This window comes from Apteryx mantelli, chromosome 5 (assembly GCF_036417845.1).
Source record: "Apteryx mantelli isolate bAptMan1 chromosome 5, bAptMan1.hap1, whole genome shotgun sequence".
Lineage (NCBI taxonomy): Eukaryota > Metazoa > Chordata > Aves > Apterygiformes > Apterygidae > Apteryx > Apteryx mantelli.
In genome coordinates this window covers 25,551,600-25,623,688 of record NC_089982.1, presented here as the reverse complement: position 1 = coordinate 25,623,688, position 72,089 = coordinate 25,551,600, and the positions used below count along the sequence as shown (strand labels likewise).

The 72,089-nt window shown below is 39.2% G+C and overlaps 1 protein-coding gene across 2 annotated transcripts; it reads left to right on the top strand.

Moving 5' to 3' along the window:
• Positions 1-21,904: 21,904 nt before the first annotated feature.
• Positions 21,905-71,412, top strand: TRPC3 (transient receptor potential cation channel subfamily C member 3). 2 transcript variants are annotated; one of them, XM_067297674.1, is made up of 13 exons: positions 21,905-22,280; positions 32,642-33,413; positions 45,678-45,863; positions 52,904-53,068; positions 55,988-56,204; positions 58,349-58,582; positions 59,966-60,230; positions 62,528-62,723; positions 64,519-64,728; positions 66,966-67,049; positions 68,076-68,151; positions 70,371-70,406; positions 70,855-70,894. In XM_067297674.1, exons 1-12 carry the CDS (start codon positions 22,057-22,059, stop codon positions 70,379-70,381), a joined length of 2,640 nt encoding a protein of 879 aa, XP_067153775.1. In that variant the 5' UTR covers positions 21,905-22,056; the 3' UTR covers positions 70,382-70,406; positions 70,855-70,894. The 2 variants fall into 2 exon arrangements, with proteins under 2 accessions (XP_067153775.1, XP_013807204.1); XM_013951750.2 differs by lacking the exon at positions 70,371-70,406 and having other exon boundaries at positions 70,855-71,412.
• The last annotated feature ends 677 nt before the right edge of the window (positions 71,413-72,089 follow it).

Sequence of the window (72,089 nt, the reverse complement as noted above, 5' to 3'; positions counted from 1 at the left end):
TTTTTCAGATGTTTCCACCTTCTTCAAAGTTTTCCTTGTATTTTTCCATAGCCTCACAATGTGGAAAACTGAGTAAAACCTGGTGAAGGATATAAAAATATCAAGACAATTTTTATAACTTAGGAAAATCATCTGTTTTCCAGGACACTTCTCATATGAAAATAAAATCTTGCTAAACTTAAAAAAAGAATGTATCCTCTGGCTAAAAATTAGTGTGATATAGTTCAGCACAAAGAACATTCTTTTCCTCCTAGAAAATTATACATACCTTAGAGCAGTAACACTATAAAATGACATTCTTAACCTTTTTGCAGCTGTTTCTGCAAGAAATATTAGGGGTCAGACATTGAAATACAGGGAAATTGATGCCTTCAGGAGACTCCTGGTCTCACTGAACCAAAAAGAGCATTGGTATCAAAGTCCAGAGTGAGAATTTAATACATAGCACACAAATGCATACTGGTGTGGCAATGGAAAGAAACTATAAGAAATGCAATGAATATTTATGCTACAATTTTCATTCCAGCTTCCAAGCACCTGTGTAGAACCCGCACCATTCCACTACAGCGAACACCATCTAAGAGACTTCAAAAGCCTGCAGAAAGAAGCTATACAGCAAAGGCTTCATCGTTCCTCCCTTTTGAAGACTATAGGCTGTTTGGTGCAATTTGCCTGCTCCTTTGTTCCAAAAGCTCCTTGCAAAAGAGACAGCATTTGTTCTGTGTCTGCTTCTTTCTGAGGAATGAGTGATCCTTTCTCTAAGCTGATTAGTGCTTGCTCCTGTCCAAATTAAAAAAAAGAGGAAAAATAATTATTTTAATGTTCTACATTGTTGAATACCTCAGATAACATGTTGCATGTCTGTCTGTTTTTGGACAATTACTCGACTGTGGTACTTGGGGGCATATGGAGGACAGTAATAGCAGTTCTGAGCATGTGTATTCTTAGGATAAAACCCATTGCTTGTGAAGTTCCTTGGGATTATGATTGTAGGAGCCAAAGTACTTCAGGTCCCTGATCTCTGACACAAGACCGCTTTGGGAAAATGCAATACTCTGTTTGAGGTGTTTTGTTAACAGCATTCAAGCATGCACGTAGGATGTAGTCCTCCTCCTACAAAGCAAAAATACACACATGATTAATAAAAGGTCTAGAACTCAGGATTATTCTGCCTGTGACTTAAGCCTGAGGAGGATCATTATCACAAGCCAGCAGAGGCTCTATAAATAGCCCATGGAGCTGAGTTTAGAGCATTAGTTTAGCCTTTCAGTGGAAATTCAGCGTGTTCTGTAAGTGTGGTTAGAGGAAAAATATTATCTTAAAGCAACTTATTGTTTTTCTTCACACTGGTAAGGAAATAAGCATTTCTTATTATCAGGATGACTGGCATTATTTCAGACCATCCTTATGACTTGTGGCAGAGCAGGAAGAAAGAATGAGGCAAAGCCGCAATTCCCCAGCAAGCACTTTTTCTCAGAAATTCAAAGCAGTGGAAGTAGTATTCCTGAAGAACCTGACTAATGGTTCTGGCAATTGATTCAGTGTACCTATTCATGGGCAGGTGGAGCAGAAGCAGCAGTACTGCAGCCAACTCCGCACTGCTGTGAGCTGTACAGTGTTTCCAAGTCCCCAGGAAGCAGTACCGGGAAACACCTCGTGTCAACTCACTTAGCTACTCCACTGAAGTTGCCCACAGAACTGCTAGGTAGCATGCGATTGAGATCTTTGTAAAGTGGATGTTTGTCCACAGAGAACTAAACTAGCTACCAAGTAGTTTTTCATGGATTATTAAACAACCATTAGGTGGTAACAACTTTTCGTCACTAAAGCCTTTAGCCAAACTGGAGGAGGTGACAGCTGTCATATGCTATCATCTCTCCATCTTCCTATGTATCTACCTATTGAGTCAATCACCTCTTCTACTGCTGATTTTGAAAAAATGTGTTTTTATTAATAGTTTCTTTATATATGTTTCTTTGTGCATATTTTATCTGGCCAAATATTTTGTATCTCCTTCAGCTAGCTGATTAGCATATAATATAAGAGCTTGCTAGCTTTATCAGATGGTAAAGTTATGCTGTTAATCTGAGTTTGTGCTTTCAACCCCATGCCTGGTAAAATGGGTCCTTACATCTTCAGTGAAAAAAGGTGTTTCATGCCTGCCAATGAAGCTAGAAGCAGCTAGGTCTGTGGTTATTCAAAAATAATGCTGGAATACACTAGATCTTCAATTCTTACCAACTCTATGATTATTTACTTATTATTAATGACTAAAAAAATTGTTTAATTCTTCTTAAGAACACTTATGACTCTTCTATTTATATTACCTATCTAGAGATAATGAAGCAGTCTGATACTTCCCTTCCTTACAAGATGAGTTGCAGGCAGGAGGTAACTGAAAGCAAGGCTATGGAAAAGAGACTTAAAAATACTTTTTTATGCATAAAACTTGTACCACTGTACTTGGATAAAAAAAAAAAGTATAACAGATCTGAAGTGTGAATGTAATTATATATGTACCAGCCTATGAAAATGTGGGAAAGTGGGTAAGTGCTACCAGTGCAAACTACCTGTAGAGAAACTGTGCCTGAAGCCTATCCCTTCAGGAGACTGTAAAGTTAAGGTACCATGGCTGGACAAACCATACTTTTGCTCAGACTAGGTCAGAATGATTTCAGCGAAAAACTCTATTTTCAATTTACACATTGTACAGTGAAATCAGACCTTGCAGATCTTGACCTTGTCCCACTGACTTGACTTCCTGGCTTGACCTTGGACTTGTCTCATCACTACGGACTTGTTCAGCGATCACTGGGCTGTGGCTGACCCTGGTCACTGTTACCAGCCCTGCCCTGCTCGCCTTGCTCGGGTCCTCACCTTAGTCGGTGAGGTCACTGCCCCGCCGGTGTTGTGGGCGCCCATCGGCTTCTGGCTCGCCTTCCCTTCCTGCTGCTCCCAGATTATCTCTGAACATTCACTGCAGATAGGTCAGTCTGCATAATAGTAGCAGAGAAAAAATGTATCTCTGAAAGGGAAAAACAGGACCAGAGAAATTATAGACCAGTCAATGGAACTTTGATAATGAAACAGATTATAAAGTGCTCAGTTTGTACTCATCCAGAGGACAATAAGGGGACAAAAATAGCCAACGTGGACTTGTCCAACACAGGTCAAGTCGAGCTGTCCTATCCTCTTCTTTGATGGAATAACTGGATTAATGAATAAGGATTAAGCCACAAGTATGGTATAACTCAACTTCAGTTAGATTGCTGACATATTTTTAAGTAATATTCTTCAATGAAAACCACAAAAACCTGGACAAAATGATACTGTTATTAGGTAATTGTTGAAAGTTGATACTCAAAATAGGTTCAAAGCTGAGTCTTGAATACCTCACTCCTGCATGTGGGATTATTTAATATTGTAATTAACAGCTTAAATGATAGCACAGGGAGTGCATTATGTGACACCCTTTCCAAAAGAAAAACAGCAATTGTTGTTCTAGGGAGTTATTAAACAGAAATGTAGTATACAAGTGAGATATTCTGCTTTACTTGTAACTTGATATGGCCCAATTTAGAACGCAATACTTCATACAGGAATACCAATCTCAATCTCAAGAAAAATTAAGATAAATTGAAGAGGTGAACAAGTGATGAGAGGTTTAGAAAATAAGGTGTGTGAAGAAGAGTTGAAAAAATTGGACTTTTTCTGCATTCAAAAGTGAAGATGTGGAGGGAAGAAGGATGACACTGAATGTGTAAAAACTGTTTTAAAAGCATGGCGATCAATTATTCTCCATGCCATCTAGAATAGAACAAGAAGTAAACAGCTTTCCTTATAGCATGGGAAAAGTCTAGTTTAAATTTTAGGAATAATTTTCTAACAACATTTTAGCACTAAAAAAGATTATTTAAAGAATCTGTGGAATCTGCATCAGTGGATGTGTCTAAGAACAGACTATCCAAACATCTGCCAGGGTTCCTACACCTAATCTCAGAGAATGGAATTGATGGATGGGGTGTCATCTAGTCCTACATTTCTAGGGTTTCTCTGATATCTTATACTAATGAAGGAGATCTTAATTTAAATGCGGTATCTTTTGTTTCATCTCTAGCAATTCTTCTAGTTACCCACAGATATAATCAGTCCCCGGTATAGTGCATTATTACCTTGTACTTGTCTTCTAATAGAGAAAATACATTTAAAAAATGGCCAGCACTAAGTGGAGTGAACTGTACATGTTCAGTGTTTCATAATCTGAAAGACCAGTTGTATTTAATGTTGTTGCCATCATAAAAAAAGTGTTCCCAGAAGTGTTCTTGGGAATAGAGCAGTGGCTGTTAATACAGCAGTAAGATGGCCAATCCAAATTCAGGACAAAAGGAGCTGGGCAATGACCCAAATATATTTTCCTGAGCTGTGAGTTAGTGAATGAGAAATGAACATTTTGGCTGAGATCAGCTCTCACACAAAATGTTTCTTTTGCTTTATTCCTAGCCTGTCCTGATTTTAAATGTATGTCAAAGTTTTTTTTTATCCTTGAAAATTAATGAAATTAATTTAATTTTTCATGCAGAGATAAAGATGTATGCATATTCTATATCAACTAGTATTTTTGCTGTTTAACCAATTCTTTACTTAAAAGCTCATAAAACTAATGTTTTTGTGTTCATAAAAAGGAAAGAACAAGACATAAAGCCCTTGAGACCCTATATTCCCTATCTGCACAGAACTACACAGAAGAGGACAAGCTTCTCATAAATTTCTGCAACCTGAAAGCTGTAGTAAATCTTAGATTTAACTACCTTATGGGAGATGAGAGGAGTTTGCAGGCATATGCAGTATCAAGGCACATAACTCTGTTTACCTACATTCTTGAAGGAAACACTCTCAGAAAGCAGCAGGCACCACGCCAGGCAATTTGAGAAGCGACCTCTTCATGCAACTGTCTTGGCTCATTACCCACTATCTCTTTCATTATCCACACTTCCATTACTGTGGTTTTCCGAAGTGACTGTCTGTGCTCAAGATATCACCTGTTTGAAAGGCCTCTCCCATAACCTTGCATGGTCTATGACAGCAAAATTGTTATCCACAGCAGCTTATTCCTTTTGGTGTCTTCTCTCACCTTCTTTTTACACCAGTCAGATATGATGGCTGTTGAAATCAATTTCAAGGGTTTTTATTTTGCTGTGGAGCAGATGATCTGGCCCAAAACTTGATGTGAACTTATATTTTGCTTCACACTCTGAGAATTGGGTAGACTATGGAAATTATTTATGTTCTTTAAGCTCTTTGAAAAAGTAAAGTACTCTAAGCATTAAACATCTGTATGTATGTCAACCTGACTGTTCCCAAGCTAATACTTACACAATTAGCTAAAATGCCTAAAATGAAGACACTTTTAAGAAGCACAAAACCCGGATATACTCAGGTCTCCTCTTTGTACTTTGCTCACAGGCCTGCAAGTACCTGCCTTGCTAAGCAATGCCCCCTCATCATGCTCATGTGCAAGTGAAGATCTTTTGCTGAACTCGGTATTGCCAGGATGGAAGATGCTACGTTCTGCCAGCTTTGAATACAGAGGATAAGAAGCTCCGTAGTTGGGGATCTGGTAGAGAGCTAGATAAAAGGCAAAAAATCAAATCCAAAACAATCTCTTGCACACAAAAATGAAGCAGGAAAGGAAAAAAAAAAGGAATTTAGTTTCACTGTTGTCCCTGAAATGACAGTAAGAGAAAGTCAGTATTTGTTTCAGTAATTCCATATATAAGAGAGCATTCTACTTTGAAGTCAAATCATCAGGAAACACAGGTGTGATCCCTTTACAGTATGCATGTCTTACAACAAGCAATTATGAGCAATTTGCTTTATGCAAACCAGATTTTTAACAGGGTTCAAAACAGATTTGCTCCTCTTAGATTTCTCCAAACAAGCATACCCTTTTAGTCCCAGAAGTGAGATTAAATCTTGCCTAACACATAGGGTGGTCTCATGACAAAGCAAAGCTGTGTTTTGTTATTCCTACAGACACAGATTTCAACTCTTGTTTATCTTATTTTACTATGCAAACACTGAGAACAGAAGTGCTTTCTTAATAAAAAATGGTATTTTGAAGCTAAAATCACTGGAGTGGTTCTGCATGCTGCGATGTTCAAATGAAAGATTTGTAGAAGTATAAAGTATTATTCCTCATGTTTATGAGTGCAAGAGGAGAGTTGACACAGAAGGAAACTACCTGGTGAACTTCTGTCTTTGTCTTTTTTATGGTGAATAAATGGATATTTAGGGTGAGAAGAGGCAATCAATAAAGCTATAAATTACAACAAAAAACCTCCTCTGCTTTTCACATAAATCAGTACAACATAATTTTTGAGCCTTGTGAACCTCGTAAAAAGAGAGCTTGCAAAAGTTTTTCTCTTACTATTTGTTTTTTAGAATCAGAAACTGACAGCTGTTTCCTTCTAAAACCGTCAGAGGAGAGATGACCTAAAGTTTCACATATAGACTTAGAAGTACTACAGAAAGGTCACATCATATGTTAGGCATTGTAGAGAAGCTTATGGTGCCAGTATGCATTCTGCAGGGAAATAAGTGTTGCCATTGTTTAATCATCAGCCTTCAGAAGAATAAAATTTTACTTTTCAAATGGTGATATGTAAAGTGATTTCTTCAAACAGCAGTTGCTAAATAAAGAAGAGATAAAGGATCTATTTCATCTGTTGACTGTGAAACTATATGTTTCAGTGCTCATTCAACACACTAGAATACGTAGCAAGCAACAGCCAGAGAGCAAACCAAGCAGAACGATTGTTTCAGGGTAACTTTCTCCTGCTCATCTAAACCCCATCCAGTTAAATCATCTCTGCATCTCTGGACAGCAACAGAATGGTAACTGGTAGTCTAGATTGAAGTTTTAAAATGTCCAGAGGAGAGGCAAGCTGTTTGAATGATATTTTAAATCTATAAACATATTGTATCATTTTATTGTTGAAAGAGGCCACATATTGAATCAAAAAAAAAAAAAAAAGTATCTGAGTTGTCTGATGGACATAATTGCCACTTAAGAGTATTTAAGCCCTCTGGAGATTTTATAAAATAATATGACATGCAGTTTCCAAACTAATAATTGGAAGCTTGTTTTTATTGTCTGATTTAACAAGAAATGACCAACACCTTTTTGAATCTCTCGCTATTAACAAAAGAACTTAGTACATTCCATTTGGGGACTTGCCATAATGTGGTCAAGCTTTCATTTATCTAAAGTTGAAAGATATCCTACTCAAATTTGAAGGTTGAACCAGATGCCATTAGCATTTTCCTGACTTTTCTCTCTGAAGATGGTAATCTCATATTCTGTCTCTAAGTTATCTTTCTTTTTCACCTTCTTTCTCACGTCCTCTACCTATCTTTCCTTGCTTCCTTCTCCCAAGTAAGTGTCCAAGTCTAATAAGGGAACGAATCTTACACTAGCTCTTCTTTGGTGTCTAAAAACCAGCTTCAGGCAATGGATTCTAGTAAAGCTGATGTCTCAAAGTGCTTAATATGCCTGTACATCTAGATGCGGGGTAACATAGAAGAACTTAGAGAAAGCTGGAAAACCAAAGTTTCTGTTCTTCTATGCTGTGAAATGCAAGCATCTTCAACAGTAGCAGTTTTTTCTTCACTTCTGATGGTCTTTGTCCTCTCTCTCCCCATTTTTGTAAATTCTTCTCTTTTGTTTTGAGAAAAGAACAAGAACTGAATTTGACAAGAAAACTATAGAGTTACAAGCCAAAATTGAATTGCTCCTCTTCCCAACAAAGATATTTGATACCAGCTCTGAGGCTGTCGGACAGTGTCATTCTTTTAAAACTTGTGCACAAGTAAGTTTATATATATATATATATAGATACACACACACACACATATATGTAAAAGGAGAAAGAGGAAAGGATGAGGGGAAAGGAAGTATCAAGAGCCCCCTAAATTTTTGAGCTGTACATAGCTTGCTTCTTCTTTTTATCTTACTAAAAATTAAATCATCATTGGCAGTGTATTTAACAAAAGCAACAAAACCTTTGAAAGTGAGCTCTGGGCCCAAATAATAGCCTCAATCTTTCGGTTCCACCTTTAATTCTGTCCCTGTTCCAAGAATTTAAATAGAATTGATTAGTAGAAAGGACCAACACACAAGCATAAGCTGAGTGTTAGTATTTACAAGTGAGCTCTAACGTTAGTTCAGCTATGACATCACATAAAATCCACATTAAAATACAGAGTTTGACAGTTTTGTGTTTCACAAAATTCTAGCATTCTCCTATCTCTATTTTGTTGCCAATGGAATGTATTTTTGTGTGTCAGAGCAAGGATTTACAATTTCTTTAAGGGCTTCCACTTCCTGACTAGAATGCACAGCCTAATTTTAAGGACCAAATATACATGGCTAAATTGGAAAGTTCTTCTTGTTAGATTCCCTAACTAGGGTGCTTAGAATGACAGTACAGAGGAGCCCCTCTTTTTCTCTGTTGAAATATAAAGAAGCTAGAAGGAAAGACTCTTAATTCATGACTTACTTAAATTAGGTACTGGAAGCTAGGCAGTGTGAGAGTCTCCTTTGCTCCTATTACTGCTTGTTGCAGGATGTCCACCCGAGCTCTGAAGTAATTTAATAATTATGATGTAAATGACTTGGATGGATTTTTAAGTCTCTTTGCATTTATTGTTGTAATAGTTTTGTAACCTGTGTCTTGAAAAAATGATGTGGGGCACATCAGCTGTACAGTACAGTGGTTATGCATGGAGGTGCTGTGCGCTAGTCACTAGACCACAATGGGGGCATTCAGCAGAGGACCAACCCTGGAAAAGTAGTTATTTGGACAGAAGGGTGAGGTTCTGCAATAACTTTCTAACAGGGGAAGAGAGAAGTAGGTAAAACACCTAACTATTTTCAGAAATGGTCCCTGCAAATTTAGGAAGAGGATTTTGTAGCAGTGACTGGTAGCCAGGCAACCACACTAGATGCCCTTCCTTGTAATCTTTTTTTAGGCATGTGGAACCGCTATGAGGAAGACATAGAGAATGATGTAATTCTGAGATGTTTATCTAACCCAGCCCTGCCTTTGCCTGTAAAAGGGTTTAAATGTTTTTTATTTTTTAATTTTGGGTTAATTCTGAGAAGAGGTTTTATGGCTGTGAGCTAAGTAGGTTTGTGGCATTATATTTGCTGAATGATAATAGAGACAGTGACCACTGAATGGTATCTTTAGTTTAGATTTCCCTAGACAATTCCCTTCATTTTACCTCCGAGTACTTCTTATGTCAGAGAGGACTGCTGCATTTGTCAGTTACACAGATCTTAGCTTCTTTACATGACAATTTAGAAAAATAGCCTCCTCTCACATGATACTGTTCTAGCAAAGCCAGTTAGAAACGTGACTGAGATGAACTAATTCACCAACATCACTTTTCACTTTTAGATTTCAGAACAGCTCTTCTTCTCAGTCAGTTTAATTAATAAATTATTGTTATTCTGAGGTTATCTGTAAATCAGAGTGCAGCACTAACAACATCAGGTTACATAAAATTTAGCATGTTTTAACAGAAATCAGGCAACTTGTAATTTAAATATAGAGAAGCTCAGAAGGACATATACATTTATTTTTAATGTGTTTGGAACAATGCTCGCCTCCAGTCAGTTTTAATAGGAACATAGGATCTGCCATGCTACATTAAGCCAATAATCCATCAAGTCCAATATTCTCCACTCTGCTTGGCAACCACAAGATGCTTCAAAGGAAGGCAGATTGCCCATCATGCACTTGGCCAGTTTTTCAATTTGAACGGTCCACTGTGCAAAAACCATTCCATTCTTCATGTCAAATCCTTGTCTCATATGGTTACAAATGTTAAAGTAATCAAGTGACATGAATGACCCAATGTGCCATTTTAATAATATTTAAGGTTACATTTATGCTCTGATCTGGTCTGTTGCTCTTGAACTGTCATTGTTGTTATGTACAATGCTCCTCACAATCATTCTCATTACTTATCCAGTCTCTACTATACTTCAATTCAGCAACCAAGCAAATCAACAGTATGCACAAGACCTTACAGATTCATATCAATATTCACAAATCAGTTATGATTTGCAAATAGACATTAGAGGATATTTCTATTAAACAGCTACTTGGTACAACAAAACAGCATACAGCAATGAGAGCATTACAATAGTGCTCCACTGAAGTTCCTTTGTTTGAATTATATTCTATTGTTGCACACGAGTATCTTTTAATTTCCAAGGTGAGAAAAGTTTCTAATTCAGACCTCAGTGCTTTGCAGTTTTGACCCATGCCTAACAAATGTTAATGAATTGTTGGCTAAGGGACATGTTGCATTGTTAGATACTGGAAACACTGGAAATATTTTATTTCTTTTAATATAATTTTAATATAATTTGCTTAGTTCTTTATTTATCATTTTCTGGGCATAACATTTCTTTTCTTGTTCTCTGTGTTTTCCTTTGGGACTTCATTTACTGTTTCAGGGACTGGGATATATTTTTCAATATTTTCACCTTTCTTCTTCTCTCACTGTCTTGCACCCTAGTTTTAATTTAGGTATTCAGGGTTTGTCAAACCACGTCAGACATGTTGATTAGGTCCAGTCTCCTAGATCAAGAGCATCTTATATTCTGGGCAATGCACAGATATGAGAAGGCAGAGCAATAGAAGACTGGAAAGTAAGGCCATAAGCAGCACTCTAGTGAGTGATGCATTTTATACATCTATTTTTCTAGAATCCTATATTCTCCACTGCTGTGCTTAAAAACAATATGCCAAATGAAGCAAGAATTGATTCAAAATGCTCAGCTAATAATTCTCTTGACATCTCCTCCCCTCAGTTTCAGACAGAATTCATGGCAATGACATGTATTCTCTGCCAGGGCTCTGCTGCTGAATTGAGCTCCAAATGCCTCACTGAGAACTACTAATAGTTGTTGCTTCGTTGTGTGGGGATGATGGGGGCGGGGGGGGGGGCAGGTGGGGAGAGGCAAAAGGGGGGAAATAAAGGAAGGTAAGTAGGAAACTTATATGGGAACAGGAAACTTTAGGTGATCTGGTATGCAGAATTTCCCACTTAATGTTTTCCATGGGGTGTAGAATCAAGTTTAACATCTCAGTGTCTCAGGCAGATCTTTCAGTTTGTACAAAAGTCAAAGACATCCTCAAGTCTTTTATCTGGATATTATTTGTGGTTTCCACAAAACTGAACGCTGATTATTCAGTTGGCCCAGCATAATCAGAAAATGGGGAATCTCATAGGGCTACAGGGAGACCATGCTAAGGAAAGTGCTAGCTGTCTTCTCATGATCTAATGAGCTGTTGCATTAATCGTGAGGGTTTCAGGTGGAGAAAAGGAAGAAAAGGCCCATAAACTGATGCTTCCTTTCTTCCATTCCATCTCAAGATCTAACTCATTTTTGTAGTGATGGCATCTCTGAAGATGACCAAAATATAACATAGCATCTTCCCAAAAATCTTTTTTTCCTCCTTGTACCTTGCTGTTTTCGGAAGAGTCAATGTATCGTTGTCGATCTTCTTAGAATTTTGCTTGTGTTTACAATCATTTTCACTCTCCCTTCTTTGTAATGCAAACATATATCATTTTGGGTACCTTTTATCTAATACAAGGTTCTTCATTACAAGCTGTCTAGAAGAAAGAATAGAGAAGTCAAGATATATTTTTGTCACTGTATCACTGAGACAACATTTCTATCAGATAGAAGATTTCCACAGTAATACATTCATTTGCAATCAATCCTTTCCATTTTTGAGTGTCATACAGAATGGATAACATAACAGATTCACTCTTGCTAAAAGGTCTGCTGTAATTATCCTGAATTACGTTAAGCACTACCTGATGCTGAAATGGACTGTACAAAAATGGACAAAGCTAATAGCTGTTTTAATGTACAAGCGACTGGACTGGAAAGAAGTTAAAGGGTTCCTCTTTGATGGTTTATGACATAAGTTGAGAATAGAAAGTTTGAACGTTGGGAGGCTCTTGAAAATATTGTATCTGATACTGCAGGTTAGTTATTTTTTGATGCTTATATATCCATACCACTATATGTAAACGTGGTTTTATTAATTTCATGATTGAACTTTGGCCACATTTTATTTCTGCAATTTTTTAAATTCTACCATATATCTTTTAACATAATATTTTTACACTCAGAATGTATATTTACATGTGTGTATTTAACACACCTTTGAAAAATCTTTGTTGGGATCTTTCCACGTGAATTCTATGGATTTCACATGATGCCCACATCAAAGTTCACAATGTCCAGATTCTTAGTTTTCCAAAATCTCTGACTTGACAGTCAAAGATTTCTATCAGCAGCTGTCTCATCTGACAAGGAAACTGTTTGTATCACATTTCCCTCATAGTCTAGTTTTTATGCTCAGTATTTCATTTCTTCAGTGGTTACTTGCTATGAAGATAAAGTGTTATATGGGCTCTCTATCAATATCAAATCCCCTTTAGTTGAATCTGGAAGTCTAAAGCGGGGGGATCCCAAGACAAAGACTTCAGTGTTGCATGCAGTTTCCACACAGCAGTTGGGATCATGTAATGAAAACTATGGGGGGAGATGGAAATACCTCTATTCTAGGCATATAAACACTTTGTGCATGAAAGACACGTCCTTACATTTGTTATGTTATTGTAAAATAGTTTGCATTCTACTGCTCTTCTGCTGAATAAGCATCTCTGGTCCCATTTTTAGAGTTTTAATGCTCTTTACTCATAAAAACCAGGACAGGCATCTTTTAAAAATTAATGCAGTCTATGATGGTCTTCTGAGATTGACATTTTTCTCCTTAGCTTGTCTAAGGTACCAGTTGTGCGTGATTTGGCTGTGTTCTGAAACCCTGGGAGAAATTTCTTCCAGCTTTTCATGAAGTTGGGTTATTGTTTTTATGAACAGTAAAAGACGAAATCCAAATCCCACTGAAAGTGACCACAACATTTCCTTTAATCTGAATTTACCCCCAAAATGACAACATTCTTATAGATTTTGCTTTCTAAATAATAGTTGAACTCCAAATGTTCTGAGAGCACCGATGGGGTATATCTGAATTGCAAATCTCCATGTCAGCACCTAGTCACACATGCAGGGGTACACAGGGACTTCTGAAAGAAAGCATTCCTGAGGTTCTCTAACACATACATGTTCACCTCTACAACCTTCTTCATTTCCAAAATATGTATGAATTGACATGGACATCTACCTGTTGCTGACAATAGTGGAGTTATTCTAATTTTCATGGCAAAAGATAGTGCACCTTCACTGTATTCTTAAATAGGCTTCAAGGAATAATTTATATGTATTGTGATGTCTGCCTTTTTTCACAGTTTCCCTGTCACTCACTTTGAACATTATCCCCGCTTGAAACTTTGGCATATCCTCATTCCATTTTCTGACAAGTGGTTTCTCTTACATACAGGCATAAGGCAGGAGAGCTGTAATGAAATTTTATGCAAGAATTTAGCATGTGTATTTTCATTTTTATAACAAAGAACATTTGTAAGGGACCCCAAACCTTGCAAGACACCTTCTGAACTTGGTGGGAGTTAAAGCTGCTGTGGGCTTTACAAAACCAGGCTGCTGGCATCTTATGCTGTTTTAATCAGACAAAGACATAGCTTCACTGCCTCTTTTGGCTATTTCTTACAGATTCTGATTACTCCTTAATGAGTGTCTCTGAGCACACAGATAAGATGTGGCCTTTTCATAAGAAGTTCATTATCCAGAGGCTTAAGACTAATCCACCAGTTGCCAATATTATTGCCTGGTCACTTGGGAGTGATGATATACAGAGTGCTCAGTGCTTCACTGTGCACAAAGGGGCAAAATGTTTCAACAATAGGATGTATTTGGTAGAGCTGGAAACATGATTTTTGCCTTGTCAAGATACTGAACTGTTTTTTCGCTTGGCCACAAATGACTTGGGAGCTCTGCAGGAGGATGCATTCCCATTTACAGCATAGCTACACTACTTTTAATCTACTCCCCTTGTAGTTGACCAGTCCTCCAGCACAGCAACAAAGAGGCTTTGGAAGACCCACTGAGTCACTGTCACTCAAATAGTTATCACTTGTGGTTGAGTGTTATCACCTATTCCACAGCAGTCCACAGAATGAAAGACTATATTTTCAGTTCAACAGTGTGCTGTGGTATTTGCCCCTCCACCAACAAAAGCAATTTAATTTTTTGAGGTCTGGCAAGTAGTTAGTACCAGATGGTATCTGTCCAAGGGTTCTGATGCAATTTAAGAAACTTAGACTCTAAACTATGACAGAATCAGGTAATCTTTCAATCAAAATCACCAGATAACCTGGACAAAGGAGTTTAGAATGGTGAAAAACAGAAGGAATGATTTTCTCCTTCTCTGGGAGCCATGCTTGTCAGTCAGATTTGCCTTTTATTAATGGTAAGCTGCTGTTTAAATTTCTTTCTGCTAAGCTGTCATGGGGGCTTCTGGGATTGTGCCCACTAATTAAAATATATTATTATATCAGTTCACAAAACAACATGAAAAATCCACTTGTTTCTGGATTTAAAAATCATTGTGAATTGGTTTATTTCTTTATGTGGCCTGTTTGTCTCTTGCTATTATTTTTCTTATGTACTGCTTCCCCTTTTGGATCCCCACAGTGACTCAAGTCCTATTCCCCCAGTTAGAGAAAGATCGAACTGCGTCCAAATATATTCAGACTTAATCACCTGCACTGGACAGAAATCATTGCTAATTTGCTAAAATAAGAGCTATTCTGCACTCCATATATCCATCCCAACTCTGAACCTCATTAGTAGTTTACAGAATGTTTCTTACAAAAATAGAGGGTAAATTAAGGAATCAACAGAAGAATATACAGCTCTTCAGATGAAGGTTCCTGGCTTAAATGTGGTAAAAGACTATAATCATCAGAAGCTTTCCCCAGCTGATGCCTTGCATGAAATTAAAGTGACTGCTTCAGTCCACTTCCTGAAGGCAAATGTCTATGCCATCACAGCTGGCACAATTGGCACCCTTGTGGGCAGGTGGTGAAGCTGCAGGTGAATGACTGATACTGGTTCAAATGGGACTAGGTGCCCAATTTCTGTTGACTTTCAAGAGGAGCTGAATACCTAAATGCTTTCTGTGCCTTCAAATTGTTTCCTTAGCATTGGACATAGAAATAAATCAGCTCCTCTCAAAAGCGGTCCCTCCTGAGCAAGACCGAGCATATTGGCAGGACAAAGTAAAAAGGATGGCTCTGTTACTTCCCAGATGGTGTCCCAAGGACTTCCATGGGACTTTGGCTTTGAGACTGTCAATCTAGCAACTCTCAACTTTTTTGCCAAAACAAGGTAAGTTAAGTTCAATTGTGATTTTCCCAGTGATTTTTTTTTTCTTACACAAAACTCAGGGGTTTTACACAAAGCAGGATGATAAAGAACAAAAGCCGAGCATGACAGAACCCTCAGTATGTGTACATGTGCCTTCTGTTAACGATCCTTCTGGGCTCATCCCTGAAAGCTCTTGAACATTCTGCCTTGTCCTAGCAAAACATCTGAACAGGAGTTTAGCTTTCATGTAGGGAGCAGCCTCACAGTGCCAATGCTGACAAAATTCTCCTGGATCATGGTTTGCATCTTCTCAACCTGACCCTTATTACCTATATTTGGGGCTAATTTGAGGCATCACTATTCACTTATTATTCTACATTCAACTCTATGACCTTGCAGAGAAAGGTATCTTAGTCTTACACCAAGGTCAGAACATTTATCTGCCTTTTCTGAGTGTTAGATTTGGCTAAGGCAGACTTATTTTATTCTGAGCAGTCATTGGTAGCAATGATCAGAAATGGTAGTCCAGGTAAATCTTACACAACTCTCAAGACAGTGGGTAACTTTAAGATTTTGGTATCCTACATGAATCCCTGCTGACAATGTTACATATTGCTCACTTTCTAAACATCGTGTAGATTGTCTTTACTCACAGACTATTTTACTATATTTAATAAAAAATGTTGAAATAATAAATTGAACCATTAAATACACCCATGTGGTAACTCTTGCATCAACTGGCATGGGGATAGCAGGATGAACTGCATTCATTCACCCATATTTGCAGCACTGTCAATAAGAAGAAAATTAAGTTGTTAAAAATGTTGTCTTGTGACAATAAATTTATTTATCACATGGTTGCCAGCTTCTACTTAGCAATAGGGTGAGATTCGTGTTTACATTTTCAGGGGGGATTGACTGAGATAGGGACAGTGAAACTAACTGAAGGAGGAAAATCCTGACACATATAAATGATGAGTAAAGCAAATTTTACTATATATGAAAGTATACTTTTTTAATTTATGAGCCATACACAGTCTCCATGGCAATGCACAGATAAGAGAACTCATTCTGTAGTCCCTTTTCTAGTAACACTTCTATTAACTTCTAATATCCACTAGTATGAAGGAAAAGAGACGAATAAAACTTAATTGGTATGGGATCAGGATGCTATGGATTTGTTCAAAAGCATGCAAAGACATTGGATTTGTTTAAAGAAATGTCTGGCTTGCCTTAGAAAAATAGAAATGCCAGGTGCAAATGTGTAAATGTACACACAGTTGCCACTTAATGAAAAAAAAAAGTATTTGCCCATTTTGTCTAGATAGACATTTTACAGACCTTTGAAAATGTAGCTGGTATCTATCTAATGGTTTTATTGACAGGAGACTTCGGTAGCCTTTTAATATCATAAAGTAGACCACAAAATACAACTGCAATACACAGCTCTGAGGGCCTGCTTTCCAGTGGGTCATTTGACAGTACTTTATATCCACTACTTTTGCCTGGGCCTGAATGGGGGCACAGCATGCATGAAATTACAGGCTCAAGTTGCAGGAATTTATCTTTTCATCTAATTTAAAAGTCTTAAACCATAACATTAGTTCTGAGGCAGAGATCTGCTTACAGATCAGTGACATCACATCACTCCTCCTTTTTTCTTCACGCTGATTAACCTGTTTAGACTTTCATACAAGTCCTTGGTGCAGGAGCTGAATGTCCTTGAAAACGCTGGGCTCTTGGCAAGTAGGCAAATTCCCAGTATGAGGCAAAGGCGGCCAATTTTGCTTTCATTACACTGTTGCTATTCCCACCAACTTCCCAATTTTCATGAAAGTAGTACACATACGCGTTTTAGATAGGTTCAGTGTAGTACATGACCTGGATTCTATTTCTAGCATTACCATGAGTGTCTTTTTGCATCTCTTTACCCATCTCTTAAAGCAAATTAAAAAAAAATCTCATGAAAAAGGATACTCTGACTTGTTTTTAAAGCTGGCAAATAATCATTCAATAATCATATGATGTATAAGATATTCCTGTAAGGGAAATTGTTGTCAGAAGTTTCTTGGATCTTGCTGATTCTTAAGTATAAATCACTTAGTTTCAACAATCTTAGTGTCGACAATCCTAATTTCAACAAGCAGGTTGAGATTTATTTTCAGGGTAATACTTTTAAAATGTACCTCTCAAAATTCTGCTAAGAGAAAACCCCAGATCATATTCATTAAATGGCAATTTTTTCCATACCAGTTGTCACATGGTCTCTTACTGATTTGCACAGCCATTCAGTTAGATACTCAATAGATCTGCAAGGTATTATTGCTATCCCAGTTTACTCTAAGAATCTGAATGGATTTCCTGATTCTTTTGTATATTGAATGCCAGGCTGTGCTATCTGTGTTCATAATTCAGATCTTTACTCCATTCATTTACCTATCTTAAAGAAGCTGAAAAAAAGAACGGGGGAAAGATAAGCCTGGAACTCCTGTTTTTGACAACATTTTAAGGAAAGTTATAACTGTAGTTCTTTAAGCATCTTACTTCAATTTAGGAATGACAGTTGTTTGATCCAACTGGAGAATACTGTCAACAGAATTTTAAAATCTAAATTGTATGTTTCTCATCATTTTGAGGACAGAAAAATTCCATCAGAGAGTAGTTGACCCATATAAATAAATCCCTGTTTCAACCTAATTCTACCCTTGATAAAGCCTGCTTGGTGAAAAGAATGAGGGACTGTATTCTGGCTGCAGTTCCAACTCATATGTAAAATACTTACAACACTAAATTCATGCCCTAAACAAAAACACAAAGAATAACAAACAGCAGCTTTGGTAATATAATACTGTATCTGCTATGCTTCACTATTTGCTATAACTATGTCAGGCTTTTCTGTTCAGTCTCTTGTTCTTATAGTAGTATACCTTTCATTTTTTTAACCTTGCCTAAGCAATTTTTAGGAAGGTTTTTTTCTAAATTAAAATGACATCACTTCAAAACACTGTATATTCAAGTTAGTGCTCACAAAATGTACTAGATTGGCAGCCTTTGACAGCAACATCTTAAACTAGCTGAAAAAACAAGTAGCACAAACTTCCCCATACTGCTCTGCCTGGTATTTTAAACCTAATCTTCCTTTCTCACTCACTCTCTGATACAGTTTAGCTTTGTTGACATATCTCATACTTCGATGACATTAAATACATTTGAGAGGAATAATGATTTTGGAATACTGGCATTATTGACATTATAAATGTTTTCAAAAAGGTGTAAATGACTCATGACAAAAATCCCATTTCAAGAATGGTCAGCCATGCCCAGATTTTTGAAGGTACAAACAGCAATTACTTTTCAATTTTCACCTTCAGGTAACTCAGTGATGGCTGAAGTCTAATCAGACAAAGATTCTCATACCTCTATTCCGATACCCTGTTCTGACAGCCACCTGTTCCTTCAAACTGCGGTAAATTATCTATATATAATGTTATTATGATGACTTATGTGTTTTCCTACACATTTCAGTTGGGAATGCAAAATACTTCTAAAACTAAACCCATACAAATTACATTTGAGATGTGTAATGGATCCTTTTGTTGCCATCCTGGCTGTTTTTCAGGTAGGCTTTCCTTCAAATAACCAAAGGGAAAAATTCTGTTTTGGAAAGTTCAAATGCAAGCAAATGCTGGCCAAAACTGATTAGAAAGCAAGTAAAGCAGGAAGGGCAGGATGAAGAAGAGCATCTAATCTAAATGTACATTAGGAAGTATATATTTAAGTATGGTGGCTTTGGAACAGTATGATGAGAAAAGGATTTGGCCAATTTTTCTTACATTATCCTCTTCCTTCAGCATCAAGAAGGAATGCTCACCTCCACGAAAAACTTGACTGCCATTTCCCATCCAACCCAGGCAGTGAGGAGAACACAGCGATGGCAGTGAGAGAAATCAGACTTGTCAGAAGTCTGTGTATGTTGCTGGGGAACTATGTTGTAGGAACAGTGGCCTCCTATATAGTGTTTATAGTGCTATACTTTGACTTTAATAAGGTTTTTGCCACTGTCTCACATGGCATTCTCAGAAGCAAACTAAGGAAACAGTCCAAACAAAAGTTCCGTGGGATGAAATAAATAATGTACGATACAATAATGTAACTACTTGGAGAGCTGTTATCATTAATCTACTCCTCAAAATGGAAGGATGTGTCAAGAAGGCTTCCGCAGGGATGTCTCACAAGTCCAATATTATTTCGTGTTTTCCTTAGCGACTTGGATAATTGAATAGATAGTAGTTTTATGAACTTTTCTTGTAGAAACAGCAAAGCAAGCTCTATTTCATACTTAGACAATACCGAAATTATGAAAAATACAGCCCATAGAGCACCTGATTCAAATTAGTGATGAGAAGCACTACAGAAAAAGCAACAATATGAATTTCTTAAAACTAAGAACCAACATTAAAAAAACCTTTAATCTATTTCTGAAAGGAAAACAAACCTCAATATTCGGAAGCCTTGCTCTGAGCATAGATTTGGGAAACAGGAACATTTTTCATCTCGTTTCATCATAGTACCAGCTATACTTTTGTATTTTGTTCTCATGGGAAATTCTAGAGACAATCGAAAGTCCGTTCCTGTAGCCCACTGTAATAATAGAGGATTTTTTTGAAAAAGGAATACAATATGGGAGGTATCATTTTTTGAAGTCAAAGGGAACCTGCAAGAATACAAGGTTTAATGCTAACAGATTGCTGGTGGCTATGCTCTAAAATATGTAACAAACACTGATATGGTATGCATAATTAGGTTACACACCTAGACTGTCCTAAATGAATAACCCCAAGCAGCTCAAAGTTACAGTAGTTCACATTATATTAGTTTCTTAGAGAGCAAAATTTGTTCAACCATTTATGTAATTCTACTGAAGCTAAAAAGACTTTGCATGTGACAAGACATAAAAAACCACTTCCCTAAATAGTTAAAAATGCAAACTAATCAAGCCAACACAGACAAAACCCAGTTCTCTTCCCAAAGCTGTAGCAGCATAAATTATCTCTGCGCAACTCTTGGTTGTTTTTTCCTGTGCTTCATCAGTACAAATTTTGCATGTATGGGAAATAACATAAACAAGACTTGGCTGATACTGAAAACTGAATGTGCAACATGAGGTAATGAGCATTTTGTACTAAGAGACAACTTAATGTTGCTCAACAGTGAGAATTCTGTCTAAACAGTCATATTTGGATTTACAGCCCATCTTCTCTGAAATAATTGGAAAACTTGCATGAATTTCAATGGCAGCAGGATCTGAATTTTTGAATATGTATTCATGCAGTTTTATTGATTGCCACATTAAGCTTTGAAAAAGTTTAAAGCACAGGAAAAATGGCACCTCAGCAATATGTAGATAAAAGAATGCTTTATTGTATATATAAATCAACATATATAGTCTCTGTGCACCTAGTGTTCTGAATACTCTGTATAAAACCACATACATTCTGCCTTGATTTTAATGGGGTTGCAGTGCTGTGACAGAATAATTTTCCCTGTCGCATAATGCACTGAAAATCTCATAATAAGAAAAGATGTAATATGTCTCTGTGCAGCAAGAATATTTGTGACTGGTATCTGTAGAGTATAATTAGCTTTGATTACATGCAATAGGCATCTTTAACATCCTCCCACTGTTTTTAGTTTTACACCACGTAGAATTAAAACAGTCACTCTAGGATACAGACACAGAATATATTTGGAAAATCTAGACTTATTTTTATCACAGGTAAGCCAGTGCAAAATCTCAGTCTCTTTTCAAAATGCAGGAAATCTCACCTAAACTGTTTTCCACTGTTGGGCGAAAGATGTCAAAATAATGAGTGAGGTTTATGTGAATTTATCAGCCTGTGCATTGCCTTTGCTTCTGGGTCATTTTGGCAAAAACTACCTTGTCGGCAGCAGTCCTACTGTACTACTTCAACCAACAAACCCTGGCTTGCCTTGGACCTCAAACCGTGTCACGTCGGCGCGCCGCCGTTTCACCTGGCGCTGTGTGAAGGGCTAGGCACAGCCTTGCAGGGACTGTTACCCGGCGGCGACCTTCTGAGGGCTCTCTAAAGCAGCGGCGACAGTAACATTTGAAAATCACGCGTGGCAGAAGCGCGATTTACCTCGAGGAACCGCGCTGCCGGCGGCCGCTTGTAACGGCCGAGCGGTAACGGCTCTGTGGTAACGGCTCCCCGCGCGGCGCGCGCCGCCCCCGTGCCGCCCCCGCCCCCGCGCGGCCGTTGGGGAGGGGGCGGGGGGCGGTTCTGGCTTCGGCAGGTCGCGGAGAGGCGTCGGCTGCGGTGCGCGACTGCTGCTCTCCCTCAGTAACGATGCCGTCCTAGCGGGGGATGATGCCAGGGAGAGGAGAGGGGCAGAGCCGCCGCCGCCGCCTCGCTCGCCGGCACTTCCCGGCTGCCGCGGTCGGGCTGCGCATCGCCGCGCCTCCCCGACCGGCGGCAGGGGGAGAGGGCGGAGAGGTGGCGCCGCTTCTATGGTGAGAGGTTTGTCCCCGCCAGGTGCCCTGTCCCCCGCCGGGCAGGGCTTTCCTCCTCCTCCTGCCTCCTTCCCCGCCACGCACGCTGCCGGGCGAGGCCGGCCGGGAGCAGCCGCCGCCGCCGCCTGAGGGGACCCCGACCATGTCCAGCAAGAGCAGGAGGAGCAAGGAGCAGGGGAGAGTGACCTTCCCCCCGCAGCAGGAGGAGGAGGAGGAGGGGGCAGAGGAAGAGGAGCAGCAGCGCCGGCGCCGCGGCTGGAGAGGCGTCAATGGGGGGCTGGAGCCCCCTCCGCCACCGCTGAGAGCCGTTAAGACCCTGCGGGAGCCGTACGGCTACTACCCGCCGCCGCCCTTCGCCAGCACCATGTAAGCCGGGGCCGGGACCGGGGGGTGCTGGCCGGGGCCGGGGGTAGGAGGGTGCTGGCCGGCAACTTCTGCGGCGGAGGCGCAGGGGACCGGCCGCCGCATCCCCGCGAAGTTGGCGCTGGGCCCCGGGAGCCTGGCAGCAGCCGGGCGGGACTGACGCCGCGAGGGGCAGACGGGGCCGGTCTGCAGCGATGACAGCGTGGGCACTGGAGGAGAGTGCCTGCGGGCATGTAGCGCTGCTCCGCTCCCCTCCGCCCCAGCCCTTCGGCTTTGCTCCGTCTCGGCGAGGGCGGGCGGCGGCGGCTGCCCGTGGCACAGGCCGGGCAGGTGCTGGGGCCGGGCATCCGCTTGTTGCCAGAGTCGCCTCTGAAGCAAACGTTTGCAGAAGGGCGGCGCTGGCGCGGCTCCCGTTAACCGGCGGGGAGGGCAGCGAAGAGGCGCCCCGCGTTGGTGTCGCCGCCGCCCGCCCTCTTTCGCCGCTCCCGCGGGCGGCGGTGCCCCCCCGCCGCCGCCGCCCGCCGGGCGCGGCACCGCGGCGCCCCCTGGTGTCCGCGCCCGGGGCCGGGGCCGGGCGGGAGCGCGGCACACGCGGCCTCAGCGCCCCGCTCGCACAGCTGCGGCGCACCGCCGGCGCTGAGCTCGCTCCCTGTGTTGCGCGTCCTGCTTTGCGTTACTGGGGCTTTTCTTTTTCCTCTTTTCTTTTTTTTTCCCTAAACCGGTGACACAGTTTAAATCCCTTCCCGCCGCCAAACGCTTAGGAAACTTTGTTAGTTATTCGGGAAGAGCTTGGTGAAGTAGGTCGTTTGATATTCTGATGAGCACGTTGATTTACATTGACATCATGTGTATATTTTATAGTGTTTTTCCCTGAACTACCAGCATAGTTGCTGGGGAAAAAAAACCCTAATTATAGGCTCACCTAAGGTTTAGAGAGCCCACTACAGCCTTTTGTCCTGGCAATGCTAAAGCATCTTTTTTCTATCTTTTAAATAATCTAGATTGTGATAAAAGCAGACTCCCAATAGAAATCTAGGACAACTGTGCAGGAAAACATCAGTTTTTGCAATGTATCTTGTCAGTTTACATTCAAGGTGTCTTAGGAAGTGTCAGTTTGTTGTTTTCAAAGACATATTCACATGTATAAATACTGACTGTGGCTAGGACTTACTGCAAGAGAAGTAAATTCAGTTTTATGTATAGGGATGATAACTTTCTTGGCTCTGATTTACAGAATGTAGGCTCTTGGTGAATTATTCACTCATTTTTATAACATGTTGTAGTTTAGCGAGACTTCTCTCTGAGGATTACTTGAGTATTTTACACTTTCAGGATAATATTTAATTCTTAATTAAACATTTTAATTACCAAATGACAAACACTTTATTTTGAGTTTTAAAATAACATATTCAGCCTTTATAGAACAAGTCTTAATTAAAATCACCCTAGAGACAACTCTAAAGTACAGGAATAATTAGAGTAGCACTTAGAATTTGATAACCACAAATAAAAGTGGTTTCTACCATCCCAGTGCAGAAATGCTACACAAATATCCAGTACTCAGCAATTGAGACATCAAGGGAAGTAATATTTCACCTGTCTTTAGCTGTCTGAAAGTTACCCTTGTTTGCCTAGGCTCCCTCTGTAATCAATTGGATGAGAGAGAAAATAGCAATGGGCAAGTTGGCTTAGCCTTTCTTGAGGTGCCTATCCTTCCCCAGTCACCATACAAGGAGCCTAGAAAATTGGTTTAGACTTGGACACTTTACTTTTAGACAGCTGAAGCTAGCTCAGATAAATTGTAACCCATGAGACCTAAATTTCTGGATGTCTTGTAGGTTGGTGTCTCCATAGAACTGTTAGACTATTCCTTTCTTTAAGAAACGGTTACTTTGCCAACAGGGACTGACACTGGAGTCAAGTGTGCACAGCTATAGGCATTTCTACCTGGAGTGAGCTCCATCTGTTGGCATTACTTACTGGTATATAATTCTTGTGATCCTGTCCTGGGAATCTTTGTCACAGCAGTGATTGCAAGTGACCATCCTCTGGGCTGACAAAAGGGTTCCATTAATCAATATAATAGGAGCATATTGAAGCGCCAGGACATGGAGACGAAAGACCCACAACTGCCCTTTCCACTGTTACATGCCCTTGGTCATCCATGGTATAGCATCAGGCTTTTTTTTCTGGAGTAATTTTCTGTATTTGGTGCTAAAGGCTAAAATCATAACATCTGTTAATGAAATAAATACCAATATCTGCTTGCTAATAATGTGCTCAGACTGGCACACTTAACGCTTTAGTGTGCACAAAATGAGTATGAGAATCCTTGACTTGAAAAAATTTATGGTACAAATATTCAGTACTGACAAACAGTGCAAGGGGAAAGAGGCACAAGATGTGAAGTAGTTTGCCCAGGGAGGTATATTTTGTTGGTATTTGAAGTGTCTTCACTCTGAAAGCTGTAACCTATGTAAGGTAGCTGTCAACATACGGTTGGCTCCCTCCTGTGCCAAGTATTGCTGGAAAAAGTAATTAACCTCAGATTCCCACTAAGGCTGCAGCCTGCATGTAATACTTCCTCTTCAGAAGGTATCATATGTCCCAGTGAGAAAAATGTGGATAAAAATTATAAGTTAAATGTAGTAGGTGTTGGATGCCTGATTTCCTGAGGTTCTTTGAAAAAAAATAGTTTAGTTCCCCGGATCAGCGGAACTCCAGAACACAAATCAAGGACTGAGTGCAAAAAAGGCTTTAAAATTCTTTGTTGCTGCAGCCCTGGTAACTTGTCTCTTTCCTGGTGAGATCTGTTTGCCTTATTCTGTATGCATGTGTGCAGTCCCTGCATCAAAATATAGTCCCTTGATTTTCCTGGAATTCAGATGATTGGTATTTTCTATTGAGTTAGTGAAGAGTAATGGTAGGAAAAAGCTCTGCATAGTTTGTGGGGGAAAGGGAACAAGACTGAGTGTGAGCACATCCCCACCTGATATCTCATTGTGTTTTGTTCCATTTTCTGACTGCAGTTCTTTCCAAGTTCTGAGCCAGAACTTCTGCAAGCTGACATGAGGGCATTTTGGATGATGGATTATGTCATTTCAGAGCGGTGGGAGAGTATAGACCAGGGTCAGGCCTTGCAGCTGGCCTGATTTATGTTCTGCTGTTCAGCTGAATGAGCCTCCCTCTTCTGGCAAGTCCAGGCAATAGTTCGCAGAAGGGAGAAAGAAGCTCTCATTTAATATTCTTTGGTTTGGTGCAGGGATTACCAAATTGTGTGGAGCACATGTGCAAGCTTCTTTGAAGTGTGGTATGCAAACATATATAAACATGACACCACTTTTACTGGTGAAAAACAGAAACCTACCAAAAGCCTCCTCTGGTGCATGGCCTGGAGCAGAGCTTGGAGGGACGGCAAAGCCTTCATTCGAAAGGTGATGAAGCTGGAGGGACTGCCTGCTAGCACTGCCTGTGGCCCTGCACAGAGCCAGGAGCTGCTAGCTCACATGGCACAACACAGTCTTTTTCTGTGATGGTAACAAAGTAAACAGCTTTGAGATCCCTTAGTTTAAGAGATCTCAGGAGTCATGAGCTGAAAGGCTGCTGATATTTATGTGCATGTCTAAGCACTTGCTTTTGGGAGCAAGTCAATTATCATTCTTTAGATTTTAAAACTGGAACCTCAGAGGTTACTTTTGGCAGAACATGAAGCAGACTCTGCGTCTCCTGTGCCACAGATTCCAGTGTTGTTGCTTTTAAGTGTGTGTGTGCATCCCTGTTTTGGTGATATACTCGCCTGAGCTCTCTGTAATCACAGGACTGCATTCCCTTTTCAGGGTTAGAATAGAATCAAGATTGCTAACATTGTACTGAAGTTTAGCAGCAGGATATTCTACTTATGAACTGATGACATCTTTTCTTGCATTTACTAGTTCGGAGAGAGTAACAGCCAGTTCTTCAGTACAAATGTTAGAAAACTGTTCTAGGGGTCTGGGAAGGCCCAGAATGAGTTTTCTATTTCCCCCACTTCTCTCCCTTTTTTAAATGGCTTGTGCAGTCTGCACAGTTAAAAATAGACTTAAGAAGCAAGATTATAAAGCTTTTGAATTGCCGTTGATGAGATAATGAACAGCACAACACAAGGAATTTTCAGGTCAACTATTTATCCCAGATCTCTGTCCTTTTGCTACAACTCTGAAAGTTTGAACATCAACAGGAATGGGTAAATTCAGAGTAGAAATCTGGAATTGAAATAATCCAGTGTAGAAGCTGAGGAATCATAAAGTTTGCTCTAGTCCTTTGCAGTTGTTGTGCTGCTGAAGTTTCTAGCATCCCACATACAAATAACTCTGTGTCCAAAGAAAAAAATCAATTTCAGGAACAGGCTGCAGTGTTCAGGCAACACTACAGTGCAATATAATGTCATAGTGAATGTTATGAATGCAAACCACAATAGACAAAGTGGCCATTGCTTGCTTAGTGAAAAAATATTTATTTTATATTTTTTAATTACACATATGAAGGGTCAAACATTTTAGGCAAAAATATTTAAGATAAATAGAAATATGATTATAATGTAGGATAGGTTTTGTGTCTTACGACACTAACTGGTATAAAATGAACCAATTGGGTGTTCAGAGTGTACATATCACTGCCCTGTATGAAATGTTTCTCATTTGGTAAGGCTCTTGAAAGGCTGTATACCCTTTAGGAGTCATGGCAAGAGTCCTGCTGCAAACCAGAAACAGAGATGTACTGTCCCAGTTTCATATTATTCAGGAAGGGCGCAGCCATGGGTTATGCCATGAAATTGGAGAAACACACTTTCCCTTATATAGATGAAGCTTCAACCACAACCTGGCACTGGTGTTAAAAACATAACATACAAACAGGAGTTTAGCGGTATTGCATTGGCTGCGATAGGTGTGAACAGGGAGAATATAGCATGTCTCTGAATATCAGTTTCATTTGTGCTTTCAGTGAATGGTTTATCTGCTTTATTTGTGTTTCCTGTTTATAGCTAAGAGACTCTAAGTTTTGTTGAAAGGGACAGGCAGCAGAAGAGAGAGCTACCTCTTTGCCTATCTGTGGCTGCAGCATTCTGGACCCGGGGCCAGGGGACTGCTGAAAGGAAACGGAAATCAGTGCTTCCCAGGGAGTGGCAGAGCATGCTGAGAGCAGAGACGCTTCCATGGTGCAGGGTGAGATGGGTAGTAGCCCGATGTCCTGGAAGGAGTGTGCTGCATGTGGGAAGCAGCCCCTTTTGTGTAGAAGTCTGCTGAGCATAGCCTGAGCCTCCTTGGCAGCTGGGAGCAGACCCGGAGGAGCGCAAAGGGGTCTCTCCTAAGGCACGCAGAGAGGACTGTGCTGGAGGAGGTTCAACTGGGAAGCTGTAAAAGTTGCTTGACTGAAAAGCGTGACTGGGAGAAAGGACTGCCCTGCAAAGACCAAGGTCTAGGGAGGGACTTGTTTTTGTACCTTTTATTTTAACCAGTCTTACACAGCAGGTCGGAGTTTCCTCTTTTTAAAGTTAATATGTTTCCATGTGTTATGTTTGTGTTCTTATGAAGCCTTGTCTTTAAAGATTGAGAGTCTCTGTGGGTGTCCTTACTTTTAGGATAAAATGGGACAACTGTACCATCAGGCGTTAGCTGACTTAAGGTCTTGCACATCTTGGTTAATTGTTAATCATCTTGTAGTGAGTTATGCTCCTTTAAGGCGATCACTGAAGTTATTGAGAGTTTTTCTAAGTAGGAAGCGTGGGACTAGACTTAAGCTGGCGAAGGAATGATGGTAGCAGTATAGTTACGGAAATAAGACTTGTAAATTGGGAACATTTTTGTTTTATTGTGATCATTAACAGGTGCTATTGAATTAGTGATTCTGAAGGTTGTTGTACAGTTTCAGAAATTCTTCCTTTCTGCCAGTGAAGCTCTTCAGTTCCTCAAAACAACTAACTGGAACACACTTATGGCCAAGTGAACATGTTAAGATGTTGTAGAACCGGTGTACTTCAGTTAACAGGAATGCTTTTCCCCAGTTCCATCCTTCTTGTTTATGCTGAGCAGCAAACAGGGGCTTGAGGCTTTATAGGTCCCCTGGCCATTTTTTGTGCTGTGGGGAATGGGAACAATTAGTCATGGGCAAAATGGAGGGGCTCTGCTGCTGCTCCATGCCAGCAGACGGGACCTGGGCTCTGTCCTTCTTACCTCCCTACAGACGAAGTAGCTTATTTACTCAACCTGTATACTGGAACTAGTCTTCACTTAATGTTGCAGTGCATCTCTGTTTAAGAATTAACATATAATAATTGGACATTTTTCTTGCTCAATGTTCATGTGGATTTTTTTACCATGAGCTCTAGAGATTCTAAATTTTCTGTCCTCTTTCAACTATTGGGAACAGGTGGGAAGAAGAATATCACAATTTCCATCTCTCCCTCTCTCTTTTTAAATAAGTAGTCAATGCCTTACAGAGAAGAGGTTGAGAAAGTAAACTTTAAAGTCTCTGAGAACTAGAGCACAAGTAATTAATACACATTTAGTTCTGTTTTTAATCATATTTTTAAGCCAATGTAATGATATCTAGAGATGTGTCCTGAGATTCTGTGTTTTGATTACTTCATTTGGCAAATACAGCATATTAGATGTGTTGAAAATAGATAAAAAGTTAAAACTAAAATTTTAACTGTTCAGACCATTTTCTCGATGTCTTGGGATAGCTTAAAAGTGTGACTATTAGATATAAGAATGCGAGAGTGGACAATGGAATAGGAGACCCTGTACCTGATCCTTCCTGCATGCAACATTGACCAGAGCTTCACTGGCATCCAGAAGGTCTTTGAATTTGCTGAGGGAAGAGGGGAAAAAGACAGTGGGGAGGTACGAATGAACCTGACAGTCTGCTGGCTGTGTGGTGCTGTGCAATATTTCTTGCTCTTTATTTTTCAGAAGGCCTTGACAATATTTTAGTCAATAAAATACCAAGCAACTTTCATCTTACTTTGAAGAGATATTGCAGTCACTTCAAATATGTCATTTCTGTCACAAGATTTGTAGCTAAGAAGATCTTCCTTTTCAGGAAGATATTCCCGCGCAACACCTTTGGAAAGATGCATCTTTTTTTACAGCAGTCAGATGAGTCACCTGAGTCAGAGAGTGGGTCTTGAAAGTGATAGGTAAAACAGAAAATAAAGTGTCATATTTATAATTGTATTGAAAAATTACACTGAATATTTTGGGGAAAATGTGTTGCTATATATTTCATAAAAGATAAATGAGATTCAGGGTAACTTTAGAATCTTCTTAAATCAAGAAGTCAACATAAGTTAATCTTTTCTCTGTCTTTTTACTTGTTTTAATATACTTACGGAATTTTTTCTAACCATATAATATTATGATAAAGAGCTGCATTTCCATAGCTGTGTGTTTTTTAGATGTGGAGGAAGACTAGAAAGCTAACAGCATAGCAGATGATAAGATCTGGTGTAAAAGGTAACGATGAAAACACTATTTCTGGTTCTACTTGTGATTTCATTGGGAGATATGGTAGTAGCATACTGTGACTGTTCACCACATGCACTCTGTGCTCAAATCTTTATATCCGAGGAGTCTCAAATGTGCAATATGACTGAGCTTTAGATATTAAATCAATTCAGTCTTTAACACAGAGTCACAAATCCTCTCTGTAATGCAGCCTTTTTCATAGCCATAAGGAAAGCGGATCAGGAGTGAATAAGAATGGATCTAGCTTATTTGGGAAAGCAGTTTTGACACATATTTCCAAAAGTAAATACCAGTTAGCAGTGCTACCCAGGTCATTTCTGGCAGTCCAGAAATACTGATCACACTTGAAAATTTAAATAAGGTCAAATGCTTTCATCCCAGGAGAGGCCTACCCTTGGTAATGAGTATTATAATCTCACCACTTGGTCTGCAATGAAACTGCCCATTTGTGTTAACTGAAATGTTTGGAGTGTGGACTAGCTTTTATGATGCCAGTAGCTTTCATAAAGTGATTAAGATTTTATGTTTTGCTAAATTTATTACAGCTGATGTGGAGAGCTGGAAGGCCAGACACATTCTTACCACCTGAATGGCATTAGTTATGCACAATGAAAACCATTAGAGCTGCCAGTGCTGCATATAGAGAAATTCAGTGATGTCAACAGGCATATTTTGTGCAGTGGTAATATAGATAAGCTCACTGTTGAAAAAACACACAGAAAATAAAAAATTGTGTTCAAGAGAAGGTTGCTCAAGTTGCAGATCTGAACCCATAGGAATTAGGGTATGCCACTATTAAAGCTGCTTATGCAGCTTCCACTATGTCCTCTTGAATGTGCAGTCTTTATGTGCATGTGTCCTTTTTTTCCCTTGTTTCACTCCTTTTTACAGACTGACAGGATTCGCTTAAAAAGGACTTTTTAATATTTTCTTTTGTCCTCAATGTTCATTATGTGGACCTACCTCCATTTAGCATACATCACTCAGCCTGTGCACTGAGGTTGGAAGGAATAATTTCCTCTTCAGTTTTTCTGTGTTACTGTTTACTGTTATATTGGAATTTTTCACTGAGGAGGATGAATTCATTTTCACAATGCTCCTATAAAATGGGAGACAATTATTCTTTCTTTATAGATGATAAACAGAGGCACAGAGGATTTAAGGCCCAGATTTGATATCTATAAGGCCTGTTTGTCTCAGAGTGTGTAGCCTATGTATAGAGTCATATGTATTCAAAGCACACTCCTCCATTAACTCAGATATTGTTTATCAGCAGCATGGTGCCTCTCTGTCCATCAAATCAGTTCAAGTCCCTTGAGTTAATGGATTTACAGATAGCAGCTGGAGGCTGTCTTCCTCATTATTGACCCAGACTAGAAAGGAATGGGAGATTGCTGATGGGTTTCACACTTTTTTGCTGACAGCAGTGAAGGAAGATTACAGTATCCTGAGTACCTCTCCAGGCCTTTGCCCTGTGCTCTAGCAGGCAACAAGCTTCTGTTTGTCCCCCCAGCTGTGACCACTTTGGCCTGATTCCATGTATTCTGTTGTTTCAGTCCCAGCCAGGTAGTTGTTGGTTCCTCTAGTCAGGCAGTGTCTGTTCCTCAACCTCTCATCCTAGGTCCAGTTTCCTTGCAACTCCTTGTCTCACTCCTTCGAACCTCATTTCCCCTCTCTGTTTTTTTCACCTGGTTAGTTCCAGCTCAGCATCTGATCTGTGTTTTTTCTCACCCTGGGCTTGTTTGTTCCCCACTGCTCTCAGTCTGCATCTTCACTGGCTCATAATTCTGGTTTCTGTGTTCCCTCAATTACCTTGCTTGCTCTTTCGCTTCTTCTGTTTCCCTTCTCTTTTCTCCCTCATTCTGCTTTTGCAATGAGTTTTTCTGGGAGTTCACCACTTCCCAAGTTGATTCTCAATTTCCTTTCCTAAACAATCTCCCTTTTCCATACCCAGATTTCCTCTCCCCAGTGCAGCCTACCCTCCCAGGTTTCATTCCTGTTCAATAGCTCTTTGACTTTCCTCTTTTTTGATCATATTACAGGATTGTGTTTTCTTTTTTGCTTGGGGAATAACATCAGACAGCTCTGTCCTTTCGGCTCCTCAAATGGTAGACATGTCACAGAAGTAGGACCAACATAGCCCACAGCATTGCAAAACTTCAGTTGGACTAAGAGCTGTTCCCAGTCTAGACTGGATCATGCCCAGTGCCTGGAAACTGTGAGCAGTTTAGTTGCTAGCATCCATGAAGTCAGCTGAACATGCATGAACTGCTGTTTTCAAAAACTTATAATTTGGCCAAATTGACTGATGAGTAAATTCTTCCAGATTTGATTAACACGTCTAGCAGTAAACACTAAGGGACATGAGATCAGACTACTGTAGTATGTACTGTTCTGCAAGGCATCAGGAAGAAAACTTGTCTTTGTTTCTCATTTATACAAAGTACAATATGGCATATTGCCTTCCTTAAACCATCAGCTCCTATGGTGAATAGTATTAATTGCTGTTGACAATCCAGTCTGGTATAGCAGGTGGGTTTTCAGTTTATATATGTGTGTATATATATATTGTAGTGGGTTGGGAAGTATTTCTGAAGAGGGATGACTTACATTAGGGGGAAAAAATCTTGACCATATTAATGAGACGGAAATGACCTGTGGAATTGAACCTGTAAGTGCCTTTAGGTAGTGTACAAGCAAACATGAAGACAGAAAGATGACAATAGAGAATTATCCTGGTCAGTAGATGGGCAAATGATACAGGGCAAAATGAGTAAGTCGTCAATTTTTGCAGCCACAAGGGAGGTGGAAGTTACAAGTAACCAACACTGTGCAATTCTATTACCTTATTTTTATTAGGTACATTGAAGGAAGTCCATCTCTGAGACGTATGACTATGATGAGGGAAAAGGGAAGGCGACAGGCCATTAGAGGCCCAGCGTTCATGTTCAACAACAGGGGCACAAGTCTTACTGCTGAAGAAGAGCGCTTTCTAGATGCAGCAGAGTATGGGAACATCCCTGTGGTGCGCAAAATGCTAGAGGAGTCAAAAACACTGAATGTCAACTGCGTTGACTACATGGGCCAAAACGCCTTGCAGCTTGCTGTAGGGAACGAACATTTGGAAGTGACAGAACTTCTGTTAAAAAAAGAGAATTTGGCACGGATCGGAGATGCCCTGCTGCTTGCAATCAGCAAGGGCTACATCAGGATAGTGGAAGCAATTTTGAATCATCCTGGGTTTTCAGCAAATAAGCGACTGACTCTGAGCCCTTGTGAGCAGGAGCTCCAGGATGATGATTTTTATTCTTATGATGAAGACGGTACCCGCTTTTCTCCAGATATCACTCCCATTATTTTAGCTGCCCACTGCCAGAAATACGAAGTTGTGCACATGCTATTGATGAAAGGAGCAAGGATAGAAAGACCTCATGATTATTTCTGCAAATGTAATGACTGCATGGAGAAGCAAAAACATGATTCTTTCAGTCACTCTAGGTCACGAATAAACGCGTACAAAGGACTGGCTAGTCCTGCTTACCTGTCCCTCTCCAGTGAAGATCCAGTACTCACTGCTCTGGAACTCAGCAATGAGCTTGCCAAGTTGGCCAACATTGAAAAAGAATTCAAGGTAATGGTGGTTTTGTATTTCTGTTACTGTTTTAATGTTGATGTTACTTTATAATGTCCTTAGATGCTTGAAATTATTTCCTGTATTTTTACTTTTTCAATGAAAATGCTTTCATTATATTCATTGTCTCTTTTGCTCTTGATTTTTTTGAATTCTCAATATATAAGCCATTAAAAAGCAATTTTTAATGAAATGAAAGTGCTTTTTCACCTACTATGCATGGAAAACAATGGAAAAAGGGACAATGTGAATTCTAATAACCTTGCAACAGATGGAAAACAATTTTATTCGCTGTAACAGATTAACAGTTGTTTTCAGTTACAAACACTCAGTAGTATAAGCTTAGAAAGGAGAAACATTATGCTTTTCTTGAGCATACTGTAGCATTGACCCTATTCTCATTTTTTTTTATTCATCCTTATTTCAAATGATGTCTACAAATTATTAGGAATACAGAGAGCTTTTCTTTAATGCACCTCTTAGAAATGGCACTTGTTCAGAGCCAGCTGTTACACTGATTACAGATGCAGCCCCTATTATCCTGTTTCTGAGTTGTATCTGGTTTAGTATGTCAGTGCCCTGAGTTTTCTGTGTATCTCAGCTTCTCCATCAGATAATTAATGACTCAGTTATCTGTTGCCCAGTGCTGCTTTTTTTAAGATCTGTAGTTTTTCTCAATACCTTGAAAAGTACTAGCAAATACAGTTTGTGCACTAGCAAACCTCCCTCCCCCCAAAAAGCAGAAAAACAAAACCCCAAACCCAAAGCCAAAATGGTAGGATAGGACAATTGCTTATAATAAGTAAAGCTCAGCTTGGGGTATGACAGTTTGTGCTCAGTGAGTAGTGATATCAATAGCACTGTATCTAGTTGCAACAAAAATTTTAATGTCCTGCAGAGTCAGTGCTGGGTACCACTTGTTTAATTAATATCTTCATAAATGATCTGAGAGAGGCAAAAGATGCATTAATCTTTTCAGATGACAGCAAGCATTACAAACACATTGGATTACTGAGAAGGAGACAACAACCTAGAGACAAATAGGCAGAAATGAATAAAGTGAAGTTTACCACAAGCAGAAGAAACAATTCTGTACTCCTGAGAAAGAATAGCTCCAGATATAGCTGAGAGAGTAAAAATATCATTTTAAAAAAGCTTTGGTGCCAAGGAGGATCCAAGTATTATACCACTAAAAAAATATATAAGTTTGTAACAGAGTTGTCCTGTGGCCCACTACCAAAGCCAATACCAAGATTCGTATTCATCATTCATGTCATTCTTCAGGCAAAACTCTGAGAAGGGAGGAAGTAAGTCCTGTAGGCTCATGTTGCATACATTCCAGTTCCTGTTTCCTTCTATCATCTTAAACCTCTCTTCTCCTTTCTTTGTTGAAGGAACCTCCTCATACCATGCTGCATACTGTGTAATTTGGCAAATGGAGTGAGTATTTACTGGAATGTATTTCTTCAGGAGTAGAGGGAAAATGTCAGTGTGGTTTTTTTTTTGTTTGTTTGTTTGTTTGTTTTGTTTTCCCCCCCTCTCTCTCTACTGAAAAAATAAGGAACTGGGAAAGATCTTTGTGGGGGCAAAATTGAAGAATAGAGATTCTTATCATATACCCAGAGCCTTTTGACTTGTGTTTCCCACAAGGACTTAGTTACTTGCCTTATTTAGAGACCATTATAGAAAGTAAAAACTTTGCTGTATACAACTCAGCTCTGTTCATGATTGTTTGCTTTCCAACTAGGCCAACAACCTGAGAGCCACAGGGTCTCCAGAATCGTGTGTGTCCAAGATGATGCAAAGTCAACCTCTTTTTCTCCTGCGGCTTCTTAGGAAGAACTCTTCTTCTAGGCTGCCATCTCAGAAACTCTAACATCTATCATTTGTTGTGATACTGCATATAATGTTTGTTGTTTTATCTGTGTTCAGAAACTCTGGTGAGCTCAGGACCTTGATTTAAGTGTCACGCAACACCCCAGTCCCCCACAATACAGCCTCTACCACCAAAAGCTAAATTTAGGCAAGCCATGTCATGTTTTTGTAAGGGGAGGATGTAGATGATTAGAGCTGAATAGAGAAGTATCAGTAATGCTGTAAATTCATGGGAAACTCATATCCTAGGCACCAAGACTGTGAATACTAATTTAGCCAAAAAAGAAATGGCTTGAGATTTTGGAGGGTAAAAAGCAGAAAATTTTGATTGGACTTCTCATTTCAAAACAGAATTTATTTTTAAAAGTTCACTTTAATTATTAATTTCCACAGAATAAAATAAAATACTCAGTTTTCTGCAACTTTGCAATTGCAAATTTTGCAATTTTTTTGTTGTTTTTCTGAGCCATTTAGCCTCTACCCATTGATATTTTGGAATGTCCAGGAATCCAAGAACTCCACTATTTGCACAGATCTCACTGTTTGTGCACAGCCCTTACACTGCTGCTAACCTTCCCAAATGTGTAATAATTGATAACTGAATTTTGGTCCCTACTGTAGAAGCTGTTCCTGGCTTCTTGCTTGCATGGAAATTCCAGCTACTCATCAAAATTGCAACATTCCAGTGAATGAGTTGTTTTCCCGATGTCACATCTGTCCGCTTTCCCTGTGTTTCTTATGTGTCTCAGGGTGTTCCTTGTGCTCTCTCAGGCCTGGTAGGAGAGTTGCTTGTTTCCCTGTAGCCTCTGTGGTTGGCTGCCCTTCCTGCGAGGAAGAGGGAATGAACAAGGGAGGGGGGAGGAAAACAGAGGCAAGGAATTTTTTAGTAGCAACATCAAACTAGCCCAGAAAGGGCTGAAATTGCACGACTGACGAGAAGTCTGTATATTCCATGGGGGCCGTGGGCAGGTATGGTAGAGCTGCCAGCAGCATGAGTGTAATATGAGATGCTGTGTTGACAGCTGTAGAGGTAGATCTAGGAGGAAGCAAGCAGCCTCTCTCCTGTCTTAGAGAAATCCATTCTGAGTTCTTGCCAGCTTTGATGTAAGTTCAAGTTGTAACTGTCTGTTCAGTGCTTTCTTTTCTACAGATGTGTCATCTGAATGTGTTTTGCTAGTAACTGTGTGCTTTGTCATACCCCAAAGGAGGATGCTTCTAGCCCAACATTCACTCCCTACCAGGGAGGTTTCTGGTGTGCTCTTGTTTAGTGTTATCGTGGAAAGTGCTTAGGTATTTCAATCAAATTCAACCCATAAAACAGCATTGAGCATAATTCTTCCAGGGTAGACAAAAATAGAAAATATAATTTGTCTCGCACAGAAAATGGACAAATATTTTTAAAGGGACTTTAACAATGTTCATGATTATTCTCAATGTCTATGGTAAATTGAGGCACGTAGCATTTCTGGTGCCTGCTTGCTGCAGTGCACTTCCTGGATGTGGAACAGTGGCACAGAAAGTACTTTCGAGGTGGCTTCCCCACAGAGAAGAAATATGGAGTGAACCTGTTTAAAAATGTCTGAGGCCAGAGTTTCCTGATGCACGCTTGCTAAGTTGAACCTTACCTCTTTTGCTTATGCAAAGTCCAGTCTGCTGCTTTCACTTCTGTTTTCCAATAGCAAATTCTGATGTCCATGTGCAAATTGGAGCTTGCAGAAGTGTATTAGAGATGTGGGTAAGAGACTTAGGACATTCATTCATGGCAGTCAGTTCCACGTGAATGTTAAAAAATGTATTCTTAATTACAGTGATTTTTTTTTTTCTCTCAGAAGTAAGCAGGAAGGAATCAAAGAAACCAGTAAACCTTCATTTTTCTTTGAAGATACAAAACACATGTAGACAAAAATAAAAACTGAAAATGAGTAAAAATAGGTGGGGAAACTGGAGCCCTAAAGAACATTTCACTCATCTTACTTCTTACCTTCCCATGCTTCCTTACTTCTTACTGTTTTTGAAATCCCTGTTCCAAGTTTCTAGTGCTCCTTTTACTCTTCATCTATTTCATTGCAGAGTTTCATTTCCCCTTTTTGCTATTTGCAGCTGCTTGTTGTCGTCTTTCCCCTTTTCTCCTTTTCACTTCCCTCTTTGTATTTACTTTTTTTTTTTTTTTTGGTCTCCCTTCTAAGTGTTCTGTTCCCTTGAACTTTTTTTGGATTCTTTACATCTTCCTGCCTGTAGTTTGTTCCTTGCTTCTCCTAATCCTGGTAAAGCATGCTGGCTTGTCTGAACATCCTGATGAGTCCTCTCTAGGTCTAGAAACTAGCTGAGGGAACAGCAGAGATTATCAGTGCCTGGCTGTCAAAGCAGCAAGATGTCATTCTAGTGGCCAGTGTAGCAAGATGAATGTAATATGAGATGCTGTGTTGACAGCTGTAGAGGTAGATCTTTGAGGAAGCAAGCTCCCAGAGCGAGAACTGCATCATTTTTCCTTTTACCTTCCCTGGCAATCCTAGTCCCCATTCCAGGATTGACAACAGGATTTGGGATAAAGTCAGAAATTTCCATTTGTTTTGTCCGAGTGAGGGTTACTACCAAACCTTAAGCTCTTGCTCTCAATCTCTTAAAGGAGCTGAATAGATTCTCTTCGGTCAGATTTTCAGTGGTATTTTGTACGTAGAGTTAATTAGAAGGAAAGCAGCAGTGCTAATGCAGTTCTGAGTCTGAGATATGAGACCAGAATTCTGCTTCGCTTTGGACTTTTTCACCAATTTTGATGTTTATAAAGGCTTTTATAAACAAATGTGCCTGCTCAGAAAGCGTTTTACAAGTAAAACGAAGCTTTCAAAGTGTATTAATCTGCTAGTTGAATTCCTCCCGTTTGTGGAAAAGGACCAAACCTATTAAGTTAGAGAAAATTGCGGTGCAGCTTTCTGCTGTCACTTGGCTTTCTGAAGTGGTTTCAGACCTCTGAAGTATACTGCTTTATACTTGAGAGACTGGCTGGGGGAGCTCAGTCTGGAACTGTATCTTTTCCTAATGTAAAACAGTGTTCATTACCACAGTTGGAGAATCATATTTTCCAATCCCAGTAGCACCAGAAAATACTTTACAATACAAATATTCCCAATTTTTATGTGGTTTTTTTGTTTATTTTTAGCAAGCCCTGGCCACTGCAGTTGCTGTAGGCTACTAAAGTTAATTGATATTTACTGTCCTCTCTCAGACCTTTAAAAATGTTATTGCACGGTGACAGGAGAATTTCTAGCAATCAGAACAGCTGATGGAACTCTCCTTTGGAGTAGCAATAGCCAAAAAAAAAAAAGAGACAAGGTAGCTAGGAAGCCACATGACAGTCTGTGTATACCAGTTTTCAGCTAAATGCAGTCCTGGTGTAAGCAAGCTCAGTTCTCTCAGTGAGAATTGCGCTATCTGACATCATGTCAGACTTCAGTCTGTCATATCAAGGACCAAAAGGAGCGTAGTCCCACTTTATATAGGATAAATACCTGTTCTCGGTTGTACTAAAAGCTCCTGCTGAAAGTGATGGAAGATGTGGACGTGCATCTAAAGGCAGAATCTGTCACTGTTCCAAGTAAATTTACATAGTGTTATCTCAGCTGAACTAACAAAGAGTGTTCAAGCTTGAACTACGTTTAGGACCAGTTTTTAAAAGGACAGGGCCCAGCTCCATAATCATTAGTGCAATTGCGAGCTTGATTTGCCTATACAGTTCCTACAGTTATATATGCAAACTGGCTAACTATGTACATGATTTCAAAAGGACAATTTAATACCTAATACTCAACTTGCATGTACGATTGCATGTGTGTGTGTCACGCTGTCATGCTATGAAGGTTCGATAGCAACGACTGAGACAGTAATACAATAATAATAAAAAAGATGTTTATTTCCTCACACAAGTTCTTGGATTAGTAACATCCATTAAAACAATGCGATTACTAATTTAGGAAGGATAACACAAAACCATCAGTTACTAATTCAGAAAGGATAACCTGAAACCGTCGATTACTGCGTTATTAATTGGAAGGACTGCTTATCCCTACTTGAAAGCTAGCTTGTTCACTCTCCTAGTGAGAGGGCTCTCAACCTCGAGGAGTTACCTTCACCCAGCGTCCCAGGAAAAGGGGAGGGGGGGGGGATACTCACGGTCCAGCCGGAGAGGATGCTCAGGTCACGTTCCCGTCCCTGCTCCAACTCTCCTAGCTGCCAAGCCTCTTTTTATACGGCTGGGGCTCTGGGCAAGCACTGCTTTTGCTGACTTTTTGCGAGTTTCGCAATCACAGGACTGTCTGTTTGTCTGCTCGGGAGGACCCTGCTGGCGAGGCAAGACCCCAACACCTCCGTATTGCTTCTTCCCTCCCCGGGGGTCCGTGCAGATTCCAGGTGGCAGACTTCACTTCTCCAGTCTTGTTAATGCTGCCATTCCGCAGCCTTGCGCATGTCAGTCCTTGCGCATATCGGTTGGTAGACGACTTTAGTCCTGTTAAGTCCTCTGTTCAACAGCTTTGCGCACATCAGCTCTTGTGCTATCAGTTCTTCTGCATATCAATTGACAAACTTCAGTCCTGTTAACTCTTCACTCGCCCGTCAGTGTGTGAATTAGTTATGCAGCTGTGCATAGTCATGAACTGTGGTGCTTAGGGAAATCTGGCTCTTGTATAACAGGAAGTAGATATATGCATTTTATTTGAATAGATGCAATTTCTCTTTATAAAGAGCTCTTTATAAATTTTCTTTAAAATAGTTTATCTCAGGGATAAAATCAGCTTTAGATTTTTGTTTGTATGCTTTACTCTTTGCACACAGATTAATATATCCTTTGTAACAATTCTAGATAAACTCAATGTAGTCTTTATTATTATGAGGGAAAATGGAACATGCAGAGTTGGGCAGACTGAGATCTGACAGTTGATGTGTGCCAGAGTCCTCTGAAACTGCTGGTGAGGCACAGGTCTGCAGTTCCGCTTGTGATCTGTTGTCCGTTAGATTGAGGTGTCATCTGTGATAGCCATGAAATGCAGAAAACGGACTGATATTTTTGATATTACAAAGATGTCTGTAACCATTAATTTTTGAGAGAGATGTCATTTAAGATACAGCTAGTAAAACCAACTAAGTTAGGCTGTAAATTAACTGAAGATGCACGATGCTAGTCGGGGAACCAGAGTCCCTGCGTTATCGTGAAAAATAGACAAAGAGCTCCCCGATATAAGCAGGTCCGTAAGCGCCTTGCGCTTTGTTTGGCATTCCCCTGAAGCATGGCTTCCCCTTAGGGACCTGGCAATTGGCACTGTGTGTAGCAGGGTTTTTCAAACATGGGTTTGGATGCTTCACGCAGGGAGTTTTAGTGGTGGTGTTTAGAATAGGGAAGAGATGAGTGGTCCAGGCTTCATTTGATCTCAGTATCTTCTCAAGAGAAAACAGAGCTGTGTGGGTGGGTGACAGACCACAGATTGTGGTTTCTGCTGCCAGCACAACAGTTTTAAAACCGCAGTTTACCTAGAGGTAGAAGATTGCTTGAGGATTGGGTCCCATGGTTACAATGTGGGCAAAGTTTGGCTGTTTAGGTTTATGAAGCAATCAAATAGACTGAGAGAAACTGGATTTTACAAATAAGGAAAATAAAGACCTAGAGAGGGAAATCTAACGAGTTCTCCTAGTGTAGGATTCAAAGTCTGAGTCAGATGCTAACAATGCACACCAGGGTTTTCAGCTCTCCTAACAGGATCTGTAAATATTGTAGGCTTTATTTAATCCTTAAATTTGACAAAATAAAATTCAATGTCATTCATATGTAGTACAAGAAGTACAAGTACATATGTACAAGAGCAGGCAACTCTTGTGTAGCAGGCAAATGGTCCATGCAAGGCAGTCTGTCCTTATATGAACAACAGGGCTGTGCACAGAGTGGATGGGTGTATTTTCAGGGTACCTGAAAAAGTATGGGTATAAAGTATGAGCTGTGAGGGAAGAAACTTTGCAGCCTCCGCCATGATCAGTCAGGAGGCTTGAGACACTTGTAGACATACTTGCGGGGATGAGTCTTCATTTGTGAGAGTGAACAGCAAAATGAAACGGCCTGTGCTCTGTTGAAATTGTGATCTTCATGTGGTATTACAGCCATCACAGTTTGTCCCCCTTTTGCCCTGGTTAAGTGACTTTACACCACTCTGCCATTTCCAGGCAATATTTCATGGTTGTAGCCACCAGTGAAAACGTATTCTTATTGCACAATTTGTACTAATTGAGAAAACTGTGTTGAGCCTTTGCTGTAGCAGTGTGACTAGCAAAAACTTGCTTGAACATTTACATTTTTGTAAAACTGATGCTAGAGTATACTTTTCCATGCATATGTGTGACTGTGTGTAATGTGATTGGGCTATGGCTTAAATGCAAGAAAATCAAATTAGATTTTCCTGATTTTTTTTTTCTTTAAATTTTTGAGAAATAACTTTCTGTAATATAACTTTTTGTATTACACTTCTGTGGTTTTTAAGCAAAAAGAGAACAGTAAAATAGTAAAGAAAATGGAGTGAATCATTAAGATTAACTATTCCTTTTTCCAAACTATTAGAACTTCTCTATTTCTCATTCTGTTTCTTCACAGTTAGCAAAGCCCATCTTCATCTCTGAGATCTTTGCACATGAAAAAAGACATTTTAAACGAAGAAACTCCCCACAGCTGGGCAGCATATATTCATTCACACAAAGGCAAAATTTGAACTCTGATGTGCCATGAGGACCTTCAATAGTACAAAATCAGCTAAACTAAACTTTGTTAAACTTTAATGAGATGTCACCTTTCAACATAGGATAGATAGAATTAATACTAAAACAGTGACCTGTTTTTGTTTTGTTTTAATCTTGTAAAGTTACATGTGCCCGCAAAATTAAGGTGAGAAGGAATGTAGTTTCTCTTTCATCTAAGTCAGTGAAGTTAATGTATCCTTCCACATACTGCCAGTAGCAGAATTACAGCTACTTTAATTTGCTAAAGGAAAATTAATTACCAATCTTATTCGTGTTGAATTAACATTTTGCTGTATCTGATGATTATCATGTTTTGTGCTTGGCCATCTCAATAAATGCTGCTTTAGTTGTAATGAAAATGTGGAAGCAACTCTGAAATAAGAAATTAAGGCAAAGTGTTTCAAGTTCTCACAGACTTGTAGTAATTCTGTTTTGAAAAATGTAAAACAACTTAAGATACGCAATGAAACAACATAGTACTGAAGTAAGCTGAAGGCAAGGTATTGCTTTAGGTTTGTTGGCTGTACTGGGATTATCTTTAGTCTCTATTTTGTCTTCGCGAAGAAAATCCCCATCCTCTTTTCATATTCTCTGGCTAATATGATGAAGAATATTCATGCTCTTAATATCCTTTCCAAGCCTGACTTTTAACGGTTTTTGCTTTATTCTCTATGATGATACTTCCTTTTTGGTCTAGGCTGTTCCCCCTCACCTTTTCTAAGGTGGCTATTGAAGCTAACAATTCTGAAATCCTCCCCTACAAGGTGTTTATTTGTGTAGGATCTGATGTCTAATCATTTTCGTATCTTTCACTGAAAAGCCTTCTCTACATTCAGACCTCCATGCTTGTAAGTCCATTTCACTCCCTTGACTAGCTTATCAGAGTTTGCCTTCTTAAAGTCCTAAATCTTACAGAAATACTTGCGTGTCCTTCCACTTAGTTTTATTACTTATTACTTATTATTTTTATAACTGGCTCATCTATGCTGTTCTCCTTATTTACGAAAAACAAATCTAAAATAGCGTTACATCTTGTTGGTTCCATGACGACTGAATTAGTCTCCTGTGGCCTAGGGGAATAACGGGGTCCTATCAAGGTTGGGACTGTTTATTTCCTAGTCCATATGCGGGATGTTAGTTTTCTATAGTAACACAATTCCTAGGATTATTTGTTTGTCTCCAGTAATGTTTCAGAGATCTTGATTCATATCTGAATCTAGCCTATGGGATTGTTAGCTTATTCCTACAATTATCCTGTGCAGTCTCTTTTCCCATCTTTCCCAAAATAATTTGAAACCACTGACAGCATGTTTGTTCTTCTATTGCGTTTTATTTGTTTATACTCTTTCCAGAACATTTTATAGATGCTAAGTTAAAAATATTAACAAAACCAGTAGTACAAGGAGGGAAAAGTAATCTACTTCAGCAAGAGGAAAAAAAAATGTTAGGGTTTCAAATAAAATTTGAAATGAAATGAGCAAATAATGAAGGCAGAGGCAGTAAGGAAGCCTTTTCCAGATGACAGGAACCACAAAGGAAAAACCTGTACCCCCAAAAATGATTTTAAAAAGGCAATGTGTGAAAATGAACAGAGTTCACTGATGAATGATGAACAAAGATAGAAAAGTAGTGAGATGGAGGACTCGACTAGCCTTTTCATAGCCTGTTGGAAAAAACAACTGAAGCAAGGCTATAGGGTAGTCAAAGAGAAGGCTTTACTGGTTTGAACTGGACACCGAAACACTTGATGATACAACAAGGTAAAAGAGGCAGGTGCAGTCAAGTTTCCTCCTCCAACTGTAGCTTTATGTAAGGGAATCGGAAGCTGCATCTCAGATGAAAAAGTCATAGAAGTCAAGCTGAGAGGACATGGACACAGGAATTGAAGACCGAGAGTTTTAAGCAGTACTCTCATATGAGCTTATAGACAATGTCACAGAGGTGGTGGAAGGCAGATATACAAGCCTAAACAAAAGTGCAAGGACAGACTCATGTTTGCCTGCTTAACAGAATTGTCCTAAGAGTTTGAGAAGTAGCCACCATTTTTGTCAGAAAAGATGTGAGATTAGCTAGATGGAAATCTTTGCAATGTCAGCATGTATGAGCAACTGATTAAGTTGAAAGATAAAGCTAAATGTTAGACCTGAGCTCGTGCGGAGAGAGGAGGCGAAAAGAATACGGAGGAAGAGCATGAAACTTGTGAGCAGTATGCCAGACAAAAGGTATGTATGTAGAGAAAAGCATTATCCCAGTATCCTAGACACAACAGTTCGATAGACGCACAGGAAGGATCACAACACTTAGTTACACAGAGTGTAACTGAGGATATGGTCCAAAAGTGTGAAGTGGTGGAGGAGACTATGAGGAGAGACAGAAGAAAGATTGAGGACCAGCAAAAGGAAAAAAGTTGCTTTTACTATGTGACAGTAAGATTTCACAGGTGTAATCCACATGCCACAAATCTGGAAATGGCTGATGATACTGTGCAAAATGGAAGAAGCTGGTGGCGGGGGAGGGCACAGAAAGAGATACTTTACTAAAAGGGACTTTAGGTTTCTGGAGTGCCTAATTATCCTGGCATTGGAGGAGGGAGCAACTGTGGTTGTCTACCCGATCCCAGGAAGCCTTGTTTAAAATCATAGTAGGAAGCAGTTTTGAACTATATTTAAAACTAGTTCAGATTACAGAAATACCCTTCCTAATACAGATTAGGTTTGGAAAAGAATCTGAATAGGAGGAGGGAATTTGTTTTTTAAGAACTGGGAAAACAGGTGTTGGTTTTACATACTTTCAGAAGGTAACACACAATATTGACTTCAGCAATAACAGAAGGGAAAACTGATGGAACAAGAACAAATGAGGGACCCTGAAACAATAAGGGATTTTGGGAAAAGGAGTGGTTTGTGACAGATATGGACAGGAAGTTGAAGAAGAGAGGGAAAGGACAGGAAGGGAAAATTGGGCAGAACTTTTAAAGAAAACTGGAAGTTTACCAAAGTGTGTCTCTGTAGTTTGGCTGTGTTAGCAATGGAAAGATGGTCTCTCGGAGAATGACTCAGAACAGGCGTCTAATGTAAAACCTTGGAATTGCCCTTTGAAGACTCTGGTTTCTCTCAGTTGTCTGTACAGGAAGCTTGCCCTAGGCTTGCTACACAACACGGGTGTCTAATTTCCTGCCACGGTTATTCTCTGCAGTTGCTTTGTAACCCATTGTTCCGCATGAAGCCAACCTAATGAAAGGTGGGAAGCAAAGGGGAAAGAAGGGCGGAAAAATGAATACTGTATAAATGAGAGTAAAGAGTAAGCAGCCACTTCAGCATTGTAGAAAGAACAGCAATTATAGGCTGGGAGGCAACCCTATAGGAATGATTTCATTAATTATTTACAGCACTCAAAGCTTTTGCTGTTCTGCTGTTCTGGTGGGCAGCAGAAAAAGATTTCCTGTATCAAAAAAGAAATGATTCTGCCATACAAAAAGTCTGTAATGTCTGATACACTCATAACTTGACATATTCTGACACTACTAATTTTTAGTAACTAGAACAGTTTCTTTTTTCCTTGCCTTTGATTCTTAAGCACGTTCCTCATGGGCCGTTTTCTCTTATCCTTCTGTTTTAGAATGACTATCGCAAGCTGTCTATGCAGTGCAAGGACTTTGTGGTTGGTGTTCTCGATCTCTGCCGAGACTCAGAAGAAGTGGAGGCCATTTTAAACGGGGATTTGAATTCTGAGCCAGTTGAAACGCAGAGACACAGAGCGTCACTGAGTCGTGTGAAACTGGCCATTAAGTATGAGGTCAAAAAGGTAACTCGTTATAGCCAGTGCATTCAGACAGTGTAATATCTGAACACAATGTCATTTCATTGTTACACATGTATTATGAACTGGTGGTTGGTTATGTTAATAAGATGTAGAGCATGTAATCAAGATTTGCACAGGACGGAAGCTGGTAGAAGGGCACTCCAGTGAAGGAGTTCTGTCTAATCTACATTCCACAGCTGAAAACTGATGGGAGATTTTAATGACATAAACCAGCTGTGCTAGCAAGGTTATACATGGTTGGTCAGATCCTTCTCCTGCTTAAACCAAAAAATCCTGAAGATTTCAGTTGGGCCAGATTTTCACTCTATAAGCATGTGTCGTCTTGCCAGTCTGTGTCATAATATTACAATCAAATGAGAAAGCTGTATTTATAACAGTGTTGATTTCAACCAATGAAAAGAACTGTTTTGTTCATTATTTTTTGTCATCTTTGCTTTCTACCCTAAATAATGAGGCAAATAAATTCTCGAAAGTAAATTTAGGAAGTCTTACAATGTTCTACCAGTATTCCTACCAACAGATACATATATTTTTGAAACAAAGGTCTGTATTTTACTACTTTGAAAAGAAAAAGAGACTACATATGTTGTCATCAAATATATTGTTTTTTCCTCTTTTTAAAACATGACACTGTATCAAAGAGCTCATTTGCTACTGTGTGGGTATCAAAAAACAACAGTTTTTAGAGAGAAATTCTACATGATTGACTCTGTGTGCTCCCTTAAAAAAAAAAAAAAAAACAACTTATTAAATCCTGGAAATGAATGGAATATGTTTGTTGTCAGTTCATCAGTTTATACATCTGTGTTTGTCAGTGTTTTGTAAAGTGCAATGTGTTTTCAGCTGATAACCTTATCTAATTATTTTTAGTGAACACAATTATTTTGTGAATGAATGTTATATATCAGAAAGCATAGCTCTGTATCACACAATCCATTTGATGTAGATACATATCTGTATATTATTGCAGTTTTCAATATATAGCTGTGCTGTTCTTTCTAGAGTTTCTACTAGATTAGTTCAGAAAATAGTTAATATCATGGCATACTGTCAGAAGGAGTCACGAAATACAGCGATGCCTATGTTTTATTTACAGCTACCTATTTACATGGTCACCATAATTTCCAGTCTTAACGGCCATTATAGTTTCATCATCTCTGCAAGAATTCCTGCATCTTTCAGAAAAAATAACATTGTGTTATGTGGCCACCTGTTGAGCCAATCTGCCATATAAAATTATTTGTAAGCAACCTGACAGAACTGCTGGAAAAAGTTGGTGTTTATCATGTCCCCAAAAGATGGCTAACAAAAATTGTAAACACAGATCACAAACAGCAAATTGTTTCCAATATAGAATTTGTGTCCAGCAGATAAATGCATGTGAATTACTGAAATTTGAAGTAAACATATAGAAACATTAAATTAATTGAAAAGAGCAGAACGGGGAAGAATCTAGTTTCAGTAGACAAACGTTATCATACCTAGATAACTTATGAATTCCTTATGCTGTTGTATTTCAGCGTGGACCAAACCTTTGAGACTCTTGTTTCTGCTTTATTGCTGAAGACTGTAGTTTTCTTCTAAGAGATGGTTGTCACTAGTGAAATTCATTGCTGAGCAACGGGCCACCCAGCTCTGTTAAGAATAGCAAAAATCTACATAGTGTGAGACAATTCCATGTAGCAAACTTGTTCTCCTCTCCTGCAAGAGATTAGTTATTTGTAGATAAACTCAAGGGTTTGGTTCCAGTTCCTGAGTTCAGAACCTACAACAGCAATGATTGTGGCAGGAGGGAATAAACAGACGGTGCAGAGTTGTTTCATATTCGTACAAGTGCTGTTCCATGTAGATGGTCAGTACAGAGGGTTTGACAAGGAAGGAGCTGGGAAATTTCTGTGCCATGGTGGTCTTTTGATGCTGAAACTGGCCCCGTTACAACTGCTGCAGAGTACAGCAATACTCTGACTGCAGAACAGATTCAGATGTGGGAACTCCACACAGGATGCTTTCAACCCTGTGACTGTAGCAAGCAGGCAAGGATGGGGCTCATATTTCTTAGCTTTCAGTATTTCTAGCTGCACTTCTGGGTTAGTTGTCTTGCAACAGTGAACTGATCCAATACAGATAGTACAGCCAAACAGACCTGCAGTTCCATGAAATGGCTCATGAGCGATATGCCCTTTGGCGCAGGGGAGACAGTAAAAACCATATGACAAGTGAGCTACTGTTCTCACAAGTTTGGTTTGGGAAATGCAGCTTTTAACTCTAATGAAACTCCTGCATTTAATACCCGAGGCACTGCGTAAGAAAGTAACCCATCCTGTAAGCAGAGTATGAATTCTGGAGTTAAGGTTCAGGGTGAAACTGCAGCCCCAACAGTGAATGTCTGAGGGAATTACAAGCCAAGAAAAACTATCTAGAACAAGTAGTCTGTCTCTCTGTGCTGAACTGCTACTGCAGTAGTGCTTCTAATTCCTGTGTTGTATGTTAACTATGCCTTTAGGCTGCCAACAAAATCACAGAGAAGTAGCTGACACTGGGCCAAATTCTGCAGTTCTTATTCAGATGAAAATCAGAATGGAATTTCCAAATGAAATGAGCAAGAGGATTTAATTTTCAAACACTGAAGTTTTTAATAGATAGGATAGAAGATTCACATTTCACTTTGTATGCTGTGTGTTTATATATGAGAATATGCCAGGATCTGTTCCTGCTAGGTCTAAACTCAGTCATTTGGATGTTAGAATAAATAACGTTACTTTATAATCACTTACTCACACAGGAAAATATTTACAAACTGATGACTTGGTTCATGGTCATGGAACTGAATGCAAATTGAATGCATCTAAAATGTTACAGACAAGTATACCCTGAAAAGTAGGTACATAAAACTGGGATTTTTTTAGTGACCAGATATAATCTACATGCATGTTTTTTGTTCAGCGGGATTTGGATTGGATTGTAAAATATTAGACAAATGTGATAATAAAATAAGATAGACCTATGTAGCAAAAACTGAGAAACTGTATGGAATGCAGGGTGAGAGAGGAGAAATGCAAAAGAAACGAGGTTGCCGCATGATGTGATTGGTAGGTGAAAAATGATGCGAACTACTGTCTTCTGAGGAGATGAAGGGGGAGAGATGGATAAACAGACAACCAGAGAAGAGATTGCAATTGCTGAGATTAAAGACAACCAAAGCATAAATTGAAATATTTCAGCAGAGCCAGAGAGAAGGATGAATTTCAGAGCTTTTAGGGATGGGAGAAGTGACTTGAGTTGCTGTGGGGGCTTGGAAGTGGTGCAAATAGTGCAATTGCCTACAATTAAATTAATCTCTAAGATCTTCTCAAGAGCTCTTAGGCTTACTGCCAGAGAAGAACTTGCCATAACCATTGGCAGTTTACTCACTGACTCCTCCCTTTTTTGCGGAAGGAGATAGCATAGGCAGAGCTCATCTCAGCCTCAGATCGTACTGTTGATAGACCAAGAGGAATAAACCAGCACACAGCTCTGGAAGAGATGCGGGTGGGCCCCTGGGCTGATTCATAGCCCTAGGCAAACTCCCTTAAAACTTCCCTTCTGTTTCTTCTCATTCCTTCTGAAAATGGGAGGAATGATGTGGGTGTTCCTTTTCTCTCCTCTTTCCAGGAGTTTCTAGCCTGCTTTTTCATATGTCTTCATAATATGAAATAATTACCGACTTTCCTGTGTCTTTGCCTACAGTGAACTTGCCACAGGATTTGTCATTTGATGGCATGAATTGAGAATAAAATTTATTCTAGCAAAAGAAGAGAGCGGGGGCATATGGCAGAATGTACAAACCAACTGGTTTACGCAAACGCACAAAAAAGTCTCTTTCTAATATGACAGGCTGGTGGGTTTTTTTCTTGTATAAGCTTCAGTGGTGACAGCCTGTTTAAAAGGATAAAAATGTTGTTCAAGTTTATGTTATTTCTTACAGACTTTTATCTTTATTTATTTCTGTCTGCCATTCCATTATAGGCACAAACTATGTTAATATGTGATCTAACTGGCTAATGAATCACATACCAAAATACTTTGGGACTTTTGTTTTGGAGCAAAGTAGATTAAAATATGAAGATTGCTTCCCTGTTTAAAGCTCATGCAGCAGCTTCAGATTCTTTTTTCTGAGAGATTTAAGGTTCCCTGTTTCCATTGCCAACCATTTAATTTGATTTTTTTGAAGAAGTCTGCCCTATTGTACTACTGTGTGCACTTTTTTAATGAATTTTGGAACAAAAACGTTGTTTTGCAGGCAGGACCTGGCAAGCACCAATGCATATAGTTGCATTATGATTTCAGCAGAGTAAAAATGATAATAAAATGGGTATGCAAGGTTTGCCTTTTTTTTTTTTTTTAAGTGTAAGTAACTTGATAAAATTTCCCTCTTAATCCAACATGGAGTTTTCAGAATTATTTTAAAATCCTTTTTGTGAAAACACATTAATTCCTTACTCCAATTTACTAGAAGTGTCAACCAATTTGACAAGAATGTTAACCAACTTCTTCGAATTGCGATGAGGACTAGGCTTTTTATTCTTGTGCTTAACTGATGTCCCACGTGCTCTCGTGATGTGGCAGTCTCACAGGCCACAGTATAGCAACAGTGATAATGATGAGTATGATAATAATAATTTAGAAATGGAGTTGTAAATGTAATGGGCAGGGAACGTAGCTGTAGCGTGGTTCTCCCCCAGCCCTTGCGTTTCTTCAGTAGCAGCACCCAACAAGGGCTGCACGCTCCTGGTTATGTGATGTGGTCCCGATGGGGAGGCAGTACAGTCTCCTCCATCCATGTAGCAAGTAACTTCATCCTGAAGAAATACAACAGTGCTTTAAAAATATGGCAATACTTGCGGATCCACAAACTCAACCACAGTGATTTTAGGAGAATAAAGCTTGAAGCATATCAAAACAAATGCAGTAGTTGGACACAGCTTTTTTTATCATAACAGAATTATTTTGGGAAATAGTCCCGTCCCCATGCTGAAATCTTACTGAACTTAGGAAGATAACTCACGCATCTACTTGCTGTTCATCAGAAAGATGGAAGTTGTCTGTTTAATAATATGTAGTAGATACTTAATGTGTGTCTCAATTTAGGATCTAAGCATTTCAACAAGTGCTTCCTTTCAATTTTCTGACATTCGTGAAAAGATCTGCAGAAGCTAGGGACTAATGAAACTTTATAAAAGGCTCGGGAGCAGTTTGTGTTGGAAAAACTAATTGCCTGAGGAAAAATTGTGCGTTTATCTTGAGCATTCTCTGCTTCTCTGTTTGACTGTCTTTTGTGATTAAACCCTGATAAATTCACTTGAATGCTCTATTTCTTTGTCTAGATGTTTGTCTGATTTGGGTTTTTTTTTAGATTTTAAAGCGCTTAAGTTACAGAAATGCTTAATGATGGCTCTGCTCAGTTAGGGTCAGTTGATATTTTACTGTTGACTTCAGTAGGGGGCAGTTAGGTCAAAACAGAGTAAGTATATTTGAAAATCCTCCCTCATGTGTCCATGTCTGAGTATAAGAGAAGTAAGTACCAAAATTTGGGTGTAGGGTCAAACATTCAAAAAAATGGCCTGACATTCAGTGAATTGAAATCAGTGGTAGCTGTGTACGCTTAGACTACTGATAATCAGAACATTCTTACGTAAGTGCCTGAATATTGTCTCAGGAATGTAGAACTAAGTACTGAAATTTGAAATTTACTCAGATATTTGTATAAACTTACTCCTGTGGTTTACCCACTTCTGACTGATGTCTTTTAATCCTGCTGCTATAGAAATAAATGAGCAGTATTGATAAATAATAATATAAAGCAGTCAGCAAAAATAAATGTCTCATAAAAAGATTAATTGAAAATAAAATTATCTTGCTTAGAAAAATCCCTGAAATGTTTATATTTTTAGGTAAAATATACACCATTCAAACTTTATTTGAGCCTCTGTTAAGGTGTTAACAGCTCGTCAAAACACAGAGAGGTCTAAGAATAGCATGAGACTGTGCAGTGATAACTATGTATGCTGAAGAACTTTTAAAATCTTAAAATAGTGAAAAGGGAAAAGTGATTTTTGAAAATGTCACATTTGAGCATTTAATATTTTTCAGCTAAGATAGTATCAAAGGCACAAACTTTGAATAGAGAAAATGCAAAACTATTGCAAAATAAACTATGTATTTAGTGTAAAGGATAACAAAGCATGAAATAAAAAATCTATTATAAGGTTCTTGGAACGTCATCAAAACTGTGAGAGCATCTTATCTGATTCACAAAATGTAATTTCTATGTATTACTGAATGATAAGTTTTATCTTTCACAAAACATAAAAATGTGTTTGTAATAAGTGGCTTCTGACTATTTTTCATAGCCCAAGTAATTCCAAATAGAGGTTACAGCTTGCCTAATAGATGCTAATATAAGAATAAAGAACCCTTTCAGTACCCATCTCTCTGCCTCCAGGGAGATTTAAACACCTAAGCTATATTTTGCTTCATTTTTTTTTTTATACTTAAAATGTATAGATGGTGAATGAGGTATTTGGAACATTTGTAAAAGAATCAAATCAAACGACAGCAAATTTCAGGGAAGTCTGTGAACAGTATGTGCGAGAAGGGGAGAGGCTAAAGGTGGGTTATGGTCAGACCAGGATTTCTAGTCTCCATCAGCTTGATTTGCTGAGAAATTGTTGCAAGATAGGATTAAAGCTCAACTCTGACAGGACCCGGTTGGGTCTGTGACACTGTTCTAATGATGCATCAAAGCTTCTCCCAGTGACAGCTGTCCACATGTGCAACCTTCTCCCCAAAGTGCTGCTTTTAATCAGCTCAGCAGTTTTTTCTTTATTTATTAACCTTCATTTTAAAGGAAAGGGAGAAAAGCATGCTTATTAAGATCCGAATTAATGCCAGATGGTTAAGGTTCACTGGTCATGTATGCAATATTTATATAACTTGTATTATAAATTATAATATGTGTTGGTTTTCATTCTTTTTCTTTACAGTTTGTGGCCCATCCCAACTGTCAGCAACAGCTACTGACTATCTGGTATGAAAATCTCTCAGGATTACGGGAGCAGACCATAGCTATCAAGTGTCTGGTTGTGCTGGTTGTGGCATTGGGCCTTCCATTTCTAGCCATTGGTTATTGGATTGCACCATGTAGCAGGGTACTGACTTTTATAAATTGCACATTAAAATATCTTGTATTGTTCTGGGTGCTGTTTTTCGATTTCTGGCATCCAAAATGCAGTATTGTGCCTCTAGTTTGCTGCTTCTGAAATTGCTGCTTCTAAATAATCATATTTTTAGTGATCTCTAGTCTTGAGCCAAATGATGCTATTTGTTTTATGTTGCATTGTAAGGAGGGAACTACACTGATGAAGCATTAGAGGGAACATAAGTTGCTGTTAAGTTTAAAGAAAGAAAAAGTCCTTCTCTGAGAGTCTTTTTTTTTTTAATTTCTTGAGATCAGGCTCACCTCACAATCTCTGCTATGTGACTGAATTCTTGTATTTATTTTAGCACTGAGGGTTTTTTAATAGTCACCATGCAGTGCCCCAGGAGGTTCTATAACAATTCTCCTCTGATGGCATCTTAAGATCCGATGCTGTTCCTGTATAGACCATCCCTAGAACCTCTGTTCACTTCAGTGATGCAGAATTTAATTCTAAGTAAAATATTTGCTATTACTGTGCTAGCAGGTCTCTTTACCAGGTGAACCATAGAACAGCAATCAAATTAAATACAGCTTTCCAACCATGTGGTACAATATATTCATAAGAGAGCGTAACTGTAAACACTTACCTTTTTTAAATGACACAAAAATGAATGGGTGCTTCTACGTTCCCTGACAATCTCAAAATGAAAATAACAAAAGTTTCTTTTAAATCCTTACAGTCTGTAACATGTTAGCTATCTGCAAATGCAGCATATTGATAGATCTTTAGTAAATCAGAAGAAGTAAAAAGATTTCTCTGAGTTGCATTGTTTTTTTAAAGTTTATTTTTTTAATTTTAAGTAAATTTACTTCTGTGCTGAATATGGTCTTATAATTTTCTTTCCCTAACAACTGTACAGCAGAGGAATCTGAGTTTCACTCAGATTTGTATTTTACTTTTGTAGTTCACCTCAAAAAGGAATAAGATTTTGCTCATCTCCTACATATTTCAAGAGAATCTGTTGTTTTCTCTGCGTTAAATATTTATTTATTTACTTTAAAGATTAACCTTTATGAAATGGTATAATTGTTACTTAGACTATTCTCTGAAATGACACTTTCTGTGATTATCAGTAGTGAAGATATTCCTCACAGCTCCATGTCATAGAAACATATTAATTTTTTTTTTTTAGCTAGTGTCTAATATGGAAAAGTGACATTTGTCCTTGAGCTTTAATTCCCAGTACCAGAAACACCTGATATTTTTCCTAGTGCTCATGTCAAATAAAAGTACTGTACGTTTAGATCAGTTGTTTGATATTGTAATTTCAAAATGTTTTCTAAAGGTCAGGAGCAGGAAAGGATACTGAGGCTGTTTGCATAGGCAGTAAATGCTGTTCAGCATGTGCTGGTCTGCTCTGGCCAGAGTAGCTGACCCCAGCTTCAGAGAAAGCGCTCCTTGAAATAAAGCTCCTTACAGTTCCCCATCTACTGAATGCAGCTGTTTTCTTCTTACACGTTACGGCTGCTAATGCTGCACTTCACGGGGGATTTGGGGATGTTGCATAATATTGGTAACGTATGTGATAGTTCATCCCGACAGAACTGTATATTGGCATTAATAAAGATTGGCCGTTACGTGCAGGGCAGCGGATCCCCTGTGTGCTGAAGGAGCCAAAGAGACCTTTTGCCTTAGGCGGTGTGCAGCAGCTAAGGCAAAGCAAGCTGTCTGGCATCTACCTTGTCACACCCTGTGCAGGGACAGGGGACAAGCGTAGTCACGCTCAGGGTGCAGAAGTGGGATGTATCCCAAAGGTACTAATCCTTCCAAAGGGAAGTAGGCTGGGAGAGACTAGTAAATTCAGATGTGCAGTCCCTCCCGGAGGTCTCCAAAGAGCGCCAGCAGGGAGTCACAGTACCATCTCTGTACTTGAGCCAGTGCATAAGCTGCAGTCTGCAGTGCAGCCTTGCTGATGCTTGTACTCTTTGAGTACACTGGTCGGGAGGTTGCGGCAGCACTGGCAGCGTTAGACCTTCACTGCACAGGTAAAGGAGGCTGGCAGTATTACCCTCAGAGAGGTGGACTGTAGCCCTGGCACTTTCAACACTGCCTGCAGGGCTGAGGCTGGTACTGATGGGATCACAGACTCCTTTCTTATACGGGGAGTAGCAGCAACAGTCCCATTGCTCTTTCCAGTGTGGTCTCCTGGAGGCCAGCTGCTCCCCTCTGCTGAAAGGCTGCCTCTGCAAATGTAGAGGTACAGATGTGAATGAAAGCAGCTGAATTTATTTGAAAATAGTAAAATTTCTAATCTTGTCCTCCTTATGTCATTGCAATGCAATAGTCCTCGTTGGTTTAAGTACACATTTAAAGGTTGTTCATTTAGGACTTTTGCTATGAACATATGTTTTGTGGTTGCAATACGGTAGCCAGCGATGAGGAGATGAGTCTGTAGTTTTTCCCAGAGCTAGACTGTAGTCACAGACAAACTAATAGCACTTTCTTGTTGGTATGGAAAGCATTTTGGTATTTAGGGGCTTTGTTTGTTTGTTTTCCCCTTGGCTTGCTTCAGTCCCCCGCTGGCATATGTGAGCATTAGATCGGACCCGTTCTGGTCACTGCCACTGTGTATGTTTGTAATTCCTTGGAGTATTTCCCTGCAAACATTGCCATCTAGAGTTTATGGAATAGCATGAACACTCCCGAACAGGATGACATACCCCATAGGGCTGACTTTGGGAGGCTTCTGTCGGGAATGGTACAGCATGGCACTTCATTGTCCTTAATATCCTTAAGTAGAGAGTAAAAGTTTTTGTTTCTGACTGTCCTGAGCTCTGAGTGCCTCTTTAGGCTTCTGAAATGCTTGATGAAAGAGAGTTTCTGTTTCTGTGAGAAAGATGAGTGACTGCTTTCATTCTGCCTTCACAGCTTGGGAGAATTCTTCGAAGCCCATTTATGAAATTTGTGGCACATGCAGCATCCTTCATTATTTTCCTAGGCCTGCTGGTGTTCAATGCTTCAGACAGATTCGAAGGCATAACAACACTACCAAATGTCACTGTTACTGATTACCCTAAGCAGATCTTTAGAGTGAAGACTACCCAGTTCACCTGGACAGAAATGCTGATCATGGTATGGGTGCTTGGTAGGTATATTGCCCCTTCATCTCTATGTCAACTGTTTTCCTGAAGGCAGAAATTCAAAAAGAAAGGAGAAGCCTGGGGCCAAAACCTTCCCTGCAGCTGCTGCATGGTAGAAATAAACACTCAGGGCAGATTAGTACCTGAAAACTAGTGAAAGCATCTCTATGCTGAGCCCTCTTGCAGCATGGGGTAAAAGCAGGTTGGGGGCATAAAAGGAGTGGCTGGACTGCTTTATACCTGGGGTGCAGAGCAGCCCCCAGGCAAGAATAAGGAAGCCTCTGCGGCATTGACCCTGGCACAGATGAGGCTTGAGGCCATTTTTTCTGAACTGGAGCAGAGCAGGGCAAGGGAGGTGTGGGGAGTGAGGGCAGGAGTCCTGCTGACTGTTGCTCCAAAAGAAGGGAGGAAGGGCTAATCAGTGGCTGGAAGGGGGCCTGGAAAAGGGTGCTGTTGGTGCCAGTTGTTTCTTTACAGCTTCAATATCATTTGACAGTCAAAAGTTTTAAAAAAGTCGTAGCCTGCAGGAGTAAAATGGTCAAGCATTTTCTTCAGAGGAAGAAGGCTGTTTCATGGTGTAGTAAGTCTTGTTGATTTGCAATGACACTGCTGAGCAGTTCAGTAATTCTGGCACTTGCGGCAGGAACATAGGTTTGCTGACGGGAGCACTACAGAAATCACGCTTTGCTGAAGTGGTGTTCTTAAACAGGACCAGGAGGCCTGCTCTGCTCTGTGCCAGAAGGCCAGGAGGTCCCACTGCTTGGTGTTGCTGCGTTAGCGTGGTAGTGCTCATGTGGCAGTACTGCTTACGTAGCATTCAGGAGAAATCAGTTTCCATCAGTGTCCAGGGGCTAATGAGTCTGTTCCATTACTCAGCCCCGTGTGCTGCCCCCCACCCCTAATCCCAAACCTGGTCAGCTGCCAGCCTGTTTGAAACTATGTATGGCAGAAAATGCTGTCTTCTAGTTTTTCATCCAAGTCAGGTGCCCTGTTTAGGTAGGAAAATGTCAATTAGCCACATGATAATGTAGCATTCTCAGATTTTACTAGCTGCAGAATAGAAAGGAATTATTACTCTGGCTGTTACATGAAGGTGCCTCACCCTGTCTTTTGAATCATCTGTGTTTCCTGGTTTAAGCACTGTTTAATCCTAAACTACATTAGGGTAGGGAGCTGAGTATCCCTTGTATATGCTGCCTTTTGGGTAGTTCCCGCATATGCTGGTGGGGAACAGCCTCTTTATTTGGAAGGCAAGGCTTGTGATTTTGGTGGTCTCTGGGACTCGGTCACTGTGAGAAATTTCTTTGGCCCTCAAGAGCCGACCAGCCCAAGCAAATCCAGTGCATGGCTGCTGTGCATACGCTTGGGATGACAGCAAAATTACAATTTAGATCGGAGAGTCTGTGGCTCAAGCCTGTTCAGAGCAGAACCCCTTTGCATTATCCCTGCAGGGAAACAAGAAAAAAATATTTCTCTCTTTTTTCCCTCACAAACCTTTTGGAGTAAGCAAATATCATGATTCTCAACAATTACATCTCTAAGTTATGATGAGATTGTGGTCTGGACTAATTCCACATGAATGAATCTCTGAGGAGAAGTCTGAATAAGAAAGTTGAGTTACAGTAGCTGAATTCCACTTTCCATGCTGAAAAGCATCTTACTCTATGAAGTGGAGAACCAGTATTATAATTTTGGCATTTTTATTTTGTCATCTATACAGTTGTGAGTTGTTGTACCTTTCTGTAACAATTAACCCTTTTGATTAAGAAGTGTTATGTGAATGTAAATGATAAAATAAGTAAGGAGTTCTTTTTTCCACATTTACAATTTTTCCTTCTTTAGAAACACAGCATGTTGTTAGGCTTTTGCTTTCATTGCATATGCATGTGCATTACAAAGTTGTGGTACTACGTTATACAGTATGGAGATGGCTGAACTTTATCCTGGTGTATTGATTAAGATCTTGCAATTTGATCAACCCTGTTAAAACCAAGACAGCCATATTCAAGGTGTATGACAACTCTGTGACACTGCAAATAAGTGAATTTCTGCTCTACTTGTACTGCTTGGTTTCACGCAATGAGAGAATGCAGAGATAAATGAAAAGAGTGTGGCCAACGTTGCTATGTTTTTTCATTTCTTGTTGCAGGTATGATGTGGTCAGAATGCAAAGAGCTTTGGCTGGAAGGACCCAGGGAATATATTTTGCAGTTATGGAATGTTTTGGATTTTGGGATGCTGTCCATTTTCATTGCTGCTTTCACAGCGAGGCTTCTAGCATTTCTGCAGGCCACAAAAGCACAACAATATGTGGACAACTACATTGAGGAGAGTGATCTCTCTGAAGTCACACTTCCACCAGAAATAGAATATTTTACTTACGGTGAGTTTAATTTTTCTGCAACACAGATCTTAAAATAGAAAATCTGGTTGGCATCCGTTTGAACTGTGAAATGCACTAGCATTTTTTAGCCCTAAAATGAGTATTTGCATGTGTTTGTGTTCATAGCAATATCTAATGGTTTCTACCTCCATTTTTTTTCTCTGCTATTTAAACAATACTTGTTATGCTAATTTGATAAACAAGTTTGCCAATATATTAAAACCAAACAATAGGTAAGGACAAAATCAATTCAAATGTACACAATTCATCTGTCTTTCCGAACTGTTTATACCAAAGCTGAATTTGACTTTTTGTATTATAAACACTTCCAAGCTATATTCTATTCTTGACTTAACACACAACAAATACAGTTTTGATGTGAATTCTTTTTTTTTGTTTGGTTCAGTAGAATCATTTGTATTCCTAAAGGTCTATCAACATTTTATGATTAAGGAAGAGGCTTATACCAAACTTGGACCCAGTAAAGTCCTGTTCAGATAGAATAGAAGTACTAAATTGTAATTAAAGGTGTAAAGAATTTCTATTTGCAACATAAAGAATTTCTATTTCTACCAACAAGGACCTGTATTTGCTGCTGACAGTATACTTGTAGCATACTTTATGAACTTCAATATATTACAGTAATGAACTTGATTTTATTACTTTAATTGGTATATAATCAATCTGAATTTGTACATATATATTATTTTTGTACGTATATTATTTTGGTATCAAGCACATTTTAATTCAGTGGTGTTTTGCTATGAAGGTGCATTAACTCACATTATATATAAACTCTATAAATTCTTTATTAACTCTATTATTTCTGAACATGCTGTAAGTGAAAATCATGATCCTGTTCCCATTGAGGTCAATGGAAAAAATACCCATGACCTCAGTGGGGTCCAGTTTATATCCTGAATTTGTAACAATGGCAAAAGCTTCATATAATTAACAAATTGAATTGTTCCTCAACTAATACTGTTAACTGTCCACTAATAAACCCCAAAACATGAGTTAATTATTGGCTTTAGCCAGTGTGTATTAAGAGAGCTAATCAAATGGTCATGTTACAAAAGACAGTAAGAAAATATTTATTGTTACATAGTTCAGGTTAAAGCACACATTGTAGAAGAGACTTTCATCTTGAAGCAAGTATAATTTTTCTTCTAGCAAAAGGTAATGCAATTTACATTCATCATTTGTGACTTAAATGAAATAGGAATAGAATAGTAACTATAGAGTAGCAGCTACTAGACTCCCCAAATATTTGTCTCAACTAGTTTCAGACATGTTCATGACAAATCCTATCAAGACTTATTTTTAAACATTGTGATAAATGAGTAACTCTTTATATTTATGTCTGTATTTCATATCTTCCAGCTAGAGATAAATGGCTGCCATCTGATCCTCAGATAATATCTGAAGGCCTTTATGCAATTGCTGTCGTGCTTAGCTTTTCTCGAATTGCATATATCCTGCCTGCAAATGAGAGTTTTGGGCCCTTGCAGATTTCACTTGGAAGGACTGTTAAGGACATTTTCAAGTTTATGGTCCTTTTTATTATGGTGTTTCTTGCCTTTATGATTGGAATGTTCATACTGTATTCCTACTACCTGGGAGCTAAACTAAACCCGGCCTTTACAACGTAAGTATGAAGCTATGTTAAAGCAAAAGGAAATATGAAACTTTCAGTTTTCCACAGAGGTAAAAAAGCCTGTGAGGTATTGCATGCTCTTTCCTAGCATTAATATAACCGAAGGCTGTTGAAGTTGTTGAGAAATCAGGTATCTCAGAGCCTTAGAAAGCAGAATACAAAAGCCCAGTTCTATCCTATGTACATAAAGGATGCTTCCATTAAAATAATTTTACCTCTATATCATGGTAATTATACAAGCTTGCGGACAGCCAGCTGCAAGATGTTAGTGATTTCCCCTGCATTGTATTTTCACATATCAACCAGCAGAATTACAGTCTTGAACTGTGCTCTGTCAGACCTAATTGATACACAGAGAGGGATTTAGCCTAGGTGTCAATAATAGGCCTCCAAATGACACTTTAATCTTTCAAGAAGTGAAGTTAGCAATTCTGTAGATGATGGGTCTTTCTTAGATCAGTACTGAAACAAATCTATGAATTGCATTGGACTCTTTTGGATGAGGTTTACAGTCTGCATGATAACTGCTTATTACTGATAGTTACGTGAGTGCAAAAGAACACTGGCTGGAAATTGCATCTTGTGCAATTAGATTGCTTGCCATCATCTCCTCTGAAGTTCCTGTCTGATTTCCATTTTTTACTTCCTGAAACAAAGTGATGTTGGAACTGGTAAATATTTAGGACATTCCAAACCAGAGGTAGTTCCACAGGTTGGTGAAATTCAGAACTTTTCTCTTTCTCCCATCTTTCTACACAAGACTGAACTTCTATAAAAACTGCAGTGTTTTCATGTATTTGATTCCATGACTTTTCCTTAATTTGACATGATTTTTTACACTTATTCTTTCTCATTGTCTTTCCTGTAGATAAATAATGAGATATAATGATATTTATGTTACGGTTTCTGGTACCAGGTGTTGAATATGGATAATATTTTAATACTTATTCATTGCTTAAACAGTAGTGTTATTTTACTAGACAATACACCCATTCCTATATTATTCAGACTTAAAATTATTTATCAACATTAAAACAGGTAACTCAAGATATGTGTACTGGCTTATTTTGGATACTTATTAAAATACAGTCATGAATGTCTGTTAGTTCACCTTTTAGCAACACAAAGAAGTTATTTCCAATAAATTCTGTCCAATGGGGTGTACAATGGAAGGTACATTTTTAAAGTAGGATCAAGCTTTTTATTGAATTTCTACATCTCTTAGCTTCCATTCTTTAGCCTGCCTACTGGTGAGGTGTAGGGTAGAGCTTTGCAGTGAGCTGCGTCCTCGCTGCGTGATAAGCCAACCTGTAGCAATGTTACGCTGCCAGAAAGCCAAGCTCTGCAGTCTGCCCCTTGATCTCGGTGGCAGAGGTCTGTCTCTCCACTCAACGAATCAGACAGGCATCAGACCTGTGCGCTGTGGAAACAACAGTCGCTTTGTCGTGAAAATCAGAAGGCTCCCTGGTGCCATATCGCTGTAATCATTTTCCTTTCCCTTCATGAAAACCTTCATGGGGTCAGTTTTCCGTGGGTTGGAAGAGGAAGGGCAGTGTGAAGAAGATCCACTGTCAAATGCCCCGAAGGTCTGAAACAGGCGGTCAGACAGCTGTCGGAGAGGCCTTGCAGCTCCCTTCCTCAGAAGTCAGCCCGTCCTGGACCCAGAGCCTCAGGGGTATTTAGGTGCCTGCCTCCTACTGAAGTGCCCTCTTCCCACTGTGATTGCAACAGTGGTCTTCAACAAATGCCATGAAATCTGTTCGGTTTACCAGTTCTGTTGCTGAACCTGCTGCTACCTGATTTTGGATGTGCTCTTCCTCATGGAAGGTTTATTCAGGAACTCAGTGAAAGGAGTGCAGCAGTTTTCCTCCCTCCAGCCCCATTTTTAGCTTTCTTAGGATAGGGAGAGTCTGCCCCCTACAGAATTAGACTGGAAAATAATGAGAATATGTTTCATCTCAAAACCTGGAAATGTGATAGCCTTCTAGTTCCTTTTTCTATTGAGCTTTCAGTCTTTGACAAGTATTTTTGAGTAACTGAATGAATTTTGCATGCTTTACCAGTATTTCAGCTATATTATGCGTGAAGTATTGGAGCACAGTGGAGAATTCAAGCAGTCTGTGAACACATTTTCTTGCGTGTTGTTATTTTGATCAATGCCTAAATTAAAATCTCTACAACCTTGGGTCACGGACAAATTACTGGAGATTGTTTATCATTTGTTCTAAGCACAGCTTATGTATTTATTTGTGTAGCTAGTAATAATGCTTTCCTCTCTTTTCATACAGAGTGGAAGAAAGTTTCAAGACTTTATTTTGGTCAATATTTGGCTTGTCTGAAGTAACCTCTGTTGTCCTCAAATACGATCATAAATTCATAGAGAACATTGGTTATGTTCTTTACGGCATATACAATGTAACAATGGTTGTAGTTCTGCTCAACATGCTGATTGCTATGATCAACAGTTCATATCAAGAAATTGAGGTATGGCTCTGCTCTCAAGTTGTTCTCTTTTGTTACATTGGAAAAGGGCAGAATTATTAAGAATTCTTTTAATGAGCATATCTTGATATGCAAAAGTACAGTCAAGGGACTACCTTAGTGAAGGAGACGACAAAAAATACTATGTTCTAAGACTGTCTTTATCTCGCAACCCAGCCAAGATACAGAACCTTACAGGATCTGAACAGGTAGTTTATCTTGTGCCAGGTGTACACATCTAAGGAAATGCCATCCATCCAGAGATTTTACAAGCAAAACTAACATTCAAATGAAGACTGCTATGAAGTATAAAAAAAAGTTACTTGGCACAACATTTTAGACTATGACTAGTTCATTCCCAGTTTCTTTAGGATGCTAATTGCATGTTTTCTTAATTGAGTACACTTCAGTCTTTGGATAGGTCATTAGGATATGGATTAAATGTATTTTGATGCATTTTTTAATGGAAACCTGGTTTGCATTTCCAGTCCTTAAACTTTTTAACTAAACATGGAGGAGTTGGACACTTATGTTCATGTGCCACTACTGTACACACTTTTCTACATTTAGGTACTGTACTTGCAATATGTTGTAGGCATCTGTTCACATAATTGTTGTGACTGAGTCACACTTTGCAATGCTCACAAGCTTAGTTATGAAGCACGTACTTTTCTTCTACTTTAGGTGCAATATTAAAATTTGATTCTCGGCTTAGCTGAACTTTGTTGTGTGCCCTGAAAACACAATAGTGGTAGTTCTCCAAATCTGCCAGGTGGCTCAGTGGATTAATGACTGAAGTTCACACGCAGTGATTGGCTGCATTGCTCATCAAAAGAGATATGTTTTATTTGAATTTCATTTTGCTGATAAAGTATCTTCATTTTTAAAGTTATTTAATTAAATTAGGGTATTTAGCACCCAACTACAATAAAAAAACTCAGAAACTTTGAAGTAGAGAAGACATCTGCTTTTAAAAATAAAATTGAAATTGCTGAAATGAAAATAAAAATATATTTATAATGCCAGTCTTCCAGACCATAAATTCTGATGTTATTCAGAGTACTACATTCACATGCACACACAAGCACTGTTCCCAGCAGGGAAAAAAAAAAAAACAAATCTAACAGGTAGTGTACAGATGGATGTGTCATTTACAATACTTTCAGTGGCTTCTGGGAAACTTCAGGGAATTCAGCAAGAGAAAAACAGTTTCACTAAGCCAACTTTTTCACTTTTGGAATAAATCAAGTCCAGACTTACAAAACTTTGGTAAGAATGTATCAGGACAAAATCAGTTTGTCAGTTTTTAACAGGATTTCTTCATGAAAACAAATTTGATATTTTATGTAGTCCTTTATAAGTCACAATTAGTGTTCATAGTTATGTAAAAAACTGTGCATGCCTAGAAGCCAATACAATTACTTTGTTTGCATGAGTACGACAATCATGTAACCAATTTAAAGAAAAAACAAGACTTTTTAAAAAAGTTTCACTATAAATAGCAGAGAGTTAATATATTAGCTTTCACTCTGTGCAAAAATAACTCGTTTAAATTGTTTACATACTTGAACTAAGTACCAGTAATGAGATGTTGACATAAAGAGACACAGCTGAATTTTAGTTAAAGTGGATTCGATAAAGCAGTTGCATTTTTGCTGAACTACTAGGAGTTTTATTTGCAAGTAAGTAACATTGCTGTGTATAAGAAAAATATTAGATATTTAAAAGATGTTTCATTTGGAAGAAGTTTTGCGTATCATGAAAACAAAGCACATACCTGTTTTGTATCTTAACACAGGACGACAGTGATGTAGAATGGAAATTTGCTCGTTCTAAACTCTGGTTATCATATTTTGATGATGGAAAAACATTACCTCCACCGTTCAGTCTTGTACCAAGCCCCAAATCTTTTTTCTATTTCATCATGAGGATCATTAACTTTTCTAAGTGCAGGAGGAGACGGCTGCAGAAGGATATTGAAATGGGAATGGGCAATTCCAAATCGAGGGTAGGTACTAAAATCTTTTAATTGTAGTAATGAGGTATTTTTCCATCTCAGCATTCTGTTTTTCTTTACATTGTAGGGGATAATTTGTACTTCTGATGATAGTAGGGTAATTAGTTAGGCATTTATATTTGTGGATCTTTAATTCATATTGTCATATGGAAAAGCACAGTTATAACAAAAATAACTGAGTAATCAAAGATGCAAGTAATTCCCACATGGAATGACCTAAATATTGAACAAGGAAGCTTTCAGCCTCCACTAGAGAGATGTCACCATACAGTTTTATTTCATGGATAACAACTGGGAATATGGAGAGCTAGCTTTTCCTTTCACCAGAACAGGCAATGGATGAAGTGTGGTCGGGATGGTATTTCACTCCCTACTATCAAAAACTATGTTCTCAGCAGAGGAGAGCAGGAGGAGAGGGAATTGGTAATTATAATCTCTAGCGTTTAGATAACATATTTAGATAACATTCTAAATTGGGGTATCTAAATGTTCTGTGCAAATATTAATGAATGCAGTGTCACAACACCCTAGTGAGAATTAGATAACAATTTCTCCTGTTTTGTTGATGGGAAAGTGGGGCACAAACAGGTTAAAGAGGATGCACGTGGGTTTCTTTTTATAAATTAGCCTCAAGGCCTTGTATTTTACAAAGACCAAAACCAAAAATATTTTGAAAAGCATTTTTGATTTGTTTTACCATAAAATATCAGAAATGTCAACTCTTTCCTTTTTTTTTTTTTTTTTTTTGGGAAGATCTCTGGAGCCTAGGACAGTTGTTTTGGGCTCCTGAACCTTTAATAAAGACAATATTTTCTCCAGTTTTCTCTAGATAGTGAAAGTAGATACATATTTTTTAAAATGGCAGTTTTAATCAGTTGAGCTAGGAGCACTACTGCTACTACTAACTGCTCCACTTGGAATGCTAAAGACCAAAAGTATTTAAAAAAACATCAAAAACGACCAAAAAAACCCAACACCCTAAAGATACACTTTTATAACAAAACACTTAGTTCTTCTGATATATCATACGGCAGCAGCTTAGAGTGTAAGTCACTAAAAAATGAAAATCATGTTTGAGACACTGCTGAGACAGGTGAGGTGGAGCTAGTTTTCTTGAACTACGAACCAAATTCTTTTTTTCTGGGAAAGGCAAGGTATATCCCTGGAACATCCTTTTGTTCCCTGCAGCCTTTCCTGAGCCAAGCTGGGCTGACGCACTGTGCATTACACTGTGCACAAAGATAAATCCTGGCCCACTCCCTAAGAAAAATGGTGGCTGAGCTGACGTCTCACTGCCCACAGGAAAGAGGACAATCTGGAGGAAGCACAAGTAGCACGCTCCTGACCCAGTTTTCTTAACCAGTGACAGGGACTTGTCTGTGCACAGGCTCTCTGCAGAATATATGCACAGTATATGTGACACTGAAAGCATTACACTTACTGTACAGGTGCAGGATGACTTCAAGTCATTCTCTTGCCCCATCAGAGGTCAGGTGTTACTGGTTCAGTGACTTTAATTAGTCATACAGAAAATTAATGACAAATACAGATTAGGGATTTGAGCCTTCTCCTATGGATACGCATTTTTACTTCACTCTCACCGGTGTATCTAAGAGAAGAATCAGGCCACTGATTTGGTAATAACAAACCTTGTGCATTAGTCACAAAGCCATCTTGTTCAAGGCTTTTTTTTCCCCTTCTGTTTTTATCCCATTGCTACAAAAATCTTATATTTGGGGGAGGAGGGGTATCTGATGCCTTTGTGGTGGAATCTGCTGATCCTCTGATAATTGAGCAGTGACCAATTTTCTAAAGGTATTACTATTCCTGAAAACTATGCTTTAGAAGAACACCTTTGCAGCTACTTTGAACTGAGTAGAAGTGGTTTCGAGGGTTCCCGTAGTTAAACATATGCCTAAGGGTGCAGTTCCACAATAACGCTTTGCCAAAGCCACTTTAGGGAGTCTCTCCTTGCTCTGGCCATTCATTCCTGCCTTCAAGTCATAACATCTTCTCAACTGTGTGAGCACAATTGCTTTGAAGTTATGCTGTGAACAGGATGGCTAAAATGATCAGTATTAAAAAAAAAAAGTCAAGGCAATCAGTGGTTTTTTGAAAATAAGATTCTGAAATAGTGAATATAGAAACATCTCCAAGAAAAAAGAAAGCAGCTGAGTTTTAACTGTGAATTCCATAAAGTGCTTTAATTTTGTTTTATTGTTTCCTAGTTAAACCTTTTCACTCAGTCGAACTCCAGAGTTTTTGAATCACACAGTTTTAACAGTATTCTCAATCAGCCAACACGGTATCAGGTGAGTATGTACACTGGCCACTGCTGAGTAATGGAAGTGTGTGAAAGTAGATATATTTTTACATATATATATATATAAATTACTCCTCACATAAGATGAGTAATTATTTCATACACTTTTATTTCATAGAGTCATAGAATATTTAGGTTGGAAGGGACCCCTGAGAATCATCTAGTCCAACCTCCTGCTCTAAGTCAGGTCAGGATGTCCAGGGCCTGGTCCACTCAAGTTCTGAAAATCTCTAGGGATGGAGATACCATAACCTCTCTAAGCAGCCCTTTTCAGAGTACTTATACTGCAGTAAAGGCAGAGAAGCCTATGCCAGGAAAGGATAGACACAACTAATACTCAGAAAAGCTGCAGCATACTTTATTACCTAGAGCTCGTTCTTGATCAAAATAACTACAACAGATCAAGCACCATTTATTAGGTGTAACTTGGTGTCTGCAGGGCTTTGTTTAGTTAAAAGTTGTGTTGCATAAGTTACTCAATGTCACCATACAAGTGGCTGCATAAGTGCTAAGGAAATCTAGATCATGGCAGAAAAGTGCTAGACAAAATACAGGTTTTTTTTTCACCATTATAATTTTACATTGATAATGATGTAGATAGTACAGTTACATCCATAAGATTGGGTTTGCACACCCTGTAGCCTATAAACCCCTGGTGGCACATCTGGTGACTTCTGAAAAAGCTAACTGTTCACACTAAGCCAAACTTTCTTGTTTCCACCTGTTACACTGCATTAAAAAAAAATGAAATTACATTCAACATTTCCATATTGTCCATGTTCTCTGCAAGCAATGGTGATATTCTGTAAATAAGAGGTAACTGGATGAGAAAGATGCTTTGTTGTAATGCTGAATATCTGCATGCCACCAAAAAAGCCCATATAAGACAACTGCTTGCTCTAGGGCTGCTCATTCTTTTGCTTACAAGGAAGTGAGAAATACAGTTAATAAACAAAAGTGAGTAGAGGTTCATTATATATGCTTACCTGATCGTATAACTGTTTTAATCTGGCAGCAAATAATGAAGAGACTGATAAAACGTTATGTTTTGAAAGCACAAGTGGACAAAGAAAATGATGAAGTAAATGAAGGTAAGAGACACTGTAGTTGTAACATTCAGAGACAATTTTTGCCACGCTGTATTAGGAATTGGTATTGCAGTGGTGCATGGAGGCTTCAGTTAAAATGAGGGTTTCATTCTACTTTAAGTGCACTGAACTGAGTGTACTGAACTTAAATAGACAGTAAGGAAGGCATGTCTGTGACAAAAAAATGGACAAGTAGGGCAAAAGAGTTAGAACTAAGAAGTACTATGGGCCCCATTGATGGAAAATTGGGACACAGCCATGACTTGCCTAGAGTTACAGAGGAAATTTGTGAAGAAGCCACTAACTGTATTCAGACTTCTAGAGTCCTAGTCAGAGCTGTAGGGCTATCTTTCTCTCTGTCTCATTCAACTGAACAGACAATTTACTACTTCATGCCATGAACTACTTGGATTCCTTTCATTCATGAAGTTATGGGGAATCTTCATCTATGAAGTTGCACATAATTTAAAAACCTGCATAGTGTTAGCTGTATGGTGAGGAAAAACATGAACTGTAGCCACTGTTTTAGTGCAAGACCAGAGATCTTCGGCGAAATGATGGATCTGAGCTTCACGTCTGTGTCTGAGCTGTGGGGCCTCAGGAACTTGCATGGTAGCAGTGTGAGGGGGGCATGCACCAGGCACACACCCTGACTCCCAGTTGGGTAAGACTCAGGCGCACACTGTCCTCCTTTCTCCTGCCTTCCAGGAATGAGATGCAGGCCTGGGGGCTAAAAAAGAACCTCATGAGCTCTGGGCAAGTTTCCGAATAAAGTAGTCGGGATGAGCACAGCACTCTGCCCTCTAGGGAAAGATGATCAGGCTATAGACTAATGTTATTTCCAGGGCTAGCTCTGCTCTTTGAAGATATAAGTAACCACCCCAGCAATATTTTTGTTCCCCATAAGCTGGAGGTCATAACCTTCCTGGTCCAACCAGTAAGAAATCCACATGACCACTACCAGCAAAACATACCTGTTTTGCCCAGGTGGTTCTGGTCTGGGCTAGTTTAGCTGGGTTTCCCTGTGTTGGATTGGGGAACACTTACCAGACCACTCTATGGGCAGGCTTGTGCTCTTCAACTGGTGTGCAGTGGTGAACAGCTTGGGATCAGAACAGCTTTTACTGGCATGGAGGGAGCAAGAGACTGTGTCCACATATGACATGAGGGGCCCTGAAGGGCTGTTCTCTCAGCTGAGGCTGCATGGCTTTTGCTTTGCTTGTCAGTGTTTCCCTGTTTAACCATAACTCTCTGCAGCAAGAAGCTGGGAGCAGACAAGAAATTAGGATGTAAATTAAAACCAACTCTGTGCCTTCAAAAGGCAGCATTGTGCAGTGACTGTCATTTTGACTCTTCCCCATCTTATATGGCTGTGCCGAGCCGAGCTCATGAGTGACAGAAGCAGAGAAGCTTCTCAAAGTTAAATAATGGGGAAAGACAGTCCTGCACATGTCTTGCCCGCAGCATGCCCCTCTGCCACTCTCTGCAGAACTCCCATCGCTTTTCTTCTATTTCTGCTCTATGATGGGGGACTCACCTACAGAGCGATTAAAAGAGTGTGTTTTCTCACCAATAAAATACCTGTGGAGTTCAGGTCTTCCCAATGCCCTGATGTCTGTTCAGGTATTTACATACACAGGTTTACATGAGTAAGACAGTTAATGTGCAGAAGAATCATGATGTACATCATGATTTTCCTAGAGGCAAATCCACTTTGGGCAAGTCTGCTAACCCCTGAACCTCAGTCTAAGCTGCAAAGCAAAGATACAGCATTTTGCCAGTCTCATTGGTACCTGAGATATCTGGGCTTTGAAGATACAACTTTTGAAGTCTGCTATAAATAGAAAACTCTCTTCCATTATTATATATTGCAGCTATTTTAATCATGAGTTTAGGGATTTTTCCCTGTTTTGCATCACATGGAGAACTTAGGTATTCTTTTGTACTCTTTTATTTCATACATGACAAGCAATTTCCTGCAGTGGGTACCATGTAAGAATTAATAGGCCTTGCACTTCTTAGAAGAATAGTATTTGAATATTAAAAAAAACCCTTCTATTCTTGAATGGAACATCCTGTAATGAAAAACATGCTGTTGCTTGTTATAATCCTGGCCTTGACAATTGTTTCCTGACTAAGGTGGTTCCCATTTAGATGGGGTGTTGGTATTTGCGTCAAATTGTAACATAATATTAAATTGGTTGACTTTTTCTAATTCAAAGGATATTGTTAAGGAAGAGGAGAGAGACTCAGAAGCTGTGAGTTTTATTGCCAGCTCTGCCTCACTTTTCCTGTGTGATCTTAGCATATCACTTCAGAAAAAAATCTTTTTGCTTTTTCTCTCTAAAAGCTGGGGGGTGGGGGGAATACTAATATTTACCAGCTGCTCAGCAGTGTTGCTGTGATTAATTCATTAATCGATATAAAGAGCTTTGTGAATCTTTGATGTTCTGTGTATGTGTGAAGCACATCAGTAGAGTTTGTTGGATTATGAAAATACCTTTGGTACAACCAGGGGTGCACACAGGCTCACTTGTCGAGTGAAGAAGTAAAGCCTCCTGCCCCACTCCTGCACCTGCTCTCATGAACATTTTGGATGAGCAGGAAATAATTCTGAAATATTCACTGATGTTACTTGACAGAACATTATTTAATGAACGTAAACCAAACTTTGCTAACAAGTATTTCTTTCAATGATTAATACAGGTGAATTAAAGGAAATCAAACAAGATATCTCCAGTCTTCGCTATGAACTTTTGGAGGATAAGTCGCAAGCAACAGAAGAGTTAGCTATTTTAATACATAAACTCAGTGAAAAACTAAATCCTAACATGTTGAGATGTGAATGATTCAACAAATGAACCGTGGCTTTGACTACAGCACAACTATTTATTGGCAATAATATTTCAGTATCTTATACTTGAAAAATGTATTGTAGATTTTTAGCACTAAATAACATTATGTACAGCTTCTCTGGAATTTAGTCTTAAGGAAATTTTATTAACTCACCACAAAAAGATTGCTGTCTTCATTTTAAGTGTCTAAAAGCAAGAATTATCATACTTTTTTTGCATTTATGCATTTTAAAAAGGTATAATGGTATGGATTGCTAGTATTTTAACAGGTTTATGAATACATGCTGAAAATTCTTTGCACTAAATTTGCAAGAAAAAATTAAAATACTGTATACAGTGTAGTATTCTGTTCCTTAAAACAACTGAGTATGAAGAGGATTTTTCCCTATAATAAATCAGCTAGAGATCAGTGAAGGATTACTTGAAATCTTTATGTTCTTTATTAGTGATGCTGGTAATGCATCAGTGCATGAGAACTCATGGTAACTCATGGATGAAAATCAGGTAAGTGTGACTATAATTTTAGAAGCACTGTTTAACATGTATGTATATATGCACCCACACACATAGTTTTTTCTTAATTCAGCATATTTACTTTCAACAATAACGATTAGAATTTTTTTTAAAACTACTTTCAAAGGTGATGTGAACTCAGTCCAAAGCTACTCTTTATGTGGTAGAAATGATTTTTTAAATCCGAACTCGGGGCAAGGCTGGTCTTTTGTTACGCAGTTCTAAATAATGCCTCCGATGCTTATTGTTAAATAAAATATTCATACTTTACGGCTACTCCCTGTTGTCCCGAAAGTTCAGCACTGGATTACACGATCATCCAGCGAAAGAGCCTGTGCACAAGAGAGACGCCAGAGGTAAGGACAGGCGCAGCCCCGCTGCCTCGTGCTTTCGCCACGACCTCGGTCTTCCTGGTGACAGTTCAGCAACACCGATCTGTCCCTTTTTGAGATTTAAGTAGGAAAAATAGGTTTATTTGCCTTAAAAGCGCTGAATTAAATACTCCCCTCCCCCCCCCCAGTCAGAGTAAGGAAAGCGTTCCCGCCTTCCCTCAGTGGAGCGGTGGGGGCCGCG

Excerpts from the sequence above, each read along its gene's own strand:
- TRPC3 (XM_013951750.2), top strand. The coding sequence starts at position 22,057 with ATGTCCAGCAAGAGCAGGAGGAGCAAGGAGCAGGGGAGAGTGACCTTC. Across the intron at positions 45,864-52,903 it reads TTAAGTATGAGGTCAAAAAG|TTTGTGGCCCATCCCAACTG; the intron begins GTAACTCGTTAT and ends TTTTCTTTACAG. Across the intron at positions 60,231-62,527 it reads CTAAACCCGGCCTTTACAAC|AGTGGAAGAAAGTTTCAAGA; the intron begins GTAAGTATGAAG and ends CTTTTCATACAG.